The 72089-nt window shown below is 34.7% G+C and overlaps 1 protein-coding gene and 1 non-coding gene across 4 annotated transcripts; both read right to left on the bottom strand.

Moving 5' to 3' along the window:
* Positions 1-26680: 26680 nt before the first annotated feature.
* LOC131033235 (nuclear transcription factor Y subunit A-7) lies at positions 26681-58811 on the bottom strand. Of its 3 annotated transcripts, none has more exons than XM_057964405.2 (6): positions 58661-58811; positions 58036-58227; positions 56690-56832; positions 56306-56395; positions 55930-56097; positions 26681-27644 (listed from the first exon to the last, which is right to left on the bottom strand). In XM_057964405.2, the coding sequence occupies exons 2-6, from the start codon at positions 58058-58060 to the stop codon at positions 27210-27212; spliced, it is 861 nt and encodes a 286-aa protein (XP_057820388.2). In that variant the 5' UTR covers positions 58061-58227; positions 58661-58811; the 3' UTR covers positions 26681-27209. The 3 variants fall into 3 exon arrangements, with proteins under 3 accessions (XP_057820388.2, XP_057820387.2, XP_057820389.2); XM_057964404.2 differs by having other exon boundaries at positions 58563-58765; XM_057964406.2 differs by lacking the exon at positions 58661-58811 and adding an exon at positions 58423-58556.
* TRNAT-AGU (transfer RNA threonine (anticodon AGU)) lies at positions 41232-41302 on the bottom strand. The gene has a single exon. It is a non-coding gene; the product is annotated as a tRNA-Thr (tRNA).
* Positions 58812-72089: the final 13278 nt, after the last annotated feature.

Genomic DNA, 72089 nt, shown 5'->3' with positions numbered 1-72089 from the left:
GATTGTTGGTTGCATGTCTATCACTCTTAGTGTTAATATCTATACTCAATATGTTGTAATGGATGATGTAATATGTTGAATGTAGATTATTGATGGTTGTTCTATCAGATATGTGTTTCACTCAATGTATTTTGGTATCATACATAATTATAATGATGTTGAAATGTTGATGTTCCTTGTTGTGGATATCCACCTTCTTGGTGTTAGTGTCTACACTCAGCATGTTATGTTGGTGCTATGTGTTTATTTGAAGTGCAGATAATCAAAATATAGATATATGTTGTGTAGTTGGTTTGTGGTTAATGTTGATAATTGATGATATGCAATTGAATAGAGATGTTGATGATGATGTCCTTGGTTGGATATCCACCATTAGTGTGGTGTTGATATGAAGAACAATGATAATAAACATGTTCATATGAGGCTTTCTCTTGTATCCCTATGATTGTGATGGTGGTGATACCTTCATTCAATATGTTGTTGATGTGATGTAGAAAAGTAATAGCATTGATGTTCATGATTGATAGAAGAGATGGTATCATGATGGTATCATATTTAGATGAGGATTAGAAGCATTAAGTTAGGGATAAGAAGCATTGAGATGAGGATTAGAAGTATTAAGATGAGGATAAGAAGCACAATGATGAAGTGATATTTTTTGGATGTTCTTATGCATACTACAAGTTAATGTAGTATCTTATTTGTGGCTCCTAAGTGGAAAAATGGTGTTTCAAGGTATCCTAGCATCTAAAAATATGATAAAATGTGTATTGAAGTTGAGGAAAAATTAACTCTACAGCTCCCAAAGATCACCTGCATGCAAACCTGTCACAGAAAGAGAGAAGCAAAAAAGCTATGAAGGCCAGAATTCAGAGATCCAAAAAAGGGGAGTCATATTGATTGTGCAACAAGAATGCAATTCAATAATTACAGTTGTTATGAAAATACAAAGAGAGAATCCTTATAAGAGGATACTCGAAACCCTAAAGGTGAAAACCCTAAAGAATTATAAGATTTCTAAGTTTAGCTTAAGCATAGAGTATAATAGAGTAATAATTAAATAAATAATTATTAGCTAATAAAACATTACTCTAACAGTGTGTGAATGCAAAGAAGTATGTTGAAGATAGTCTAGAAGAAAGCTCTACTTTTGAAGATATCGTCTTTGTGGTTTTGGATTTAATATGTTTGTGATGTTTAGTTTCATGTTTGTGTTGTTTGGGCATCCAAGTACGAAGAATTTTGTATCCATTTTGGTTGCACCAGCTTGTTTTGGTTTGTCATAATAGAAGAAGTTTTTGGAAGTGTTTTTGTAAGGATAAGGGTTGTCTCCATGTGGTCCGCATGATGTTGGTTGATCTTTTTGGTGCTGCATTATGTCTGGTGTTGGTTTTCAGGCAATTTACAATTATCTGGTCGACGGGGCTTATTCTCTTGCTTGTGCTTTGCTACCAGAGGTTTGCGCAAAATTTGGAGAGTGTGTTGGGTTGTATTTGTGTCCTACTATTCCTTGTGGGGATTTGCATTTAAAGATTTCATTTGGAAGATGTGTTTTGGGCCAACTATTTTTCTGCTACACATTTTACTTGCATGTTACCCTATTGCTAACTTTGGAGGATGTGTTCTAGTGTGTGTGATTTTTTAGGATTGCATTAGATGATGTGTTATGATTTTTTAGGTCCTCTCTATCTCTTGCATTTGATTTGTTTCACCATAATTATGTTTTGGTGGCCAACTTGTTGGGGTCATTCCTTGTCCCATGTTTTGGCTGACATAATTGATGTTATGTGATGATGTAGATAGTATATATAGAAGATAAAATTAGTATGGATGGGTTTGGATTAGAAAAGATGCAAAATTGAGGTAGTAGATGTGTGTGGTGAATTTTTTGGAGTTGAATTGCCAAATGGTTGCTTGAGGCAGTGAGTCAAGAGCAACTACACTCAAGGGAGATTGTCGAATGTTGTGTTGTTGAAAGCTTATACTGTGTACTTCAAATAATCTTTGTATCTTGCCTTGAGGTAGTGAGCCTCAGCGTGCAAGTCCTTTGTATCTTGCCTTGATATAAAGAAATGACTTTTGATACAAATGGATCTAACACAATATCTTTAAAAAGTAGCTATATGGTTGGTTAGTGCTCTAAAATAGCTTGCCAGTACCCATTTGTTTGTAAAAAAAGAAGATATAGGGTGTAAGTTTGGTATATTAAAGAATCTAGAGAAACAACTAATTTCAACCCATAATATCTAGAGAAAAATAACATTTTTTTTTATCAAAACCATTATGGCTAGATAGTACATATTACCAAATATTTGTTACCTTTTCTTTTGTAAATTTTTTACACCTAGGGAAAAAAATTTGTTGTATAAAAATCTAATATAAACAAGATTGGGGAGTCTTATCAAACTACCCAATCTTATAGCCTTAACATATCATCCAAGCCACATTAACATATATATTGTAAAAAAATCTAAAATATATCTTTATTAAAACTTTCATATTTACTTTCATACAATAAAAATTTCTCAAGAACAATTCCATATATGAAAGATGAAGGCATCTTAACAATTCACTCACCTAATTAAACTCACTTTATTAACCTAAGAAAGTTTAATAAAGTATAAGAAAAACTTAGAAAAATGAAATGAAAATCTACACTAAAAACAAGAACGCTAAGAAATCATATTTTTTGTTTTAAAATGGCCCCTCTTAGAGATTTATAAATTAAGAGAAGAAATATGACTTTGATAATAAGTTTAGTGTATACTAAAGATGAAAATCAAGGAATTTGAAATTCTCTAGAACTTCCAAAGCACGACAAATTTTATCTTTTGTCATGTCAAATATGTGTTCAAAGAGGCAATGTGGTTCTCATGGTTGGGGATAGGCCTTGGACTCAATCGTTGGATTATGAGGGCCTCCCCTTTCACTGCTGAAAATGCTTCTCAACGGGTCATCTTGTTTCAGACTGTTCCCTTCCTTGTCATAGGGGTGTTGCTACTTGGTGGAAGGATGTTACTGTAGATCATTTGATTGTCAATGCTATGGAGACGGAATCTTTTGGCTCCTCTCATGAGGACGATGTATCCTCTCAGGATGAAATGCCTCTCACTACTATTGAAGCTTCTACTGATCCTCTTGCTCCTACTATTGTGGCGTCCTTTGTTCCTGAGACCCCCATCCCTGTTACTCCTATTTTGTGGCCCCATTCTACTTCTGTTGAACGTTCTTCTTGCATTGTTCCATCTCAACAACCTACTATTGTTTCGCTGCAACATCCTATTGTGACTGTTGTTAGTAACTCTACAGGGTCCTTCCCACTCAATCCTTCATTTGAGGGTCCTAGTGAGAGTATTGCATAGATCGTGGTTTGTCACAGGTGGAAGGGGAATTCTTCTCCCCTTCCCCAAACCCCTTTTTGTCAAGGCCTGGGTGCTTCACCCCATCCTTGAGTTGGGTTTTGGGTTGTTGCAAGTTGGATAGGATTTGCGTTTACTTATCTAACCTTGGTTTGTTCAGGGTTCGCACCCTTATTTTTTATTTACTCTTTGTTGCCTATAGGCTTTGTACTAAGGTTCAACACCCTCATGCTATGTTGCTTTTTAATAAAAAACAATGGTCAGCCCTTTCTCATTCAAACTTCTCTAAAGAAATGTTTGACTGTGGCTAAATTTGTTGCATAATTTTGGTCATGGCCACACACATTGCCTATGCTTTGTTATTTGTTGTTATTTGTTTGGTATTAGTCTCCTAAGTGTCTATATTACTCAATACACATGTTTCTATCTTACTCTAACAATTTTATTTTTACAAATTTGTTTTAATTATTTTATTACACAAATGATTAATTTAATTAAATAAAAGAAAAAACGATTATTTTTTGGGACATTGTACAACTAACATTTCTAAATGTTTCAACTTTACTGATTCATTTTTAGATCAGTTATGTCATCTTATTGAGACAGCAATTTAATGTTTTACAAAGATATTATATCCACTCAAAAACTTTAAATATTTGTATACATAAATTTTTATTACATATAATTAATTTATCAAAACTTTATAATTATTTTTTCTTATAAAAATTAAAATATTCAATTCATTTACCTATAAGAAAAATGTAATTATATTAATAAAAATTATAGTTTTTTATTAAGTTAAAAACAGGTTTTTAAGGGACCCAAAACCCTGTACAAAGCAGGTTTAATAGGGAGGACCTGAAACCCATAACTAAAAATATTCACGATTATCCACAAAACAAAGCGGAACAAAGACGAGACAAATCAAAGCCAAGAAAAGGGAATCTAAGCAGACGGGCCCCTCCAGAAAGAAAAGTTGCCTGACAAATAAGAACATATGCATGGAAAGTCTATAGGCAGTTCGAACAACAAGTACCCCCAACCAGGAGCAACCAACCAACATTAGGATTTCCCTTTGGATCCCTTCTTTTGGGATCTAAGGGTCATATCAAAAGAAGGAGGAGACCTTTTAGAATGTTTGCTTTTAACCGAAATCCATCCTTCTTCAGCCTTAGCAGCCTCAGCTTGCCAAACCAGCGAATCCAACCCAGGAAACCCAACATCCAAGGAGATACCAGCAGACCTCGAAAAGCCAGCAGGACCAGTAGAGCCAGGGCTAGGCACATCACTAGAAGACGAGATAGACAGTGAGACAGCTCCAGTAGAAGCTATAGAAGCAGAAGCAGACAAAGGGGCAAAACCAGTAGATGAACCCACAAGAATCTTATCACATCCAGCAACAGGGGCAGCTCTAGCAGACAAATCAGAACCACCATTTGGCTTAGAAGGAATCGAAGCAAGAACACCATTTGAGACGTCAACTGAAGGGACAACACTATCAACAGGGACCTTGGGGGAAAATCCAGTAGAATCTACCACAGGCACTTTAGAGCCATTAATGGGAAGATCCTGCCCAACCATCTGAGAAGAGCTCTTGAATACTATATAATGTTGAGAAGAGGCACCTTTCCACCTTGAAGAGGTCTTCTTCACTTTAACTTAATAAAAATTATAGTTGAAATGCATTAATCAACCAATTTTGATGAGAGATAAATCTATTAATATTGTATAAATGTAAGATCAAGAGACCAAATACATCATTTTTTAAATCTAAATATTCCCATGTGAACTTGAATATTTTGTTTTTATAAAACATTATGTACTATGTACAATACTCATCAACGATCAAATTGTATACCAATCAAATATTCTTACTATGAGACACACATTCAATATCACTACAGTAAAAAGTGTCAAATATTATAGCATTAGGATTCATTAAATGTTACTTGCATAAATAATAGTTTATATACCAAATATAAGGTTTCCCCTCTATTTCTCTTAGTTATTAGTGACAATTTATTAAAAGACTATACATATTTAATTCAATGTTACATGTTACAAGGAAATGGTGTCATAATATCTTTATCACATTCAATATGTGCAAAGTGTAATAAAAATATTTGTACCAATCTTAAGATTTTTTTTACTAGAAAGAGATATATGTATTAAACATTGTTTCAAATCTACAAGTTTAATTATAAAATGTCATACATCAAATTTTTAAATATGTATTAATGTAGAAAAATGTCATATTATCATTCTATTCTATACATTTTATAATTTTTTTCTAATTATTTATAATTAAATAAATCAATCTCTTTTAGTAGTTGCCCACATTCAAAGATAAAATAATCCAAATTAGCTTATATTAAACTATGACTTTATTTCTATTATCATAAAGAAACAAATCTAGTTCTAGTATTAAATCATTTTTTCATTTAATTATATTAAGGTTTATATTTGAGTCATTATGATTGTAGTAATTACTATCTATTCATAAATATAGTGGTTATGATCATAATAGTCATTATGATTGCAGTAATTGTCATCTATTCATTAAAGACAATTGTTATGATCATATACAATTTATATTGCTTTTTTCAAAATATCTACTAACTTTGAAATTTAGAATTACATTCTAAATGGTTATGATTGTTATAGTATTCCACAAATAATAAGATTACATTATTATTATCCATATAATATATAAATAATATATATTGTGACATGAAATACAACATTGCACACCTCAAATTTAGAATCCATAACTTGTTCATATTGGTTTCCATATAATCTTTTTTACTAAAGATTTTATAAACAAATATTGATATAAAGTATAAAGACAATGATTTCACTTGAATATAACTTTAAAGACAACTAAAAATTCAACACTTGATAGAAAATCTATTTCATAGATACCAAAATAAAATACTTTAAAAAATTAATAGTTTGAAGTTTATGAATCAATTCTTAATATCAAATTTATAACCATAATTGAATATAATTCAAAAATCAATTTTAAAACTTAAATGAACATATATTATTCTAAAGAAACATTATTAGCATTAGTTTTGCCTACAGACTTATCTAGGTCAATTACAATTCTAATAAGGTGAGGTAAGCTATTGTGAATGTTTTTACAATGAAATGATTGTGATATATAAAATAAAAATTCTTTGATACTTTACTAAAGATTTTAGTATGATTTAATATCAAAATTTTAGTATGATTTAATATCAAAATTTTCATTGTATATATCTTTTATAACTTTCATGATAAGAATATAAATATGAGTGGAGGATCAATTAGAGGAAGTGTGTGTACTACATTTCTATTCCTGAAGCTATGATGCATCATTATTTCAAATGATGGGAAAACAATATGTAATGAATTGTAGGGAAGATATTTACTAAGGGAAAGATGTGAATGCAACATAACAACATGAGAAGCATTTAAAACATAACCTAACAAGATATTAGTGATTTAACAATCTACTTTGTCTAAAATATTTTTAGTCATTCGATTGCTACAAACTTTTACAAGCTCTAGTAGGTGTACGAACACATTCTTTGATGGTCTTTGGTATAATAAGAGGAATCACATCAAAAGGGTCAAAGTAAGGCTGTATAGACATGAATACGATAGAGATACGGATATGGCATCCCATACAAATGCGATCATTTATGAAGACCTCCAATATGGATATGGTTGGATATGACAGTCATAAAAAACACATACACATACAATTAACACAATTTTCTAAGTTATTAGAGGAGATTTTCACTACTTTAAAAGCACTATAGACACATAATTACTACATACATAACTATAAGTTGATTTAACAATTTACAATATGCGAAAAATAGTAGAGCTGTATTAGAGGATAAAATTTATCTTCCTCATTTGATGTAGCTTTTGTTTATAAAAAAAACAATAAATTTATATGATTGAAAAAAATTTAAATTAAGTTTACCAAAATTTACATCAAATTTAAAAGAAATCAAATCACATAGTATGCGGCACAGTTGAAAAATCAAGATTTTTCGACACCTATAGATATGGATATCCATATCTGTATACATGCACCCAAGGAGGGGCAGAAGTGCATCCACCTACTCTGATCAAAAGAAAAGAAGGTGAATCCATGTTCTCTGTAATTAACTAGTTGGGGGACTTGCAAAAGGATAAAAAAAATGCAGTCTCCAACATAGGAAAATTTAGAGTTGCTGTAGTTGACAGGATTTTGAAAGAACCCATTAAAACAAATCATACAGTCTGATTCTTGATCTATAAGATATCATGAACCCATTACAAAAAAAACCATACAGTCTGATTGTTGATTTATAAGTTCAAAAGGGAGTCAGAGGAACTAAGTAAAAGAATTGAATTTATTCATTTCATTTCCATCTTTAAACACTGATTTCAGTAGGAGTAAGGAATAGAAATAGGGTCATTATTTGTAAAGACATTCTTTTGCCATATTCCAACATGGTTAAACCAGGACAGACATCAATTCAAAGCAACAGTTTAAGGCATATGGGGCATTGCCTTTAAAGATGGTGATGGGAAATTTATTTGCTGGACTTTCTTTGGAGCAGTGGTGTATATACTCTTATGGGCAGGTTTTGAATTACATGGGAAAAGTGTTGAGGAATAAGGAAACTATAAAATAATGGCAATTCATCATTCTTCACATGGAGAAAATTATGATCCTGTAGCAGTTTGTGTGGGAGATTGGCCAGTTTGTTTCTTGATGATTTGGAGGTCATTACATCATAATAAACAGGTACTTCTGGGTAAGGGAACGATTTCATGAAGATGCACTAAAAATGATATATTCTCTGATTTTTATTGTACTTGGGTTTTAAATTGAAAGATACTTGTGGTTACAGTAATAAGTAGTGGTATCATTTTTGCTCTTTTGTTTGACGAGAATGGCATAATTAAAGAATATATCATTATCTTTATTAATTGAATTATTTCTTATAAGTCTTAATAAATTTCATCTTAAGTATCTATCTATTTATAACTCAATAGTAAGTCTTAACAAATTTCATCTTAAGTATCTACCATTTCTATTTGCTTAATTTTGTGAGATGTCTTTCACATAAAATTTTGTCTTAAAATCTTATACTTGTATTAGTTGCATGGCATCATTATAGGAGTTGAGAAAATACAACACCACAGGAGCCCAAATGATCTCTGCAAGCTGAAAAACATGTTACAAGGAGAAGCAAGGAAGCAAATCATAGAAGGAACAAAAACATAGGAAAAATATGCTTCAAAAGAGAGAGCTCAATAATCTCCAAAATGTATTGTCAATAATAATCCTTCTTCATACAATGAAAAGAAAGAACTCAACCTTTAATAGGTCAAGAAACCCTAAGAGGGAAAACCTAAGTTTGCACATAATAATTAATTATATGCACCTAAAGTTAGCTTAAGTGTAAAAGAGATAAAGGGAACTTAAATAATTAAACAAATAATGTTTAATTAATCAAATAAATACCCGAATACTCTAACAATCATGATATGCTAATGAATGTAATGTATGTTTATGAATAGCTTAATGTTGCATGCATGCATGCAAATTGTGCGCCAACGTATGGCATGTGAAACACTCTATTTTCTTCTTTCCCTTTCTCACCTTCCAATTTTTTTTTCATTCAAAATGTTAAAGATGGTTAGTCGAGACAAGCAATTGTATGAAAAGAATTATTCACCTAAAAAATATAAAATATGGTCTAAATGTAAAGATGAATTAAGTTATTCATTTCTTATCATTATACTCTCCAGTTAAGCATAAACCATAAAATTATCCAGTTAAGCATAATTTAAGAACCATAAAATTATGTTCATTGTTCTTCTTTCTTAAATAAATGGCACTACTTAAGAGGCATGAATGTTGATGGAAAATTAAAAAATAAACATTTTATAAATCAAATGAATCAATTTGAATGAGTCAAGATTTTATCTCAAAAACTCTGTGAGGGGAAATCCAACTTTAGTAGGAGAAAATGCAATACTACCCATGATGGAATCAATTAAAAAGAACAACTATAGCAATTGTTGTTCCCTATTACTATGTCAAGCTCACTCAAATTAATAACCATTGAATTCTTCAATTTCTCACAATTTCAACACTCCCAACTTTCCTCTCCTCCAAAACACACTCTATACCTCTATATATAGTTTTTGGTGATGCTATAGAATTTTCTTGGAGCCATGGAGAGTCCCCTAGAAGCTAGAAAGGATGATTCATTTTTTAACCGATTTTCAACAATTGGAGGTTCATTTCCACAAGTGAAAGTTCATCTCTATAGATGTAGACCTATCTTTTATGCTAGATTGACTCCAGAGATATGTTTTTAACTAAAACTTCTAAAAACATCTCTATTCAATCTATAAAGTTTTTTATACAATCATCCTATTTCATTTCCTTACTAATTCCCATATCCATCTTGTTGATCCCTCCATATCACACTTCCCTTCTTAGGAAAAGCTTTTGGTCCCTAAAAGATTATTTAGACACTACATGGGAAGAGTTCTACTTTTTTCTCTAGATTACCACTTAATTATACTTAACTCTTGATCTTTTAGTCTCACTATCCAGAACTCTTGGATCCTATTACTAGTTTCTTTTTGTTATTTTTACAAAACTTATCTTCTAATAGTATGACTCTCCTACCTACACGAAATTCATCTAAAGAGGGTAGCACATGTTATTCTTCCTCATCCAGCACATAATTCTACAAGTATTCAAAATTTATAATGAATGCATATTCATATATAGTGAGATGTCAATATTTGAGGATGTTGATTTTATTGGTTTGTTCTTGTAGAGCTTTAATTACCTAAATATTATCAAACTTTTTTCCAAATTTAAATTTGTGCCCCCTTTAGATCATGTATTTGTTTGTATATATTTTAAGATCTTTCCAATTATAACTTTACCTTGAATTGGATTTACCAATCATCTAAGCAAATTTTAACGTTTTAGCCTCCTTTAAAAAAATTCCTTGATCCATTACTATATAAAGTGGATTTGAGGAAAACACACCAAACATGCTTCAAAATATGACTAATTTATAGGACTCAGTTATATGTGTTGAATGTATGAAGGTGATCCCAAGTTTAAGGTCATTTATTATTATAATCTCTTATGAATTGCACCAATTTGGTCATAATTTTGAGCCTTATATCTATAATGCTTCACAAGGTGGATTATCCAGCTTTAGTTTAAGAATTTAAAGATAAATTGTTAGTAGCAAATTTATGGAAAAAAATAATAGAAATATTTTTATGTTCATTAGTTGTTCAAACATGAAATATTTATAGCAGAAATGTGACAAGAAGTAATTAGTCATATTAATATCATGATAACAATAATAGTGTGAATGTACAAAGTTGCAAAGTTAATGGAAATATAGTAGGTTAATATGAGAAGGTAGGTAATGCATCCACGTGATGTTCCAAGGAAATTTGGAGCATAAAATACTTAGCTAGATAGTCTAACTAGGTTGACCAGTTTATAAAATGTGTAGTGAATTATATTTATAGAATTAGCTATTAGATAATCCTTCCCAAATATGCTAAAAGGTGTCATTTCTCATATGGTATACTTCTTATGTGGCTAGAGTTGTGCTAGATCTCAAATTCATATAGTTCTAGTTAGTCAGCACAATCATGTGGAACTAGGTGTAGATACATGTACGCTCATGTGTAAGTTATGCATAATGTGATGAGATATGAATGATGATTTTGTGAAATTGTTGTACAACTTTATGTGCATATTCCTGAAATGACATGTGTCCATGAATTTTTGTGGCATAATTGAATTGTACATGTGTGAATCTCTTCCATTGAGTTGTGCAAAGTTAATTGTAAATGATGCTTGCATAGTTGTGCACTAAGCAATTTTACTAGAATCGTCTATGCACAATGCATCTTAGCATTATGTGTGTGTACACAATGGAAGACCATGGCATGAGATGTGCTAATATTGATCTAATATGCAAGAGTGTGGGTTGTTTGGAAGTATGCTTGGATCATTCATCCTATTCTTGTAAAGCAATTTGGTATACATTGCATACTAGCATATATGATGAATATTTTCTTTTAAATTGACAATGACTAGAATTTGATGATTGTATGCAAATCATCTACTAGAGTTAGGGTCTCATTGCACTATATCATACCCTAGTGTGGTAATGTTGTAAATGTCAAAAGGTCAAATTTGTGTGTATTTTGTGTTATACATGGTGTACAACTTGTTATGTGCATTTCTACTAATGAATTATAGATGTGAATCTAACAATATTTTCTAAAACTCGAGAATAAATGAAGATATGAAGCAATCATACACCTACCCAAGAATCAACAAAAAATTAGTATATACTAATGTCATTTTTGTTTGAATCATGGTCTTGTGCATATCCCATCCAATGGAGCCTCATTAACTATAGTTGGAGCCCAAGAAAGAGGAGCCAGCTCGATAAATAAGTGGGGGGGTTTGACTTTAAACCAGCCAGCATCATAGCAACTATAATGGGGGGTGGAAGGGGGTGGAAGGGGGTGGGGGGGCAGGTTGATTAATTGGGGGGGGGAGGGAAGGGGGGGAGGCAGGTTGATTAATTGGGAGTGGGGGGTTGGGTTCGATTGTGACCCTGCTGCCCCGCACACAATTGATCTCCAAGTGGGAACCCGAATCCGGGGTGGGGTGGAATTGTAATTGAGTATTCTAGCTTCGTTGTCATTGACAACAGCGAGAAACACTTATCATCGAACCAATGGCAATTTCGATTTGAAGGAAGCTAGTCCCTATACTCTAGTGCTAATAGAAGAGGGTGTTGTTGAACCCATTTTTCCTTGTCAAGTGAAGTTGGATCTCTATATGCAAGGCCTTGAAGAGTCGTAGTTTATTATTTCAATTTATTTCTTATGAATGCACAAAATAGAGAAAATTAAAAAAATAATTTGTTTCAATATTAGAGTAGATTTATTTGAAAGATGTCAATTTAATAAATCCAAAAAATATAGGATAGTTGCAATTTGTTTAGTTTATTATTATTTATTTGTTATATTTTATAATAATTTGAAATCATCGACTCTATTAGAAAATTTAGTGTTCAACACACCCCAAGACGGAAGGGGGGTGAATCAGTCTTGAACAAAACTTAAAAGTTTAAAGCACAATTCAAATCTCAAAAACTTTAATTTGATTAGCAGCAATGAACACACATGCACAAGAGAACACTAGATTGATGTGAAAATCCCAAAAAGGGAAAAACCACGATGAGAGTCAACTCACAGTAAATGAACAATATTACAATTTGCTTTAAGGCTCACTACTTAAGGAAGCTCACTACTCCCAGAAGGAGTTGGAAGTTGAGGTTCACTACCTCAGGGCAAGATACAAAGAACTTGCTAAGGAGACCCACTATCTCTAGGAAAGATACATGAAAATATGAGTTACAATAAACAAGTCTTTAGCATTACTGCATCTAACAATATCCCTAAAATGTAGCTACTCTTAACTCACTGCCTCAAGCAACCATTTGTCAATTAAGCTCCAATACTTTCACCACACACTTTTACCACCTCAAATTCGCATCTTTCTCAATCCACACACTGCGCAAGAAATGATCTTCTATATGTACCATCTGCATCATCTCAAAATATTAATTAGATTGGCCAGAATAAGGGACAAGGAGTGATCCCACTAGGTCGGCCATAAAACATAATTGCAATAAAAGTGGTCCAATCCAGGAGATAGAGAGGACCTAAAACAACTCATCAAAATCTCTAATGCAGTCCTAAACATCAAACATGCTTGTGCACATCCTCCAAGTCAACAATGGGGTGACATGTACATAAAACTATGCTCATAACCAGTCGGCCCAAAACACATCTTCCAAATGAAATTACTCAATGTGGATTACCACAAGGCAAAATGGGACCCAAGTACACCTTAACACAATCTCCAATGTTGGCACGGACCCCCACAGACATAGTACAAGCAAGAGAAAGCCTATCTATCAAATACTGAAAATCACCCTAAAAATCAATACAAGACAATATGTGACACCAAATAGATCAACACCTATCATGTAGACCACATAGAGACATCCCTCTAACATCCAACAACACTTCCATATCCTTTTTTCACACTTCCATGCAAAAAATAATTGGTGGAACCAAACTGATATAGAGCACTTCATACCCAAATGCCCAAACATCTCTCTCATGAAACAAAGCATCAACAAACATACTTGCGGAACACTTCATCCCCTAAAAGCTAAATTGAGACACTACAAAATTTTGTAAGACATCCCTAAAGCAGCAACAACAAAAGCATCAATGTGAAGAAATGTGAAGCATTTTTCGAACCAGTCCCAACAAGCCACTAAACTGCCAACTTACTATATTTACCAGAAACAACAATTGCAACAACAGGGACCTAAAAAGATAGGAGTGCAACTTCCATAGAGCATAAACATTGAATCCTAAACTACAAGACCATAGCACCAAATGCGAAGGAATGTGGAGGAATGTGGAGCATTCTTCCAAACAATCTTCAACATACTTTCTTGGGTTCACACACTTCAACTTATTGAAACCAAAACACCTTGTAGCACCATTTTCTCACTCAGAAGCAACAAGAAAGGCATCACAACAACTTGTAACAAGTACAAGACCATTGACACCATCAAAAACATATTCACATAATCATCATAAAAGGTACACAAAGATTATTATTGAGTTTCCCAGCATCCATGTCAACTAATCTTAAGCCTTCAACACCAAATATAGAATCATCACCCATATATATAGTTGGAGTGGAATTGACTCAAGTGTAGAGAACGTATCCCTTAATGAAGCCATATGGTGTATGGCACCTCAATCAAATATCCAAGTTTGTGAAGATGATGGAGAGGTAATGGTGGTGAGAGCTTTGCATTTTGGACCTTTCCAATGTTGGTTGGAGATTTACTAGAGGGCTCAAAAAAATTGATCTTATTCTTAAGAATCATGCCCCCTTTCTTATAGTTACACTTACCCACCTTTTGACTGACCTTCTAATCTTGTGGTAAAGGAGGGTTCTATTTGTAGATGTATTTTATTTCTTCGCACTTTTTCCTAAAGCCTTTGGTCCTTTCTAACTCTTTTGTCATTGGTTGGAAACCAAGGTAATAGACTTCAAAGAATTACTAGATAGTGCCCTCATTTGAATCACTTATCATGCTCACATGTGAGACATTCTATATGTGTATTAAAGGAGGGAATAGTAAATGAGTCCCTATGGCATATCTAGTTGCATAGGAGGTAGATACAAAGAAATAATATTTGTGACCTAACTTTGAGAGAATACTAACTAGTTGTGTATCAAATTTAACAATTTTACATTGTTTTAATTTGAGTTGAAGGGACTTAAAATGTGTTAAAAAGTCTTGTATACTCTCAAATTCATTAGGATAAGAGTAATTCAATCCATTCTCTAATGGATAATCACAAATTTCATTAGTCTTACGAGACAAACCTCAAGTGTTGTCCAAATTGCATTGGGTGTTGTGACTCAACAAACAATGAAAAATTTGGAGAAATTGTTAACATATTGTGTCAAATGATTCATCCAATTTGTTAGAAGAATTGGTGCAATCAGTTCATATTTTGGTTATGATTTTGTTCATTTAATGATACATGAATAGCTAATACTTTGCATGATTATTTATATTTTTCTTTTCCAAAGCAAAGTAAATAAATAGTGTGAGAATGTCAGGAGTTGAATCTGTCATATTAATCTATGCAAAAAGAAGAATCACAATAGAACTTTAGAAGCAAAATGACACCCACACACCTTGTTAATCACCAAATCAAAAACTCCCGAAAAAAACTAATTTTGACACTTTATTATGGTGTAGTTACAATGCAACTTATCATAGTAATGAAGTTTTATAAGGCCCAAAAGTAGTTAAAATGAAGAAAGTAATCTGCTTACATAATAGAAAAAAATTACACCATATATAGTTTTTTATTTAAATGGCACTAAAGAACGAGTTCATTTGTAAAAGTTATGAGTTTTTGAAGTTTGAAAAAACACAAATAAATAGAAAAATCCCTTAAATTTTGAAAAAATAGAATCAATTTTAAAAATTGATAGCACCACTAAGTAGAACACAAAATTCTACCCTATTTCAAAAACAATGCACTTTAAAAAAAACACCCTTGTTCGGTTAAGAACAAGACTTCCAAAGTTTGCATATATGATTTGAAAATCAACGGAGGGGGGTAAGATAGATTGGTGGAATGTGAGGTGCAGAAGGGCACTGGCATGCTGATAAAAGTGGTGATGGTGATGCATAAGTGGCATGCAAGAGAAGTGCAAACTAAGCAACGATGTAGTGAACAAAGGTGGCATGCAAGCAAGGCAACAATGCTACTACAATGTCATGTCTCCTTTTCAAAAATAAAACTTACTATCTATAGTAGGCCAGTTTGTCCAAAATTAGTAAGTCAAGTTCTGTGAACAGTTTGGGAAATAATGTTCTAAATGGAGAAAAAATTAAATCAGATTTTAATGTCAAATTATTAAATGACATTTTAAACTAATTGGACCCAAAATTGGCAAGAGGGTTTCGAGAATCTCAAAATTAGCAGTTATTAGTCTTCTTGAGTTCAAATGAAGAAGTTGGATAAAATGGCAATTTATATTCAACTGGTGGAAGTGGAGACACGTTTTTGGAAAGGCAATTACAACTTTTGAAATGCAAGATTCCCTCCTCTTTGGCATGGGGGTTTTGGTGCCTAAAAGTGCTTTTTCAATATTGTGCCTTTTATAGTGATTTCGACTTGTTTTGGATTCATTCTATCTTATCGTTTTTAATAGGGTTTTGTTGTTCTTCTTCAAAGGCTAAGAAACCATTGAAGGAGAGATCTTCCATGCTAATAAACTAGGGGGGTAGAAGCTTGCGGGCAGTGTGTTTACAAGTCTCCAGTGGCAATCACATTCAGGGGTTGCAGTTGTGCTTCAAAGAGAATTTATTTGTGTTGTTTTGACAGGGGTTGTAATAAATAGTGTGTTGTACTTCCTTAGTTTATTTTCATATGTGTATTGCTAGTAATAACATCGTATATTCTTGTTCTTGGTTGTGTTAGACATTTATTTCATGCATCTTTCTATTGTGGGAAGTGTGAGGAGTTTGGAGAGTATTTTGGAATTTGTAGTGGATTTGTGAAGCTTTGAGCTCCATTTTTTTAGTCTATTTTGTAATGCTTCATGGCAAATTTGTAGATTGTCACAAACTTATATTTGCATGTTGTTGTAATGCCAATTTTTTGTAGAATCCTCTTCTTATGTTCTATAAGGGTTTTAAGTGTTTATAAGTTCATTGGTGCAATTTTTGGCATACCCGATTTCACCATTTGGTTGCAAATCATAAATCTGAGTTGGGTTATTATAATTTTGTAAATCTGATATAAATTTGCAGCAAGGGTTATTACAATGGTATTAGAGCCATGATCTTGCCTACCTGAGGGTTTAACAATATTTATGCAGTTGAGTGAAAGGGAAAAGAGATATTTACAGAGGGAGAAAAAGAAAAGGCTAACTGGAAACTCTCTCTAAAGAGAAAGTGAAAGGTATAGCCAACAAAAGAAGGAGATGGCTGATGCTGAGGAGATGCACAAGAAATTCCTTGAAGGGTTTCAAAAGAGCCAAAAGCAAACTGTTGATAGTCTTGCTGAAACAAGAGAGGTGATGAGGTTATTGGCAGAAAAACTTCAAAATTCAGTATCTATTGAGGAAAGAGGGAGCTCTTCAAAAGTTCGGCAAAGCACCTCTCCTCTTAAAAATGCAAAACCAATATTCATACCTGAAGGCAACTTGGCTACAACCAACCCACCACCCAATCCAATAGAAGAGTTAGCAAGAGAGTTGGTTGTAATCAAAGTATCTTATGATAATCAAGATGAAGGATTTAAGAATGAAATGCCCTATAATAACTATGTTACTCAAATGCAAGGAATGATGAATCTGAGGGGATATAGACTTCAACAAGAACAACATGGAGGAGAACTTAAGAGCAAAATAAATAAACTTTCAGCTCCAACTTTTGATGGTTCAAACAAGATTTCAGCCAAGGCTTGGTTACAAAAGTTGCAGACTTATTTCACACTTTGTCCTATGAAGGAGTTGGATGCTATACAATATGCAACCTTACACTTGGAAGGAACTACTTATGCCTGGTGGTACCATGGTATGTCTACTCAAGGGCATAGTCAGGTAGCTACTTTTGATGATTTCAGTCAAAGATTGTTGGATAGGTTTGAGATTAAGGATGAAGACGAGTATTTCAAAGAATTGGTTGGGTTGAAACAAACGGGTTCCATTAATGAGTATGTAGAAATTTTCCAGAAGATTGCAGTGATGGTACCAGATATGTCAAAAAAGAGGATTGTGTACCTCTTCCTAGAAGGTCTTGAAGAGCCTGTTAAAAGTTTGGTTAAAGCTTGTGCACCATCTACTCTTCGGGAAGCAATAAAAAGAAGCTTGCAACTTGAGGTATCCATGCCCAAGAAAACAATGGTGTGGCAACCTAAACCATCCAATACTTGGCAACAAAGGGGAGTCTTTCAAAAGAAGGTTCGTTCTTTCCCTCCACCAAAGAATACTCCAAAGGCAAATATCCCAAACATAGTCCCTAAGAAGATGGATGAGGTAACAAGAATTGAGCTTCGTTGGAAGGGGCTTTGCTTCATTTGCAAAGAGTCGTGGGTTCACGGCCATAGATGTTTGGGCAAGGGACAGGTGCATTGTATTGAAATTGTTCCAGAATCATATTTAGATGAGAATGAGGACTTTCAGGATACCTATGAGGAAGTAGGGGAAGAGGAAGACAAAGAAATCAGCAAAGCAGTCACTATAGCAGCCTTATCTGGAGCCCCCAGATACCATCCATTTAGAGTGACAGGATTTATAGCAGGCCAAAGGACAACTATTCTTATTGATAGTGGTGTAGCCCATAACTTTCTAGATGAGGGTTATGTGCTTAAAAGAGGGTTGAAGACAGAAGAGTTCCTAGGTTTCAATGTCACCGTTGCGGATGGTTTCACTATGCCATGCACCCGAATTGTCCGGCAACTCAAAATAACATTAGGTGACTATGAGCTATGTGATGATTTTTATGTTGTAGGCATTGGAGACATTGACGTTGTATTAGGTGTGCAATGGCTACATTCTATTGGACATTATTACACCAACCATCAAATCATGGAGTTTAAGTTTCAGTTCAATGGCAAAGAGAATTTGCTTTAGCGTCTATCGAATGGGGCACCAAGAGAGGTTTCAACAAAAAGGATGGAGAGGATTTTTCGAAGGGGACAAGTAGCATGGGCAACAACAATTTTAGTTTACACCTCGAGCTCTTCAAGAAAGCAAGGTAAACACCATTTTGAGATTCAATCCATTCTTGATAAGCATAGTGTTGTTTTCAATTATTGGCCTCAAGGTTTACCTCCCGATAGGGGATTCAAGCATTTAATTAAACTAAAACAAGGTGCCAAACCTATTATCACAACACCATATCGTCACCCTAAGAGTTACAAGGAGGAGATAGAGAAGACTATCAAAGAACTTCTTGACATGGGTCTCATAAGACCAAGTTTTAGCCCGTTTGCTTCATCTGTAGTGTTGGTGAAAAAGAAGGATGGCACAATGAGGATGTGCATAGATTATGGGGCACTCAATAAGAAGACAATAAAAAAAAGATAGCACATTCTGATGATAGTTGAATTCATTGATGAATTGCATGGGGCAACATATTTTCCAAAGATTGATCTAAGGTCAAGCTACCACCAAATCCGCATGAGGAAAGAGGATGTGGAGAAGACAACTTTCACAATTTGAATTCCTTATAATTGCATTTGGTCTCACAAAAGCACCAGAAACCTTCCAGTCATGCATGAATAAGGTATTCAATAGATAGCTCAGGAAATTTGTTTTTGTGTTCTTTGATGATATCTTGATTTATAGTCAAACTTGGAAAGAACACCTTGAGCACCTAGATACAGTTTTGGGCATTTTAGAGAAACAATCCTTCTATGCTAAGCTATCAAAATGTGAGTTTGGGATGACTGAAATTTTATATTTGGGACATGTCATAAGTTCACAAGGAGTGCAGGTTGACCAAGAAAAGATTCAAGCAATACTAGATTGGCCACCCCCAACCAATCTTACTCAATTAAGAGGGTTCTTCGGTTTGTGTAGCTATTACAGGAGGTTTGTTAAGGATTTCTCTCAACTTGATGCCCCCTTGACCGATTTAACTAAGAAAGGAGCCTTTGCATGGACAAAAGAAGTCCAAAAGACATTTGATAAACTCAAGGAGGTAATGTGCTTATGTCTGGGGCTTGCAATTCCCGACTTCTCCCTTCTGTTTATTGTTGAATGTGATGTTTCTGGATAAGGGATTGGAGTTGTTCTATCCCAAAAGGGACACCCAGTAGCTTTTGAAAGTATAAAGCTAAGCAAATTGGAGAAGGGATACTCTATCTATGACAAAGAGATGTTGGTCATAATGCATGCACTTGATAAATTTAGGCAGTATTTGATATGTGGTAAGTTTATGGTTAAGACTGGTCATAATAGTTTAAAATTCTTTTTGAGCCAAAGAGATTTGAATGATCGCCAACAAAAGTGGGTAAGTAAGTTGCAAGCATATGCTTTTGACAGTGAGCGGGTTAAAGGGAAAAACAACATAGTTGTTGATGTACTTTCCAGGAAACCCACATTATGCACACTTTCCACTATTGTTGTTGAATGGAAAATTTCTATAATTTCAAAATATGTCAAAGATTCCTTTACTTTTGAAATTTTGGATGGGAAGGTGGATGATGGCAGATGCACTATTAATGATGGGTTGATTTATTACAATGGAAGGATACTCTTGGTTCCAAGATCAAAAGTTAAAGAAAAGATACTGGGGGCTTTTCATGATACACCCTTGGTTGGTCATCAAGGGTATTGCAAAACATACGGGGAGGTTCGAGAGAGATTCTCTTGGAAGGGCATGAAAAATGATGCACTCCAACACATTAGGGAATGTATGGTTTGCCAACAGAATAAGAGTGAGAATATTTTTCTGGCAGGATTGCTACAACCACTTCCCATTCCCGAGCATAAGTGGGAGAGCATCTCGATGGACTTCAATATAGGTTTACCCAAAGCTCAAGGTAAAGATTGCTTGTTTGTGGTGGTTGACTGATTAACAAAATATGCTCATTTCATTCCTATCACATCTGAATTTAAGGCATCCCAAGTAGCAGAATTGTTTTTCAAGGAGATCTTTAGATTGCATGGTTTGCCACGGAGCATTGTTAGTGATAGAGATAGCAAGTTTCTTAGCTCTTTCTAGAAGAAGCTTTTCCACTTGATAGGTACAGAAGTCACTCCTAGCACTGGTTACCACCCGCAAACAGATGGGCAAACAGAGATAGTCAACAAGTGGATAGAGGGATACCTGAGGAACTATGTTTCAAATCAGCAAGGTGCTTGGGTCAAATGGTTGCACCTAGGGGAGTATTGCTACAATACTTCACATTATATATCTATTGGTATATCTATCGCTATGTCTCCATTTCGAGCTCTCTATGGCCATGATGCAATCTCTTTTGTTGACTTGTTTCTAGATAGTAGAGTTCCTGCAGCCAATGATTTTGTCCAGCAAAGTCGAGATATCTTGAGGGCCCTTAAGGATAACTTACACCATGCTCAGAATCAGTAGAAACTACATGAAGATAGGAAGAGGACAGAAAAGGTTTTTGAAGTGGGAAACTTGGTATTTGTGAGGTTGCAACCATATAAGAAAAGTACCTTAATGAAGAGGGGCAGAAAAGTTGAAGCCCAAATTTTATGGACCCTATACGATCATCAGAGGATAGGTGAGGTAGCTTGTGAATTGGAGCTTCCACCAAACAATAAAATACATAATGTTTTCCATGTTTCTTGTCTTAAGAAGATTGTGGGACAAGAAGTGGTAGTTTCATTAGTTCTACCACCTTTAGATGATGAAGGGAAATTGATTTTGGTTTCGAAAGAGGTGCTAGAGATAAGAGAAAAGAAGCTAAGAAACAAAGTCATAGTAGAGCTTTTGGTCAAATGGAAAGGTTTGCGCATTGAAGATGTAACTTGGGAAGGGATAGAGATTCTTAACCATCCAAATCTCCATTGCTTAAGGACAAAGAATCTTTGAGAGGGAGGACTTGTCATGTCCCCTTTTCAAAAATAAAACTTACTATTTATAGTGGGCCTATTTCTCCAAAATTAGTAAGTCAAGTCTTGCGAACAATTTGGGAAATCATGTTCTAAATGGAAAAAAAATCAAATCAGATTTTAATGTCAAATTATTAAATGGCATTTTAAATTAATTGGAGCCAAAATTGGCAAGAGGGTTTGGAGAATCTCAAAAGATGAAAAGTTTTTAGTCTTCTTGAGTTCAAATGAAGAAGTTGGATAAAATGGCAATTTCTATTCAAGTGGTGGAAGTGAGATGCATTTTTGTAAAGGCGATTACAACTTTTGAAATGCAAGATTCCCTCCTCTTTGGCATGGGGATTTTGGCACCCAAAAGTGTTTTGTGAATATTGTGCTTTTTATAGTGATTTCGACTTGTTTTGGGTTCATTCTATCTTATCATTTTTAACAGGGGTTTGTTGTTCCTCTTCAGAAGCTGAGAAACCATTGAAGGAGTGATCTTCCAGGCTAATAAACCAGGGGGGTAGAGGCTTGCAAGCGATGTGTTAGACTTTATGTGTGTTGTTTTGACAGGAGTTGTAATAAATAGTGTTGTAGTTCCTTAGTTTATTTTCATATTTGTATTGCCAGTAATAACAGCGTATATTGTTGTTCTTAGTTGTGTTAGACATTTATTTCATACATCTTTCTATTGTGGGAAGTGTGAGGAGTTTGGAGAGTATTTTAGAATTTGTTGTGAATTTGTGAAGCTTTGAGCTCCATTTCTGGAGTCTATTTTGTAATGCTTCATGGCAAATTTGTAGACTGTCACAAACATATATTTGTATGTTTTTGTAATGCCAAAATTTGTAGAATCTTCTTCTTATGTTTTATAAGGGTTTTAAGTGTTTAACAGTCCATTGGTGCAATTTTCAGCATACCCGATTTCATCGTTTGGTTGCAAATCATAAACCTGAGTTGGGTTTTTAGAATTTTGTAAATCTAATATAAAATTGCAGCAAGGGTTATTACATACAATAGGTAGGATTGTTGATGGCGATAAAAGAGATGTAGCACTCTTACAATGCTAACATCAACATTCTATAGAATTGTATGATTGCATAAAAAAATGTATCCAATCAAATATTTACTAATGATATCTGGTTTGGATAAAATGAAAATCATTCCTAGCTAAACTGAACATTCAAAATACTATGAAATGGTCCATTTCATTTTTGGAAAACTTCTAATGAGTAACTTGAAACTCAATTTACATAACTATAAACCAAAGTGAAAGAAACTAAAAACACTATTCTAGATGAAATTACTTAACGGCTAAACTATTTTGCTATGATACCACATTATTTTTACAAATGAAATATAACAATAAACCCCCCTAGAACCAAAACAACATTACAATGACATAATTTGAAGAGCAAGTAGAAGACAAGACATAGAATTCTAATATATGTATTCAAATTAATTGCAATAAATAAAATGACTACATATTTAGAGGCTCTAAGATGCATGAACCAAGGTGACAAGTGTCCTATAAAGGTTTAGTGAACCTCAATGAACTAGAGGACTCCTCACCATGTAAGAGTGGTGGTGTCAAGAGAACTCATTGATGAGAGAGATGCGGCATCTAGATACATTCAATCAAGAAAACGAATGAAATAGATGTCATGTGCTCCCATCAATCAATGAAATGACATCTACTCTTATTTCCTAGTTTACCTAAATAAATTAAGCAAAAATTACTTAAATAGGTGGTGTAATAAATAATTAATTACACCAACCACCAAATACAACCAAATTTGGGTATGGGAGTAATATAAGAGTAGCGACTGAATTATCTAAACAAACAAACTATTTGTTGGCCAAGATAACATCATGGAAGTTATGCAGTTGACACATCCACCTAGATTTTCCTACATCGAGGTTTCAGTGGTAAAAAGATTTGTGTCCACTTTCTTTTGCTTGCTTTTCATTATTGTTCGTGATTGTTTATGCTTTGATACATTCTTCACGACACACCACTAATTCCAAGTCTCTAAGCATTCAAAACTGATAATTTAAAAATGGACTCGAATAATAAGATCCTGATTTTGCTACTCTACCAAGTGAGCTTGAGAGCTTAAGAATTATCCTTTATATATAATTTTATGCAACGATCATCTTTTTATAAAACCTTCACTTATTTATGAAAATATCAAGTTTTCTTACAAGTGAATGTTGTAATAGTGATGATTTCTCAACCCATCATTTATGGTATCCTTACAACGTTCTTTGAGTCTTGTACTGATAAATCATCCAGCTCCTCTAACGTACAACTTGCCTCGAGCATTCTATAACCTATACATCACTTATTTCTTTGAGGTCTGACTAATTTTTATCGATTGTAATTCTTTATTTAAGATAGTGACAGATGAGAGGGTTGCTTCAATTCCTGTTCTCCTCAAAATAGTGTACATTTTGTTGATCTGAACTCATGTTGTTCACTTTCACTTCGACGTCAAGGTTCTTTCTTGCATTTTCAAAAGCTATGGTTTTTTGTAGGCAGTTTTCTTAAGAACCATCATAAGTTACTCTTTATCTTGTTCAAAATGTTTATCATCAAATACTCTCAAGGCCACAGTGGTGAGTGCTTTAGGTACACCAGTAATTTTGTGGTAGGTGGTTATGAAACCCATTTGTACGTAGAAACCTGTGCTTTATTTTAATCAACTCTGCATAGAAATCGTCATATTTCCTCATGGTGTTCCGTCGTGAATTTTTTATGTTCTGTCAATTAAGGAAGCAAATTGATAAGTTGGGAAATTTCTAGCATCTAAAATAGGTAGAACTGGAGCCTCTTCTTTGCGGATCTTAAGTTGTCCGACAATTGTTGGAGAGGTTTCTTTTTTTATGGAATCATTATTTCTGTATGCTCTATTCTATGTTGTATGATTGATTTAATCATGAGTTGCAATTGTTCTATTTAAAATATTCTTGTCGAGTTTCCTAGAACTGCCGCAGTTGAGGTTCTTTGCTAATCATACTAGGGCCCACACTCATTTTCCTTTTCAAGTGTTTTTTGGAAGCGTAGTTATGCTAACAGCATTGCTCTTAATGATAGTCCCACTAAGTTGGCTGACCTTGTTCAACAAGATTTTCAGGTCTCCATGATTTCTTTCAATCTTACTCACATCTTAGGGTTAATCTCTACCATTTTCTTTCTCATATCACATATTTCCCTTAAAATATTCTAATTGTCCTCATTAAACTTGACACGAACCTTAGATTGAGGCGGTTCCCTATTGACTTCTTGATGGAGCTGTCTCATACTAACTTTCAATCTCTCGTTCCCATTTTTAAACTACTTCAGAATATGGTGTTTAAAGTTAAAATTCATTTTCAGGGGATTCAAATTTACTATTTAAGTATTTTAAAGGACTCTGTTACTTTATTAGCTGTACAATTCTCAGCCATAACCTTGTCTAAAGTAAGAATAGCTTCTTTGAAGGGTTTCAGAGCCTTGCCCTAAAGTAAGAATAGCTTCTTTGAAGGGTTTCAGAGCCTTGCCCTTTTCAACAAACCTATCCTTTAGAATCTCTATATCTCCCTCGCCAACAAATTACTGGTCCCTATGATCCTTTTCACTCTCACTCTCGAGTCTTGGCCTTCTCTTCCACCAAAGCAAAGTTCCCTTGGACTTCCAATCCCTTGTCCTTGATATTCTTTGAACTCAAAACCACTTTGTCTTTACTGACCCTCGAGTTTGGCCCCAAACCACAACATCTTCATTGTCCTTACATATCGACGTATTTCATTGTCTGCACATTCTTACTTCCACAGTTGTCAACTAATGTCCTTCCCATAATCAAACTCCTTCACAATAGAATACTCAAAAGACATCAACTCTGAACACTATCGAAATGCTTAAAGAACATCAAAAAGTGAGAATATCCCACCGTAGTAGATTTGCATCCAAATTTGGGTAAGACATAAATTTTCAACAAAAATTCAGTGATGCTACAACTCTACTAACACATTGTTTAGTTTTGGGTGCTAATTATATATTTGGTAAATAGTTTGATACAGATTGGTAACTTATATTTTACCTGAATCATGTCTTCTCTAATTCTGGCATCAATGCCAGTCTGTTTTTGTGGTGTATCTTCATCCCACCTTATAGAAAAATTGGAACTTTATATGACTTCTAACTTTAAACCTTTACTGATTCATCGCATGCCCACAATTTCTAGAAACAATTTATTGCCAATAAATGCATGCACATAGGATAAATAACAATTAGAACCGCGAAACCATGTGTTCTGGACCATTTATTTTGACAATTTTATTCTACCACGATTTATCTTTCTGCATGATCTTTTGATTTCCAATTAGCCTAAGGCATTTACTCATCCAGCAGTAAACAATGGTATAACATCTTTAACCGAATGACCATGTATAGGCTTTAAAATTAGAATGCAAAGCCTTGAGACCAGCTAGGAAATTCATTAGACAAGATATGAATACACATACACGACTCATAGTACAAGCATGAGAACATCAAGCCTCTCACTTTGGTCAGAAAACTGGAGTAAAAACAAAATATCGCTATGCACTTCAGGCCCGAAGATGCAAACCCTGCTTTTTCCACTAATCCAATAAAAGGCAATCATTCAATAAAACCAAGTTTTCAGTAGACTGCATCTCTTGGCAATGTCATGATTGATTTTCCATTCCGGTTAGCTTAATATTTTCATCTATACAACAAAATGCATCAATCATGAAGAAATAACCTAGGAAACATTACATTGACATTCTAAAGCAGTTGAATCTCTGGTGCACAGCACACAAGTTCAACATCTTACCTGCATTATACACATCATCCATAAACATTTTATTTTTACTCAGTTGAAATAACTCTCATGAAAAATTATCCGAATATCATTGAATGCAAACACTTTAGAGATCCTTTATCAACTTCTCAATGGACAGAAATATGAAAGTAGAAGAGCATTGTTGAAATAGCTCTAATGAGAAATTTTCAGCACGTCATTGAATGCAAAACCTTATCCTTCAACTTCTCAATGGACAGAAATATGAAACTAGAAGAGCATTATATTTTTGGGTAGGACTTAGCAATGCATTGTTCAAATTTTGAAAAGCCATCACATGCAGATAAACAGTGCTTAACCCATAACACACTCATTAGCCAAGAATGATTTGCCTTCTGTCTGTTTCCAGTGCAGGTGGACAGAGTTGCCCTGTCTTACACCACATAAACAGCACAGTTATTCTAATGTCCCATGCCCGACAGAAATTAGCTATGTTCAAACATCAAAGCCTTACGAATAGATCGGCTTCTAAAGAGGAAAATATGTATGTTAAGAACCCTTTCCACTACTTGAAGCATTTCCTGTTAAGGAACCCTATCTTCAAGAAATGGTGAGAACTTAATGTCACACACAAAATGTTCTTAGGAAGATCTTAAACTACTGCTTTTTACAAAGATCAACACCAACTAGAAGCTCAGGTTTTAGAACATATTGAAACAGCTATCTTCAGGCTCTCAATGGACTGTGCAGATTGACAGGGACTAGCGTGCAGTGCCCTAACTCAAAATGACTTCATTGGGTTGCTACTGCTGTATGATGGCCTCCATTAGAAACCATGCTTCCAACTTGTCCATTTTCTGCATTGCCAACTGAAAGAGGGTGAAATGCAGATGGACGGAATCCTTGCTTCAGATAATTGTAATATGTGACACTTTGACCTGCACCAACTTGATCAGAAGGGACTGCTGCAGAAAGAGTAATGGTTGTCTTGTCACCCCTATGTGCTACATCACTAGTTTGTTGAGTCCTGCTAAACTCCTGAAAAGAACCATCCTTTCTTGACTGGGGAGTGTCTACATTATTATCTTGGCCAGAAGAATCATGAGAATCCTTATCTCCTGAAGCAGAATCCTGATGGTTTGCATCCTTTTTAGTGTTCAGAAATCGACCACCACACCCCCTTGCTCGTCGGAGAGCATGGAGATGTCGTGACTCATGAAGATATGGCTGCAAGAAAGTGTTAAGCCAATTTAAGAATCAATAACCAAGTGGTATCAACACAATACAGACCAAGAAAGGTAAATTCTTTAGACACGAGGAAGTAATTGACAGACACGAGGAAATTTTCCATTTTTATAAAAATAAATCCCACTAGAAAACCTAAAACTATGGTTTGTTGACGCTAGAAATTATAAGTTGTTTTTTTATATTATATAATTCTTGAATTATTTATGCTTAGTGCATAAAGAAACAGCATCCATTTTTACTTTTCTTTCTTCTAGCAGACTGAATAAAAAAGTACACAGGAATTGAAAGAAGACGCAAACAAAATTGTGAAGGACAGACTAAAGAACCCAATCAAGTCGAAACTTTGGGCAACAAAAGAAAAAGGAACACACTCTGGGACTCATGGAAATCCTTGCTGTGGATGCTTAAATAACAAACAAAACTAAAATCATGTAAATCGTGTTTATTTAAATGTAGCAGAGAAGCTTTCAAGTCACAACCATATCTTAATCATCAGAAGCAGAAAGTCAAACATCTAAATATCTTACTTGTGGAGGTAAGCGAGAGAGGGGAGGAAGACGGTGTGCAGGGGCAGTAAGTGTGCAGTGAAGGGGTGAAATGTCAGGCAAATTGAATATGTTTCTGTTTTGTCAAGGATTCGTTCTTAAAAGGTGATAAGGTGATCATTTAATAGAAGTTGATGCCAATATAAAGAAGCTTCTTCACAAGGTAAACCTAGCGATTAGTTTTTTTATCCTTAAATTGAAAGAAAACTACACAACTCATTTTAATATCATTATATTGATCATTAGCAGAGTATATAAAGTGTTCTATACAACATCTTCAGTAGAGTGGTCATCAGCATAAACAACCGCCTTCTCAATGACAGAATACACGAGTATATGCATTGAAATCTCAGTGGAATATATAATTATAAACAAATGGGAAACATAAGATGAGGATCTTAATATATTTTTTAAAATTTGATCATACTAACCCCTTCTTTGAGATGCACTAAGATTGTAAAATTTTAAGGAACAACTTAAATGAGTATGGTTATGACGTGTATTTTGAAGTTGAACAACATATGCTTTTGAACTATTCATTAATTCAAATGTGTTTGCATTATTCTTAGTTGTCAACATTATATTTCACAACATGATGTGTATTTTCTACTATTTATGTTTTTATAGCATGTGTGTACAAATGTATTCGTACAGTATCAGATCTGTAGCAGTACAATGACAGTACCCTGTGCCACACACTGTCTTAACCAGGAGCTTTACCTTATGGGTAAAAAAATGACAGGAACAGGACCTTGAATAACTTTTTAGTGGCTTCTAGTCACACATTTATGTTCTTTAAGTCCGTAGATGTCTCACATGAAGTCAAGATTGCAGATTTTACCTTATGGGTAAACAAATGACAGGAACAGGACCTTGAATAACTTTTTAGTGGCTTCTAGTCACACATTTATGTTCTTTAAGTCCATAGAAGTCTCACATGAAGTCAAGAATGAAAATATCTTGTCCAATTTGTTGCAACCAGTGGTTTAGGGTGTCAGGCTAGAGAACATCATTCAAAATGTCACTGACAACTCAACCAAACATGTAGCTGTAGGAAGACTTCTTCAAGAGAGGCCACATAACATTTTTTGGAACACTTGTTCTGTCCATTGCATTGATTTAAGGCTCAAGGTCTATGAGAAGATTGGATGGATCAAAGGTGTGGTTGAAGATGCTAGAAACATCACAAAATTTATTACAACCATACTTAGGTGCTTTGTTTGATAAAAGAGCACACCATGGGTAAGGAGCCTATGTAACAGCGGTCACATGATTTACCACAAAATTTGTCACTACAAAGCATTGTAAGGGCACTACCTTCTCTCAAGTAAATGTTTGTGAGCAAATGGTAGTTGAAACCATAGTTTGCAAACTTGAACTAGACTCAACCTCAACAAACCCCAAATTTAAAAATTTGGCAAAACTTGGCAACTTAAAAAAATCCTTAAATTCCTTAAAAATATAAATTTTATGCAAAATAAGTAGGGTTTCAATCTACATTATAGGTAGGGTTGCCATTATAAGTTTTAAGTCATTAATCCAAAAAATGTCTAGAAAAAATATCTATAAAACATCTAATTCTGTTTGTAAACATCTATAAGACCATCATTAGAACATCATAGGATCTAGGGAAGTGTGCAAAAACAAAAGGGTGCACTAGAGCATTCATAGGCCATATTTTTCATGCATTCATAGGCCACATTTTTCATAGCCCCACGTTTTCTCTACAACCTACAAGTCTTGGCATTGAACTCACAATTACTCATGCGAGTCCGTTGCCAAAATTCTCTAAGAATCCATCACATTAAACTCTTTTAAGTAAACACAGTGAAATTTGCTGTCAAAAAATTTAAATAGTACTCAACAACTCACTAATTACTCTGCAAGTTTGCAAACCATGGTTGAAGCATCCATATTGCAAAAGGATAGAAAGGGAGGTGTGAGGACAATCTTTGATTATGTGCTTTCCAGGAGTGTAGAAAAGATGCTCAAGGTAACTAACAAACTTATGATTTGTGAATTTTTTACTTGCTGTTTGTTTTCCTCTTTTGATTTAAATTTTTTATTTTCAAATTTTTGGCTGACAGGGCCTTTGGTCAAGGTCCTACATTATTAGTGGGGATGAAACTCTGACAAGTTATCTCTATGAGGCAGTGGATAGGACCAAGGAAGTAATATTGCATTATTATTGCGGAAACAAGGGAAAGTATGAAATCATTCAGCAAATTCTTAACCATTGATGAACCAACCAATTCTGCTGGTAAATACATGCCATGGGGTACTACTTGAACCCCATTTTTTTCTTCTTTGATTCCTCTAAGGCTGATCAAGAGGTTAACATGAGCCTTACCACATACATAGAGAGGATGACAATTTGATGAAAGCCATCGAGACACAATTCTCAATGAGTTGCAGGTCTCCAAAGTTATGGATGGGAGATTTTTTTTCTTCATTTGTATACATTCAAAGGAGGGCATCCAACAGATAGGTAAAAGAATTTAAGCCCTTTAATCACACACTTCTTAGATAAATGCAATTTTAGCTTAACGCTATAACTATAAGTTTTTACTAGATACTTACATTTTTTAAACAATTTATTATTTATTTGTAGATTTATGGTGAGAAGACTATGGTGATTAAACACAACCTCGAATGGCTATTTAAATTTTTTGACAGCAAATTGACCCAAGAGAACCTCAATTACCCTGTCTACATCTAATACAACCCTGACTTCACAACTAAAAGGTCGAGAAGTCTCATGATGCCATCAACTTGGAAGGCAGCAATCTTTATTCAAATTGGATTGTTGAAGATGCATGTGGATGTAACATCCATTGACAAAGATCTCTTTGAATTGGAGAGAAAAATGCAAGCAATGAAAATGTTAGAAGATAACATACTAGAGGATTCATTCACTCCTATGTGTTGTCACTTGTGCTACATACCCTATTGAATTCGATCATGTGGCTAGACTTATATGGCCTTTCATGGCTTAGTTGATAGTCAACCTAGAGAGTTTACTAAGCCTATGAACTTCATATTGTTCGCCGAGTCCCTTTTATGTCCAAAGTTTTGGTTTGGCCCTGTTGGACTTCCATGGCACTTCAAAATCATTTAAAAATCTATGCACACTAGGATTTAACCTTCATTTTGCCCTCAAGACCCTAAAATATTTGTTCCCTAAGCCCTAGCATTGCACTTCCTATTTTAATTGTCTATTGACCACCTATTTCCTACGCCTAATAACTCAACTCATCCCTTTATAGCATTTGTCCACCAACAACCAAAATTGGGCCATTGATCCGCATGTTCTAACGGTATTCATTTCCCCTCTAAATCCCCACAACCATTGATTTTGGCATTGTGCTACATGTCCAAATCTCATCGACCACATGTTTCCTTTCACATTGCCTTAGCACTTTACCCCTTGGTGCTCTATCATATAGAAAAATCCCATTATTTTCTAGGCCGCTAGGTGATATGTCTGATTGTCATTGTTCCCAACCCATATTAAGTGCCTATAGCACATGCCCAATGGTCTGCATTCAACTTTATTAAGCACTACAAGATCCAAATTTCTATGTAATCGGAATGGTGAAACAACATTATTAACCACAACCATTTCACCCCTACATTATATCCCCAACCGTTGCATCTCATTCACCTTTCTCCTACCATTTGATCTTTCCTATGTTTAACAAGTTCATACCTACTTATGTTGTATACATGTGACTTTGTGTAGGACGCATGAGCTGAGATGCCTCTATTTTATTGAGTGGAAGATTATGTGGCCTACCACCAAAAAGAGTTAATCATATTTAGCCATGCATCTCTGTGGTGATGTCAACATGGTGGACCCATTCTTTTATGTACTCAAGGTATTCTTATGGCTTTGTTGCTTGTATTTTAGGTGGCATGTCCCACTCCTATTTGACCATAATGGAACAACAAACCTTCCTCAACCATTCAAAGCCATATCCACTAGCCCATTTATGAGCACTTAAGACTTTCTATGGACGAGCAATGTGGAAAGATGTAATTTGCCCCATGTCCAAAATTCAAATGGCCAAACAACTCTTGCACAACTTTTCTTTGGTCATTTTAGCCCTACCATCTAATTTGAGTCCAATGAATCCCAATTGTAGATCTTCCCAACCATTTAGCATGCAATAAGCTTAAGTTGTAGTGTCATCTCCTAAGGTTGGCATACATGCTTAAAGATCAATAAAATTTGACAACCCACTCCATGTTAAAATTGTTTTGCAACCCATTTCTAAGCCCGCTTGCCTAAAAATAGGAATATAATGAACATTTACAAGTCCATCTTGCCATGGACATAAAAATGGGAAGTCGGTATATGAATAGTGATGCACTAATCATGGACACGAGCATTGAAGCATCAGAATGGGCTTGCGTGGCAGTGCCTATTGTCATAAAGTACCAAAGATAGTGTTTGTAACCATGAATACACAAGAGGCATTTGAAAACAACGGTTGGTCTTTTAGACCAAATTGGCGACATCAATGCAATGAATTTAAATGTTCTTTTTATATCTGTGTTGAATTTGATATGTGCACACTTGGTTTACAATTTCTAATTATTTCTCTTGCATCTGATATTGGTCTTTTCTCTGTAGGAATAATTGATGGTGTTTGATTTGGCTTTTGCACTTGGAAGCGGATATTTGAGTCGAACAATTGTGGGTTATTGTATGTAACTGGGATCCCTCTTGGTCCATGCATACCTTAGTCATTTCAAGGATTGACAAGTCTAAATGTTCAAATACTATTGAATGACCAAGTGGAACTTGGACACAAAATCAATTTCCTTGGTCCATTTTAATACTACGATGTCTATTCAAAGGCCAATTTGACCCAATTTTAAAAATCACATCTTGAGTTGGATAGATAGGAAATTTGTGGCACCTTCTTGTAGTTTGTTGAGTACTTGCAATAGCAAGGCAGATTTGAAGTTTGGTTAATAATTATAGGAGAGGTACTTGGGCACTAAATGAGAAGCTCATTCAGCATGCTCAAAAATGTGCAATTCAAGAAAACCAAGGACTTGATGAAATATGAACCCAATCCTTGGTATTTAATTGCATAGGACCCTCCCTACCTTCCCATCACCTGCCCCACAATGAATGCTTTTTCTGCATACAAAGAATTTGAAGCCTTCCTTTGGAGAGTTGTTCCCACAAATTTATTGCAACAAGATCATGCTTTGTCAAAGGTATGGGCTGCATATGCTCCAAATTTTCTATGAACATCAAATTTCTTGTCAAATCTGACTGGAGGTGCACATGGGTGACTTGCATAAAATTGAAATGTAAATCTTTTGGTACTGACTACAAAGTGGACAAAGTTTATGATCGTCTCATGGCATTGATGACTATGACCTACCTCGCATGCTATACTCTAGACTTGAAGATTTCCACATATGCTGAACTGTTTTCCCTTTTAAAAGGGGAGGAAAATCCAGTGTTAGTTTTTCTTATAATAGTTTAGGCTCTACAACTAGGATAAATAGCTATTTGTTAAGGTTTTTCCCAACTAGGTTATGGTACCTTGAACTCTATTTTGTGATTCATCTGAAATAAGTTAAGTCGAGCTAATAATTTGATGATATATCTTTTGAATGTGATGTTTGTAAGACTTTGTATGTGCAACGCGAGCATGATATATGGTGTTTGCTCATATTGTCTCATTAGCAAAGTTAACCCTAAAGATTAAACCATTTTGGTCCCTAATTGTGCTCCGATCAAGCTTAGAGTGGTTTTCTAAATGGTTTATCTTCTTCAATGAATTACATATTGCTTCAGGATAACATAAGCCTATATCTCTCTCCCTATGCCTCTCATCTTTTGCAATTTTTTTGGAATCTGATACAGAAGGATTAGTGGCCTTTGTAGTATTTTTTCTTCGTAGTAGTTTAAGGCTTGTGCACTATATTTGAAGCTTTTATCTTACTTTGCTCCAAATGTTTACTTTGAGATGTTTGGAAATGAATGTGCTGAAAGAATATGATAATTCAATCTTCAAAGGTTCATGTTACAGTTTGTAAATTTTCTTGCCTGATCTATCTGAGTTTTTCTTTGGATCAAAATCTTGTGTTACAACTTTCCTTAGTTCAATAGGCCCCTTGTTTGGAACATAGTTACAAGAAGACAAGTAGTGGTACTGGTACGATTACTGCTATACCATTTTCACATAAGGTTGGAGACGAGTACTTGGGAAGGGCTATATATATATGACAATGGATATCTTTAAAGAATGTTAAAATACTAAAATTCTTAAAACTAACATTTAAAAGTATTGGAATATAATTATATTGATATTTGATAATCATCTGATAGAAAAAATATAATTAAAACCATAATTACCTAGAGATGACAAATAAACTAGGAGGGGAATCCCAATTTTTTTTAAAACATAAGTATTGGGGACCTTGAAGACCACTATATTTTCAATCAATTGATCATACATCAATGCATGTACACATCTTAAGCATTATTATTGTTTCACTTCGTATTCTTACCTTGTTAGGTTTTATTAAGGAAATTTTTAACAGCCAAAACTTGTAAACTTTTATTAAAAAAAAATTGAAAATTACAAGTCTATTTAGTATATTTGTTTAGTTCTTTTAAGTTTTGTCAACACATATTTAGTGAAAATCCAACATAATTTATGTGATATATCTAAGAAATTTCTATTGGAAGTTTCCTTAGTTTCAAGGGATGACTATAAAAGACATATAGGAGATGCAAAGAAACTTCATCTAAAGTCTCCTAATGTTTGGAACTTTGGAGACATCTCCATATAGGTCTCTGTGACAGGGACGTGTTTTCAATATGACAGGCGAGTACCAAGGCCGAGTTATAAGTCTTCTAGTAATTATGGTTTATAACAACAAGACATTAGCCATTATGTTATCTAGCATGCCAAGACCTAGTAATACAGACCTCTTGGAAGACTGTCTACTTTCAAGAGAGCTAGAATAGATTTCTTTCCTTCCTAAGTTGGCATGTCATTTCACCCATCAACAAATTTGCACTAGGAGGGCAAGCTAGAACCTAGTACAATTATCTCAAGGGCAAGGATAGTAGAGTCCATTGTAAGTGTTCTTGAACTTCCATATCTTACCCAACATAGAGAGGTTGACATTCAATCAGCTGGTAACTCCCCTAGAACTACCACAATTTCCTTTGACCCTAGGAATTTGATTGTTAACCTTCAACTTGATCCCTTAGATTGATTTATCAATCCTTTTATTGGTAATCAACTTGTTAATCCATTTACCATACCTCAAAATGAGCTTGTCAACACTACTCCTTGGTTAGTAGGAATGATCCCCAAGATCAATCTATTAGTCCTTTTGCTGGTTCTTAACTTGTTAATCCATTGCCATACCTCGAAAATAATTTGTCATTCCAATTGTTATACCCAAAATCCACCTATGAATGCCCCTTGTCCTTGGTTAGGAGGAAGTAGTCCTCTGAATGTACCAGGCCCAGCTCACAATATAATTAAAAATACCAAGAGATTCCTTCCAAAGTAAAAACACATGACAAAGAAAGGCTCACTAAGACACATCCAAGCCTATAAGGATGCCTTGACACACCTACAAGCACAATACAAAGAATCAAAGATGTTGCATGTAGTATGTTCCCTAAGACACTAGATGAATGATGAACCTGCATATGTTATATCAACTTGGCTACACCCTCCACAACTTCATGGACCATGCTTAAACTGCATTTTATTAACCATTTTCAGCTACCCATTGATATAGCTATCATGCATCATCAATTTGCATCTTCTCATAGGGAACCAAATGTACGTTTGAAATCATTCAACATGCAGTTTCATAAACTTTATACCAGATTGCTACCACGCTACAACCCTACTAAAGATGTTGTTCTCTTAAAGTACCTAATAGCTCTCAACCCTCTTACTGTCATGTTTGTAAGGAAAGCTCCAATGCTTCCTTGTCACAAGCATACAAGTTCATGGTGGTAGAACAATAACTAGCCTCAAGGTTATGGCTTCGGTCCATTACCTTCACTCAGGCAATAAGGGGACAACTGAATCCCATCAATGAACTAAGCTCTTAAGCAACATACACACATGTTGAATTCTATACTAGATGCTCTATATCCAAACCACACTCATTTGTTTAACCCAATGCCATTGAATCAAGTGATACCTCAAGCCATTTTTTAATGCCCAATAATCCTTGAAAAACAATCTTAATGATGCAACCCCTATCAACAATCGATTGATTCTTGCCATCCTAAATATCTAGGCATTGACAAACAACAATGCTATTTTTGCTAATCAGACATCACAAAATCAACCTTTTTCCCCAAATCTTAAACTTGATAATATCCAACAAATGAATCAAAAATTGAGCAATGACATGTTGAATCTGCAAAGAACAGTAACTCCAAATCAGGAAACTACTAGCCATCTAGGTAGGATTTCAATTTCCATAAAACTAATAAACAATGCAATAACTACACAAACAATTGAGATGTCAGGGCATATAATGTAACAGATTTAAAATATTTTAACAAAAACCAAAATAGTTTGACAAAAACCATACAAATCCTAAATCGCTTCAATATTTACCCAAAGCATTAACTCGAAAATATTTAAGGAATGGGGCAGACATTACAAACCCTACATTATATTAAGATTTCCTAGCAGATCTCACAACTCATTATGAAGATTCAGAATTCATTACTTAACCCTAAAGTAGCAAACCCTAACCTAATATGTTCAACTTTAATAAAGTCAAAAGTTCTACATTACATTCACATGAATGACAAGTAATCCCACATGTTTCCTTTCCATTCTTGCAATTATAAAGAAACCTCTAACCTTGAACCAAACTCCCAATGGAAGATAAATAGCAAATAGTATTTCTATTGAATAGGCTTAAGCAAGGAAGCATTAATCGTTTGGGGAATTAATCGGCAAAACAAAAGTATAAGATTTTTTCAAAAAATGGGGAAAAAATCAGATATACAAAAAACATAAAAAAATGCAGAAAAAAAATAAAAACTACTTTTTTTTAATATATTAGGGCATTTCCATACATACATACATACAATATAAGAAATACATACATACATATAGTATATAATTCTACTTACATACTGTATAAGAAATAAGTAATAAGAAATACAGTAAGAATTATATACTGTATATACCGTATACAATTCTTACGGTATATATACAATTATTTAGCAGAAAGACGGCTATTTATCAGAAATTAGAGGGCTGTACTATTATAAATACCTCAGAAAATGAAGTCGCCGGTAATGCCCTTTGTCGCGCCCTTTGTCACACGACCAAAAAACACCACCTATTCGCTTTCCTTCAACTTCGACTTCGCCTCTTAACCCTTAGCCACAAGCTGAGTGAGTGACCTTGAAAAAAGACGGCTATTTATCAAATTTTGCAGACATTTTAGGGTTTTTGCGGCATTTATTTTTCACAGGCTTTCGCGCAGCGCGATTAATCACGTCTTTTTGCAATTAAAACCGGAAATAATCGTTGAAAATGGGCAAACAATCAGTCAACGATTTTTTCGATTTTTGGGGGGAATTAATCGGGAGCAGCGCTGATTGCCGATCAATCGGGAATAATCGGGATTTTTTGACTATTGCTTCTTTGGGCTTAAGTGCCCTTACCAAATACTATTATCAAAGTTGAAACATATTGCAAACAAGATTTATAATAACAACAAACCATCAATACAATGGAGCTTTAATTACAGATTACCTCTAATGGAATTTGTATGATATTACAATGTTAACCATCGCATTATTAGCAATGGGAATACAAGCTTTACATTCACAACTAAAAATGTCATGCAAAATTGTTGTCACTGCTATCAACTACCCTGAAAGCTTAACCTAACCTCTATGTAAGTATGCCCCATCAATCAAAGTGATTTCATCCTCCAACACAAGATCTGTGGGCTTTTTGTGCCTCAACCTCCTTAGATCCATGGGGTTTCATCTATAGAACTAGATGTTAGAATAACACGTGCTCATGACAATTTCAAATTGGGGATTTTGTTGGGTTGTTTAAAGACACCCTCTATCTATCTTTGTAATCTTAAGATGCCTACAAAGCATCAAAAAATGCACATTGGCCTCTATCCTATATCTGGTATGTGAGAATGGCTTCTAATACCCATAAATTGTTGTTTCCATTTGCCATGAGTCAACCGTAGCACCCTCCTGCACAAAAACAAGCTTGGGAGGTATGGCTGAGGGTCCCTTGCAACTTGCAACTATCCTTAGCAAGCATGGTGAGGAGCCCCTTTGAATTTGAAACCCTATCGAACACATTAATGGCAATTGTTGGCTCCATTGTAGTATGCCCTATCGGACGTAAATGCAATTTGATTTCAATTGTACTAGGACAACTATCAATGCCAAGTGGAAGCCCACAGGGAGTCATGTTGATCTTCTTTGCCTTAATGGTATCCTTAATGTGCAGCATGGTAGGTGGAAAGGAGTAATGAAAATTGGTGAGAATGCTTGAGTTTGAAGGTGAGAGTTGCCAATGAGATATGGTTGCTTGCAGGACTTCGAAGTTCCCATCAAGAGAGAAACAAAAGAGACGGATGGTTGGAAAGAATGGAAATAGAGGCAAGCCCAACCTCCTAATGGGGGTAAAGAGAAGTGGTCTTGAGAAGGGCAGCATGCCAATATGGATAGCTTCACCACTCCAACCACTTTAATATGCTTCTGCTTTCTTGTCCCTTCGCACTCAAAATTCATGGGTAACTTTAATATGCTTGTGCTTTCTTGTCCTTTCACACTCAAAATTCATGTGTAACTTATTTTGATACCATGAGATGAAGGGGAAGGGTCTACATCCAAAATGGGATCACAAAAAGCACAAGAGTCAAGGATTGGGCATTTTGGTCAAATGGTAATCTAGGAACACCAATTAATCTAGCAAAACTAGCATTCTATAATTGGTGTAGGATCCATTCCATGACCCAACATGATGAAAACTATTGCCTTGAGTTTTGTTTAGCCATGGATATTGTTCCAAAGGAAACGGGCAACTTAGAAATAGTCATTATTAAATACAACCATAGAGGCCAAACTAATAAGAATCCTAGAACTATTCTAGTTCTACAAAGATATGAATTACTCTTAAAAATAAAGGAAAATAGCCATTGACCACCTCTACACAATTGAATGTTGTGCATACCTCACCTAATCTTATTGCTAGCAATAATCTAGCTCCCCCAAAAGTACCATATCCATCACAACAATAAAAAATTAGCATCCCACCACATAAAACAAAGACTGCACCTAAGCAAAGCAAATATGGTTATAATATTGTTGATGATTTTAAGAAAACACAAGCAAATATTTCTTTGTTTGATCTTGCCTAATTTACAGAACAAAATAGATTCCTAATGAAAAATGTCTTGTAAAGAAAAAGGGAAGTTAGCAATGTTTACAATGCTAATTTAGTTCTTTCTAAATAAAATGTCAAGTCCCCTCAATTGTTGCTAACAAGGATTTTTTGTAAGAATTTGCATAACTATCTTGTTGATGCAAAAGCCTAAGGTAATGTGAGGCCTCTTTCAAGCTGCCAAAGATTGGGTTTAACTCCCACCAAGTCATTTATAGAAAAGTGATTCCATTAGATAAAATTGAGTTGAATGTCCAAGGATAATTAATTTATATACATATGCAACTAACTTCCAATCCGAGAATTCAATAGTTTTTAGACATACAAGTCATAGATAATCAGGTTGCCTATGGAATGTTGCTTAGTTGAGATTGGTCCAAGTTACTCAAAGGGAAAATTGTGACTGATTTCTCTCATATATAGCTACCTTAGTGAGGTCTTGCAAAACCAAATTAGTATAAAGCATGAGCCAAGAATGAAGCACATCATTGAGTTCGATAGATCAAATGAAATCCTATATTTAGAGCCTAAGAAAGGGATTTAGACTTTGAATGTGGAGGATAAGTATGAGGGCATGACTCCTAGAGAAGAAGTTAAGGAAAGAAAAAATGAAAACCATTTGTGAACTCAGGTTCAATGGGTCAAAGTCTTAACAAGAAGTTGGTGATGGCGATGAGCTGATCAATCCAAGAGGAAAGAGTTGTCTTGCTACTTTCAAGCAATAGTTTACATCCACTAATAGTACAACTGAATATGGGGCATTAACTCATGGTTTGCAATTTTCTCTTACAGAGAAGTTCAAATATTTGCGAGTGTTTAAGGATTCAGAAATAATTGTTTTCATGAGCTCAATACTCTTGCAATGACAGAAACCTATCTTGCTACTGAAGTGTGTCTACAACATAAAAGAGGATTTTGATGCATTAGGCATTCATGCTATTCCTAACAAGAAGAACCATACAGCAAATGCACTCACAGTCGCACCCAACTCTCTATAACTAGCAACCAACTCCAAATTGAAGAGCTTCACAATTGAGTTAATTTTCAGCCTATCCATGCTAGACAATATAAAGCACTTTCAAGTTTTCAATGATGATCAGCACATCATTGAATTCATCACTAGTTAAGGGGCATTTGAATCACAAATCATTCATGAAGAGAACAAGGACAATGTCACAGATTACTAGAACCATTAGCAATTAAAACTTTAATACCAGAACCCAAAACATTAATACTGGAATGCTTAAGTCGCTAAATCTTAAGACAAATACAACTCCAAAATGCATGATATCAGTGGAGAGCCTAATTGATGAAGACTAATAGCATTACAAGACTAAGATGGTTGCACTTGAAGATGGAATGTGTTGAGACATGGACCAGCTCGGACTCGAACCTAGGACCTTTCATACGCTGTTGGAGTGCTCTACCACTGAGCTACTGGCCCCTCTTGGACCAGTCCATCGTCGGTTCAAGTGTGGCTTATTTCCAACACCAACACCCCCCCTTAAGCCACACCTCTCGTGTGCTTGGGGCTCCTAGCCTAGACCTGGCTCTGATACCATGTTGAGACATGGACCAACTAGGACTCGAACCTAGGACCTTCCAACACTAGTGGAGTGCTCTACCACTGAGCTACTGGCCCCTCTTGGACCAGTCCATCGTCGGTCCGGGTGTGGCTTATTTCCAACACCAACAAAATGATATTCAAATTCATGTTCAAAATCTAAAGATTACAGATTTTGTCTCTCTTTTATTTTCTAAGAAGACTTTCTTTCTATATTTACTTGAAGATATATTCAATATTTTATTGCTGGTTACTGATCGTAATTTCCTTTGTATTGCAGATCACTGTATAGAGCATTAATTGATTTCGATGTCTTTCTACAGCACTCGAATGGCATATATATATGTAAATAACCTTTGATCAAGGCATGCCTTGACAAGGCATGTCTCTTGACATGTCTTGATCATATGAAGTAGATGTCATTTCATAACAAATAATAACAAACTTTGTTTATACCCGATACCAATCGGTGTCATTTCAAAGGCTAATGATTATTGATTAACCTGATAACAATCGGTTTATTATAAGTGCAGATTGATAACCAAAATCGGTGATAGTTATCATACACGATAACTATGATATGCAATATTAATACGATCTGATCTGAAACATATGAACACGATCATGGCATAAGTAATATGATCATAACACGATCAATGGCAAGTTTGTATATGCTGTTTAAGTATCGATATATGCAAATCGATATTTGAAATCATGAAATATATATGAAGATGATTATAAGTTTATTCAATCAAACTGATTGATCAACATAAAGTCTACCATTTGTTTTGTAATTTCATCGATAAGTTAGATGATTGAATGAGAGATAAATGAAGTCTCTCATTCAATCATTTATCTGACCGACGCTACTTAGTTTCAACACTCCCTCTTAGCTAGGGAAGATAAATGGAGAACTATTTAAACTTTGAGATAATCATCTAAGTATATAGCATCACATTTCACATGATAACCAATATGTCATATAGCACATGACAAGTGTAAATATCACATCATCTCGTGATAAAGAATGTTTCCTATCTCATGATAGGATGTATTACATAACCTCGTAATACAAAGGATCATATCACATATGCTCGTGACATGATGTATCACATAACACGTGACACAGAAATATATCACATCATCTCGTGATATAGATATCACATAACATGTGATATCAGTATTGCATAACAGCGATACCATGGATATAAAATGCCCGAGAATATTAAATTCTCCTTATATCCAAGTTATGGTATGTGCACTGACATTACATCACATAATGTCTACCATAACATATCATCGCACATCCATGAGTCAAGATGATATCAAGTCAACATGATATCAACATTACAAGATCGTCACCTTATAATGTTAAATACAAGTGTTCATTATCTAAAAGATCGTCACCTCTTAGAAATGTACATAGGGGGTGGAGCCCATAAAGTCATAACACAACAAAAGAAGTTTACACATTAAACATCTCATATATTAGTACAGATAACAAAGCAAATTACAACTCAATCATACCAAGACCTTTCCTGAAGTGTTCAACTTTCACTCTGGATAGTGGTTTGGTAAGTATGTCTGTTGTCTGATCTCTTGTACTGATATACTTCAACTGAATCGCATTCCTATCCACCATATCTCTCACATGGTGATAAGGAATCTCTATGTGTTTGGATCTATCATGAAATACTAGATTCACAAAGAGTTTTATACAACTCTGATTATCACAATGAATTATAGTAGGTCTCAGTGGCTCACCGAACAATCCCACAAGCAATTTACGAAGCCATACTGCTTCTCTTGCAGCCATGGAAGCTACGATATATTCGGCCTCTGTCGAACTCTGAGCTATTGATGACTATTTCCTGCTAATCCAAGATATCATGGCTGAACCCAAACTAAAGCAGCATCCTAAGGTGCTTTTCCTGTTAGTCACACTTCCAACCCAATCTGAATTAGTGAACCCATGAATATCCAAATCAACTTTCTCAAACTTGAGGCCATAATTAAGAGTACCTTGAAGGTATCTCATAATGTTTCACAGCCATAATATGTATCTCCTTGGGCTCACACATGAACTGGCTCAAAGCATTTATTGCATAACAGATATCAGGTCTAGTATTGACCAGGTACATCAAGGATCCAATCATCTGCGTGTAGAGAGTAGGATCTACAAACGGGGAATCTGTTGCTGCCTCCTTTAGCTTGTGAAGATTTGTTTCCATGGGAGAAGTCATGGGTCTGCAGTTCATCATGCCAAATCTCTTCAATATGTCTAGGGTGTACTTCCCTTGATTAAGCACAATATTGTCAAAGTTTTGCCAAACTTTCAATCCAAGGAAGTAATGTAGAAGGCCTAAATCCTTCATATCAAACTCATTCTCAAGGTCTTTCTTACATTGATCAATAAGGTGACCTTCTCCTATAATCAAAGATCATCAACATACAAGATCAATATCAACATATCACCTTTGATTCGTTTGAAGTATAGATTTGGATCTGCATCATTCTTCAAGAATCCCAATCCCATGAGGTAGCTGTCAATTCTTTCATACCAGGCCTTGGGGGCTTGTTTCAGTCCATATAGGGCTTTCTTTAATCTGCACACATGTGATTCTGCATTGTGGATCTCAAACCCTTCTGGCTGCTCTAAGTAGACTTCCTCCTCAATTTTCCCATTCAAGAAAGCATTCTTTACATCTATCTAATGGACTTTCCATCCTTTGGCTGCTGCAATGGCTAGTACTGCTCTGACTGAGGTGTATCTAGCAATTGGAGCGAATGTCTCATCATAGTCTATTCCCTCTTTCTGTGAGAACCCTCTGGCTACAAATCTAGCTTTATATTTCTCTATGCTACCATCATGTTTGATTTTGAATAGCCACTTGGATGAAACAACAGATTTTCCTTTTGGTCTAGGAACAATTTCCCAAACATCATTGTTTAAGATGGATTGATATTCCTCTCTGACATGGGCATCTTTCCATACTTGATGTTTAAGTGCTTCTGATACATTAGAAGGTTCTGATTTGGAGAGATCATTCATTAAGGCTACATAGCTAGTACATCTTTGGGGCCTCCTACTTTCTCTAAAAGTCCCTGAAGGAGCTACAAAGTTCCTTGCATCTTCCACTATTTTGTGAACCCATAGTGGTCTTTTCTTAGGGTTTTCCTGGGGTGGAATCTGAACTTCATTCTCATTCTCTTCTGAATACTCCCTCTGAACCTCAAGAACAGGATACTTTTCTAGGTCTAAAGATGGAGCATAAGTTTCTTACTCAATAGAGTATCTAGCCCTTTTGAAAGCTATGTCTTCTTCAAATATTACATCTCTACTAAGTTCAATATTACTATGTCCAGGTACAAATACCCTATAGGCTTTAGAAGTTTCACTATACCCAACAAAGATCCCTTTTCTTCCAGAAGGCTCTAGTTTTGTTCTTTTCTCTTTAGGTATATGAATATAAACAGGGCATCCGAATATCCTAAAGTGAGTGATATCCGACTTTATTCCAGTGAAAACTTCTTCAGGGGTTTTGCCTTCAATGTGGGAGTGAGGACATCTATTTTGTATGTATACAGTAGTGTTGGAGGCTTCTGCCCAAAGATGAGTTTCTAAATTTTGATCAAGGAGCATGGCTTTAGCTACTTCTACAATAGTTCTATTCTTTCTCTCAGCAACCCCATTTTGTTGGGGGTTGTAAGGAACAGTGAACTCCCTCTTAATCCCAGCTTCTTTACAGAATTCCCTAAATATGTTTGAGGTGTATTCCCTCCCATTATCAATTCTTAGGGTTTTTATTTTCTTTCCTGAAGAGTTTTCAGAGAGAGATTTGAATTCCTTAAATCTCTTGAGGATCTCTTCAGATTCTTTACATTTAAGAAAGTAGATCCAGGTCTTCCTGGAGAAGTCAGCAATGAATATTACATAATATAGAAACCCTCCTAATGAAGGTACAGACATGGGCCCACATAGGTCTGAGTGAACTAGTTCTAAGACATTGCTTGTTTTACTAGAACTATTCAGAAAGGAACTCTTAGTATTCTTGCCTAGGGCACACCCCTTACATGTACCTGAATGGTATTGTTTTAACTTAGGTAAACCACTGACTAACTTTTCCATTGAAGATAGAGCACGAAAGTTTAAATGTCCTAATCTTCTATGCCAAATTTCATTAGAATCTGCAATCTCATGAAGTAGAGCTAGGTTAGGTTCAGTACATACCTCATACAAATAGCCTTTCCTATGCCCTATGGTTATAGCCTTCTTGATAGAAGAATTCTTTGGCCATGCCAACACTTTGCTATTCATGAAGGTTACGCTATACCCATCATCTTCAAGTGCAGAAACGGAGACTAGGTTCCTCTTGATGCCTGGAACGAGAAGAACTCCAGTGAGTTGGAGAGACATGCCTAACTTCAACTTAATGGTGCAAGTACCAATGCCTTTCACTGGATGTGTAGAGTCATCACCAATAGTTACCTCTTCATCAATCTCTTGTAACATGGAATCCAATAGTTCTCTATACCCTGTAATGTGTCTTGAAGACCCACTGTCTATGATCCAGCTGTTAGATTTGTTGGATACTTGGTTAGAGCAGAGTAGAATACATGTTTCTCGAAATCATGCTCTTCCTTATTCTTTTTCACTTTTGCAAATGTAGCTTCTTGTTTAATTCTATTTGGACATCTTGTTGCATAGTGCCCATATTGATCACATCTAAACATTGAACATGGGAAACATCTTTCTTAGATGAACCTTTCTCACGGTGGTTCTTCCTCTTCTTGAAGTGTTTCTTCTTGCTTTTCTTGTGGGAGTTCACATTTAGGACATGGAGATCTTCATCTATGTTCTTTTGTTTGATCCCTTTCTTGTTTAGTCTTGACTCTTCTTGAAGACAATCTGATCTTAGCTGGTCAAAGTTTGGATATTTAGCCCTTGCACTAATGCCTTAAACGAATGTTTCCCATGTACTAGGCAAACCATCTAGAGCAATAAGTGTTAGCTCTTTGCTTTGGATCTCATATCCAAGTGTTGCCAATTCATCCCTTAGTGCTGATATTCTCATAAAGTATGCATTGATTGATTCTCCTTTATTCATACTTATATGATTAATTTCCCTCTATAGAGCCAAGGTTCTACTTGCATTGTTTATTTCGAATGTGCTTTAGAGTGATTTGAACATATGGTAAGTAGTCTCATGTTTTGTCAGGATTGGCATAATATGATTTCTAACTCCATCGACTATGATCTTCATAGCCTTTTCATTCCCTTCAATCCATGCCGATTTGTCGGGGTCATTCTCTGGTTCTTTGGATTCATCTTTTATAAAAGATTCAACTTTATTTTCTCTTAGGATCATTTTTATTCTAAATTTCCATGCTGAGAAATTATCCCCCCCTTCAAGTCTATCCTCAAATCTGATAGCATTGGCCATAGAACTTGCACTTAAGAGGAGAAGCAAGCTATAATGCAAGCTCTCCAAGATTATATGGATGTCATTGTGTGGACCTATGAGACCTCAAGATATATAACATGTCTATTATTACTCATACAATTCCTTTTAATGCTGGTGCCACCCTTTTTGGCAAAGACAAAAGCCTATCAATGCCTTACTAGAGCCTCACATTTTCAAGGAAGTTCAGAAATTGTTATCAACTGGAATCATTTTCTCTATCAAGCATTCAACCTAAGTGGCAAACTTAGTGCCAGTGCACAAGAAAAATAGGGAAATTTGTCTATGTCAGCTTCCAAAATTTAAACAAGGCATCTCAAAAGTATAACTATTTGGTGCCTTCTTTCAATGAGGTGCTTCTAATTGACTAAAGATTTCAGTGACACATTTTGGGTGGTTTTAGCTCACCGTTTCCTGATTACCATTTGATGGTTTCATGTATCATTTCTCCCATTTATTGGGTCCTTGAGATGGAGGTTTCATAGTGAGTTTAGTAGCTATTGTAATGCTACTAGAATTGCTCTAGATCTCTTGTTGGTGATACTCCTATAAAGGCTTAAAATCTACAAGTGTATTGTAACCATTGATTACTAAATAATAAATTAAGTTGCTTTGGAGTGTGGAATTTTTCTCCCAAAAGGGTTTCCACACATAAATCATATGTTAAGGTATACTACTTTTGTGTTTATTTCCTTATAACTATATGACTAGTTTACTTTTCACACATACATCCTCTCATAGCTTAGTGTAGAAAGTATACCCTTACACATCAACTTCCTTACAAGAGATATTACATAGGTAATCAATAATCTAATAATCATAAATTCATAATAACCTTATGTATTCTCTATATCCATTGTTAATGTTTCTCACGCATTATTTAAGTTCATTGTGTATTATGTTACCATTTATTTTATTTACCAAGTCCAAGCCCAAGTCAAATGTTTGACCTGCCACTTTAAAGCCAAATCCAATATTTTGAACTATGCTATGAATCACCCAAAGGTGCATACTTGTGGATAAGGCGTTAGTGGCAACTAGATCATATACACTTGAAATCATCAAAAATAAATAATGGCCACTAAAAATAGATGGGATTTGTCTTTGTAAAGACGAGGACACATATTCTCATCCTCCAATGTTGAGGATTAAGGAAGCTTTCTTATGGGCACAGCCTACACGAACCCACACTCAGCCCTAGGCAAACATAGGGTCATCCCAAACCTATATCCAGCCAATTCGCCCATTATTTTTGTCAAATCCAACTTCTTAGCTAACACATGGTAAACTTAAGCTTTCAAATAAGAAAGTCACATATCATTAACTACTTGTAGTTCATATAACCTACACCACTATTGTTTTTTTCTCATTCCATCACTCAAGATTTTACAATCAAGTGTTGCTAGCACAATTCCTAATTGTTTTGACAATTTAAAATATTTAAAATAGATTGCTTGATAATTGTATTTATTTAGCCATTCACTAATTACTAAATACTTGTCTCCTCTTCTTAATTTCCTCAAGCCCCTTTTTCAATGCAAGAGCCACTCAATACTCAATAGCATGACACATTATTAAAATGCCTATTTATCCACAAATATAAGAAGCTTATTCTATTTAAGCTATATAGCAATTGATCACAAGTTAGTCTCATATCTTAAGAAGCTTATTCTATTAAAACTCTTCTTCAAATTGCAATTCAAAAACACGACTTCTTACTAGTTAGGTTACTCTCCACGCCCATCTTACAATATATTATACAAATCCAAAATTCTCAAGAAAAATTCTCTATACCTGGTACTAAATTTTAAAGTGTCAATTCTATGACAACGTCATCACCTTCTCTAAAAACCAAATAAACATGTCATCAATGATCACAAGTTAGTCTCATATCTCATATATTTTGTTTCTTATCAGCTACCTAAACAAACTTCAATTTCACTTGTTTATTCATCCTCTCTATTGTAGTTTCACCCCTTACAAATGTATTTAACTAGTAACAACCATCGTTAGTAATGTAGGAGCATTTGGGTCCCTGTAAAATCTTGCATCACCCAAAAATAGAATAAAGAATGGCTAAGAGGATTTTGGTTTTGAGGTGCAAGTTTTAAATAAATGGCATGCTTTTGGAGGAATCAACTAGGTCTTGGATCATTCCAACTGATTTGAGCAACAATAGAATACTCACAATTACATTTTTGGTAGCAAGATATCTAGTTGCTACATAAATCTTCAATTATCGTGCAACTATTTCCTAGTTGTTGGGCAACCATTCTTAGTTGTTGCACAACAGCTTTTTAGTTGCTGCACAATTGTTTCCTACTTGTTGCATAAACATTCTTAGTTGTTGTGCAACTATTCTTCATTATAGATACATTTGACTTTTCATCGAACGTTTGGCAAGCAAAGTCCCTAAGCTATTTGAACCAAAAATGAAGCAAATGGAATTCAAAAAATTTTATCTTAGATGATTGACATAGAGCCTTCTAGAGGCCATAATTTTTAACCCAGGAGTTCAGTTAGAACAAGCTTGGGATTTTTCCAAATAGAGTTTTTACATTAATTTCCAACTCTTACATGTAATTAGACTGGTAAGTAAAAAAATAGTGTTTCTTTAATTGTTTTCAAATAATTGAAAACTTTCATAAGGTCATATGGATAGGCATGCAAATTACCAAAAAAAGGCAAGTTAAGAAAGTTGCTAAAATTTGGCAAAAAAGTAAAAATTTTGAATTTTACTGAAAATTGTCAAAAAAGGTAATTTTTGGATTTGTACTTTAAAGGAAGTTTGTTTTCATTTTTGGGTGAAGAGAATGAGGAATGAAGCAAAATTAATTAAGTTCTCTGAGTTTTTCAATGTTTTGTTCTCAATAATACAAATAAATTTTATGTTGCAAATTTTGTCTACATCATTTGGTATTAGTGCATGAAGATGGCTAGGAGAGGAAAAGGAAGAGGAGGTCTTGCCTAGATGCATAGAGATATGGAAAATCTTTAGAGACAAGTAGCAAAGCTTACGGGTTTGATAGCATATCAAAGAACAAGGGGAAATAAAGTTGATGAAGAAATAAGACAAGGAGGTGAAAATCAACATGTCCAACATGAAGAGTTAGAACAATTAGAGAGCCTAACCTTTAAAGAAATGATACTCAAAGCATTAGAAGAAATGAAAACAAAGGAATCAAAATTGAAGTTTTTGATTATGTGGGTAGTCTTAACCAAAGGAGCCAATAGATTTGTTGAACAGTATGGAAAAACACTTAAAATGGAAGACTGTGGTGAAGGAAAAGAAGCTAAGATTTGCATGCACTAAATTGAAGGGTCGTGCAATGATTTGGTGGGATCATCTACAAAAGGAAAGAGTTAGAAAGGGGAAAGATGAAATTAGAACATGAAGTAAAATGGAGAAGCTGAGAGAGAAATTCATGCTTGTTGATTATGCATAAATTGTTTTTGGTCAATTTCAAATTTGAAGTGAAAGTCTACCATGCAAGACTACAAATGAATTTTACAAATTGTCCATTTGAGTGGAGCATCAAGAAACCAATAAATAGATGGCTGCAAGGTATGTAAATGGTTTAAAATTCTCTATTCAAGATGAATTGAGCATGCATAGAATTCGCAATATGGAAGAGGCATACCAATTAGCTTTAAAGGCAGAAAGAAGATAATAGACGATATTTCTAGAGGAATTGAGGAGCGAGAGGAAATACAAAATATCCATTGTAGAGTGATTTAAATTATGGTAAGGGAGGATCATCTCAAGGAGCAGAAAAATTAGATGATACCTAGCAAGACTTCCAAACTCAACAAAGAGGAAGAGGGTTTCAGAGGGGTAGAGACTATGTTGGTGGTAGAGGATGGGAATACTCACAAAGACCTTTCATTTTCTTTAGTCATGGTGAAGAGGGTCATAGGGCATTTGAATGTCCAAACTATCACATACAAGAACAACCTAGATCAAACTTGGTTCAAGCTAAAGATGAGGAAGAAAGGAAAGATCTAAAGGTTCCACTAGATGTTGGAAAGAGTCTCATGATGAGAAGGACAATGGCAATTCCAAAGGAAGAGAAAGTGAAGAAAAAAGGTCATGATGATTCTTGACTTCGAAAAAATATCTTTCAAACCAGATGCACTTTAGGAGGAAAGGTAGGTTAAGTTATTGTTGATGATGGAAGTTGTGAAAACATGGTTTCTAGAAAAGTGGTAGATAAAAAACATGGTTTCTAGAAAAGTGGTAGATAAACTAAAATTCAATGTGAAAAACATCCCATCCTTACCTAGTTCCATAATTTAAAAAGGGCAATAAGTCATTGTTTCTAAGAGATGCTTGATCAGTTTTTGCATATAGGAAAGACTTATAAGGATGAAGTATGGTGTGATATCATTCCAATGGATGCACGCCATGTGTTGTTGGGAAGTCCATGGCAATATGATAGGAAGGTAATGCATGATGTGGGTAAGAATAAATACACTTTTTGGAAGGACGGTTGTAAAGTGATTTTATTACCTCCTACAGATGAAGGATAAGTTGAAATGATAAAGTTTTCAAAAATAAAAGTACAGTTGAGAATGAAGATAAGGTTGTTGCAGCAATAGAGGAGGAGGAGGTACACATTACTTTTTCTAATTTTATTAAAGATGAAATGCATATAGAAGAAGAGATGGAAGGAAAGGTAGTGGTAAAGGATGATAAGTGTGAGGAAGTAGTGGATTGGAAACAAAAAGTTCCAGATAGAAGAAAGAAAAAGTTTGCACATGTTTTGGACAAGAAAATAATGTACACACAACAAGGTCATTACAATAAGTATATGGTGGGCTAGAACAAAAAGATAACACATGGATTATAGAATGGGTATTTAAGAATATGGATCATGATAAGTGGTACAAGTTTCAGGAGAGTAACTCACAAGAGCAGAGCTTTTTCAACCAGAGGAGAATGATACAAGGACTTCCAAAAGCCATAATTGTTGACCCAAGAATAAGATTGGAGCAAGCTTGGGGTTTTTCCAAATTGAGTTTTTAAATTAATTTCCAACTCTTGCATGTAATTAAATTATCAAGTTAAAAAAAAATAGAGTCACTTTAGTTAGTTTTAGGTCATGTGGAAAAGCATGCAAAATTACCAAAAAAAAGTCAACTTAAGAAAGTTGCTGATTGCTAAAAATAGGGAAATTTTCAGATTTTGCTAAAAATTGCCAAAAGAAAGGAAACTCAATGTGACTTTCAAACTTGAGCAATCTTGTTTAGAACTACTTAGCATGAAGAAAAATCCACCTAGATGAATAGGTAGGACATAGTGATTGGGAATCACTTTGCCAATCATCATGAGTATGTTTAAAGCCAAGAAAATGAAGCAAAACAATGGCAATAACAAAAACAAAAACCTCTAGACAGTTTTGTGCAACAATACATTAGACATTAGGGAAACAATAGGGAAGGTGAAAACAATACATTAGACAGTTTTATGCAAAGGCATGCCCTAAAATGTGATAGGTCTACAAGTTTGACAAACGAAGGGAAACAATAGTGGGGGCAGGAGTATGGACAAATTGCAATATGTTCTTGGATAAAAATCTTGCCCAAACAACACAAGCAGATACCCAAAGTGTGACCATTGAGGTGTCTACAAGCAAAGGTCTATGCACAAATCTAGGGAATGGACCATACAAACTTGAATCACATCTGCGATGACTTAGAGCTACACTGCACCATGGATATTTATTGTTGTAAGCCATACTTGGCAGGCATGTGGGATTTTTATTCATCCTAGTTATTGAATTTCCCATATGCTTATTTCTAAATGTGTAATAAGTTCAGCCTTCTTTTCAACTTCTTGTATGATTGGAAGGGCAGATTTTATTTTAATAAAGATGTCATTGTTTTGCTTCCATCAAGCATTATGAATTTTAGAGTGGATTTGTAAGCTGCAAGGTTTGGGTTGTCTTTCATTGGACCCCCCTACTAGAGTGCATCAGTTACATATGCAAGATTCTTAAAAAGGATTCTGTAAACCGCCTACCACATTTAAAGTGCCAACTGCTAAGCAACATTGTATTGGAATATCAGGCACTTGTCTCAAAATTCATAGAATTTATTTTCTATGGTGTCTACTCACTTTTATTTCTTATTATCAACATCAACAAAGTTCAATTCACTTTTTTTCATTTGTCCTCACTTTTTTAACTTGCAATTCAACATGACCCTTTGTTATTGATTTTGACTAAGTTGCAACCATCATACAGCATGTTTTATAAATTCAAGAATTCCTAAACTTTCTATGTCCACTTCAAAAAAATCAGTCTTTAACTAGTTTGTCAAACTTTCAGAAAAAAGTAGATAGATCAGTCTTTGGTGTCAGGATCTATTATTCTGTTGTACTTGAGTAATAATTTCTTTTGATTCTTACTAGTTGCCTAAATGAAGTTTGACTCACAAAATTTGAATGAACATACATTCATAAAACTTTTAGACACTTATATACAGTGAATCGGGTGAAAAGTAAAAGATAGCCATTGATTCTTTTTACTTATATAACACTCCTATAATGTGTGTGTATGAAAAAAAGTCTCCTTGGTCACTTATTTTCTGTTTGCATAAACTCTGTCTAGAAACATGGAAACAATTTATGCTAGTAATATTAGGTCATGCACTAAAACACGGGAAGAACGATCTCTACCTCAATATTAATGCTACATGGATGATGTTGAATTTGAGCCCTACAAAAACCTATTCACAGTCATAAACCTTCCAGAGACACAAGCTCTCTTGGAAGTCACTACAATTTAAAACTGAGTCATTCTACCACTCTTAACAAGATCCAAATCGTCCTTCACAGCCTTTTAACTTTTCTATAAGAAGTCATTTTCCTAGAAAAATGATAAAGTTCTCTTTGAATCATCCATTCTCCAATATTATAAAAGTAAAAAGATTCAAAAAAAGTTATCTATCCAAACCTACGTTACTGCAGTTGAGATCAATAAAAAGCAAATTTATACAGGTCACATGAAATTATGGTGAGAAAACAAGTCTCTTGATTAGCCCCTCCTTTCACTTCGGCATTATTGAGCAATATCCTCCTATTATAAACCAAAATAATGCAGTCAAACTATCCTTTGCCTTAGAGTTTGGACAAGGTCAAAGCATGGCTACCAAGATGATGTTTATTATAATCCAAAGTAGGTAAACCGGATAAAGGAAGAAAATTAATAAACACGGAAAAACTTAAAGAGTCTAAAAGCAATATAATAAATTGATAATAAAATTTGCCAACTAAGAGTAGTATTGCTTATAATGGTTTCTGCAAGTTCCAAATTTGTATCAATGCATCTAGAGCACCTAGAAATGCAATATAAGTTAAGGGAAAAGAAAATCTTCCAAGCATTATGATATATAGCGAAAGCATGCTCTTTCACAAAATCCTCAAGTGGATGAAAAGGTCCAAGAAACGAGATGTATCAGAATGTGATAGTTTCTAATTTCCAAAACTACCATGCAATTGTACCACAATGTTATTTTAAAAAAGATAGAAAACTTGACGCAATTGTCTGCATGCAAATCTAATGAGAACTCTAGTAGAAGAATTTAGCAAGAAGACAGAGTAAATTTATCACCAAATATCTCTAAAGTGTCTTCCATATGCACAATTGACACATTCAATTACAATACTCTGAATGCAAATTCACAAACATTTGAGCAAGGTCTTTTTTGAAGGTAATGCTCCTTGTTGATGGATAAAATAAAAGTGATTATCAATAGAAAAGCCATCAGTAGAAAAGTTCAAATTTTGTACATTAAGTGATTGAGCTTATCAGGTACAAATTTTTACACGTGGGCTAAGATATTCTTATCCAAGTAGCTCAACAAATAATAAGTACTCAATGCCCTCATGTTATTTAGCAGTGCAAGTAACAAAATAGATTTAAAAGTTTGCAGCATGCATCAAAACATTTTAAATCCTCAAAGCATTTTAGGAGATGAAACGGTTGAATCCAATATGTATTGATATTAGGAGTTGCTTTTGCTATGTAATTGTTTTTTTATCTTGTTTTACGGTGCATTAGTAAATACTACAGTCAGACTTCTTACTTCTGTGAGCACTCTAAGAATGATAATCTAAAGTAATCATAATGCATTACCTGACACAATCTAGCATTAAAAGCCTAAACACAGTTTTGTTGACAATAAACACAAGCAATGTGCCTCTCACCCTCCTTTATAATAGATAGAATAAGCACCCCTGCAAGTTATGCAATCCATCTTAATAAGAGATCCTTGACTAAAAGAACTGAACTCATGTACAATATAGTGATAAGATGGTAGACCCAAGCATTGATATAGGTCTGTTGAAAAAGATAATGTCCATGTCGTATGCATACAGATACAGTATCTGATGCAGGTAAAAAATATGATATGAATATGAAAGATTATAAATGATCTAGGATTAGAATACAGCTAGGGCATGGAAGATATAAATATGCATACAAAAAGTACCAAAAGAAGATAGAAAATTCGAAATAGCATTTAAGTTGAAAATATAACTCAAAATAGTGAAAAATTAGAAGAGAGATGGCCTAATACAGCCTTCAGATACAGTCAGACACATCCTTACCTTATCCAGGCCATATCATACCAAAACCCATGCTATATACAGATATGGAGGTGTATACAGTACATCTGAATAAAATATATTGGAAAAGAAACTCGACAGTTCATGAAGACCCAATGAATAGGAATTACCGGGTCAAATTGTATACAATAGGGCTACATAGTACATGCAAACCTTCACTACACTCCTAGAAAAGTAATAGATCAAAATGCAACATCATACTTCAATTCATACAATCCAAGCAAGGCCATCAAAACCACTAGTCCTTAGGATAGGCTTTGAGCAACTATTAAAAATTATTAACTCCCCTAAGTCTAGATGCTCCCTCTGTAGGTTCAAAACTCCTATTTAAACATGGAGTGCGAATTGTGTTATCCACAAAACAGAGAGAGAACATACAAGATTGAAATCACTTATCTATTATAAGGAAATCTCATTGGGAAAAATGCAACAAATCACAACAGGCTCAAACTCTGTAAAAATTCCATATCCTATATTTCACTAAGTCCAAAAATAATTAGGCACCAATATTTCACTAAATCTAAAAAATATTTAGGCAACAATTCAACCATCAATTATCTTATAATCTTCCAAAAGAGTAAGTTGAACAAACATAAGAAAACTACAGCTATCACCTTTCTGCTTTTAATCAGCTTATTCTCCAACTCTGCTTTTGCCCGAGATTGTCGCCGTCGCAAAATTCCATGATATTGCTTTGCATTTACATAGACAGGCTCCTCAACTGTATCTGATAGAGGTAATGGAAGACCAGCTTGTTGCACCCCAAGCATAGGAGCAGGAATCTACGCATATTTCACCAATTATAAGGGTCAAATAAATCATATAACTAATAACAATGTAAACCATGAAAATAGCTCTTGAAACAAATTATTTCTTTTGCAATATAACATGTTTGTGCCCTAAGCTAACGAGGTATATAATCAGCGCTTAAACCAACGAGATAAAATCTTTACAAAATCACAAGTGACAAAAATTTGAATTAAAAAATACCATTCGTGGACCATATGCAGCAATGTAGCTTGCATAGTAGGAATCTGGATATGGAAATGCAGCTCGAGCCTGCCATAAAGGATCGCTTCCCTAGAAAATGACATCACAATTTCAGATATATAAAAACCCAAACATTTAGCAATTGCAAATTTGACTTACAAGCAAAATCTTCTCTGTGTGAAAAAAATCTCATTCAAAGTCATTCTGAAACCAACACCTTAAATTCCAAATTTTGGAATTGATCTCTGTAACAGAAGAACAATTTAACAACGTTTTCTTTTGGGCAATTCATCTAGCTTGTAAACAACCTTCATAAGCCTTGCAATAGTAAAGCATGGCAATGCCCAAGAACGATAATATCCTACAAATAAAGGTAAAACTCACAGAATGTACTAGTTCAAGATGACTTTGCCGCATTACAAAATCTGCAGGTGTTGGTGATATAATAGTTGATGAACCTTGCTGTTGCTGCTGCTGCTGCTGCAATGGTTGTTGGTGTTGCTCATCCGATGCACTGCTTTCGGTGCCTTAATATCAACAAACACACATACTAAGGAACAGTGGACACAAAATAATAAATATATATTATATAATGATCAGAAACATTTTTTTAAGTTCAAAATTTACATTAATACGTTTTGAACAGCAAATTTCCATATCAAGCTGGCGGCATTCATGGTCGGATTTACATAGAACATGAAAGCAAAAAAATGGTGAATAAGAAAACAACCCGCAGGATAAAGAACAGAACTTTATCGACGTTCACAAGTGATAAATAAGGTGCATGGGACACAAAAACACATGCAGTTACTAAAGAAAACAAGTTGAGAAAAACAGTGAATAGGGAAAAGCATCAGCCACAAGAAGGAAAATATTATATTAATTCCCACAAGTGACTGAAGTAAATCAATGCGACACGGGAATAAATCTAGTTACAAAAGAAAACTTACAAAAGTACTCTGGGTATTAAGAACCCTAAGCGCTAAAATAGCGACCAAGAACATAAACTCTAATGCGACGAAAGCATAAATTGAGTGGAGGCAATTAGACCATTACAACCAAGTAGGTCTATTAAAAAATAGCACAAGCAACTGTTGACTCTAAATTAAGCAGGGACAGTACCCAATTTATAAGAAAACAATTAGTGGAAACTGAGGACAGCCTCGCAAACAGCAGTAGGTCACGAGATCCAAACCTACGCGATACAAAATCTAAATTAATATATTCACGGTTAAGTGTAAAGTTTGTCCCACAAAGGAGACACAAATATAAATGAAAGGGCAATAGTAAATGTGAGACATCCTGGTTTCTGCCAAAGACATAATGGGGTATAAAGAGTGGCTTCCAACATGATAAAGGCCAGATTCTTCCAAGAAAAGTTTTTGGCGAATTGGGTTCTTTCTAGGTTAATTTTCTATACAGTAAATGGAGCTTCTTGGAGTTTACAAGAATTACAAGAAATTTTAACTTGCTTTAACTCCAAAAATGCAGCTCAATTTACTGTAAATTTTGGCAGCCCTAACTATATCCAAAGTAGATTTAAAGAGCATATCGCCTTAAATAAATCCTATTTCAAAATATCCTCCATAATTTACTTGAACCAATATGCCATAACCATCTAAGCACACTCACTACCTGATCTGATGCAATATAGTTAAAAATCACCTTACCATGACCGAAGTGTCATAATCACTCAACAAACTCAAGAATAAAAACCGAAAGCACAGTACCGAATTTCGTAGGCTGAGCCTGCATCGTAAACTGCTTGCTGTTTCACCGCTTTTCCTTTTTTTCTCCCTCTCTCTCTGTCTACTTGAGTATCTGGCTGAGATTCGAACTGAGACCGCACGCTTCTCCAACACAAAATCAAAATGAAAAAACACTCCTATTCAGAAAGCTAGGCATCACCTCCACATCCTTCCCTGCAACAGCCATTCAAATTCTAAGCCATAAAATCTGAATAAAGCAGAAAAAAAAGCTGAAGAAAAGAACATGACTGCTATTTAATTGTCCTGGCTCAGCCGGAACAGATCATCTAAGCCCTTAGTACTAAGCGTCCTATAATACCATAATGGCTGCTATAATCATTATAGGTACTATGATTGAAATTTGTGAACCTGTACAAACAGCTCTGCGTGTGTATCAACTGAGCTAAATACAAGTATATATCATCAAACAGAACACAAATCCTCCATATCTGTCATCAATTACAGAAACACAACAATGGAGAACACAAGTCTAAATATAGAGAGCATACAATTGTGCAGTTTTGAAGATTCATCGGGTGTCAAAATACAGCCAATGATAGGCAAAATTGGGTGAAGAAATGGAGGAGAATTCGAGGATTGGACTCACCTCAGTTGCTCCCTCTACCGATCAGCAAATGGCATTTTAAGAATTGGGAAAACAACTTCTTCCAGATATCTTCTAATTTACACACGTCTAAATCTTCTCGCCCCCAGGGTCTCCCTCCTAGATTTTGTATGCCATAGGTAGGCAAATCTTTTGTTTTAATAGTAATTTAATTTTTTAAATAATAAATTAGATTATTTTATTTTATTGTTTACATGTGAGTGCCGTGTAGCAATAAATGAGCTATTTTCCAAAAAAATTAACAATAGGTAAGAAGCTTCCATTAAAATCTTTTTAATAATAAATTAGATTTTGTGTGTTATGGGTAGGTAAATTATTTTTTATAAAAATTTAATGTTTAAAAAATTAATTATATTAAATTAATTTTTACATGTGTATCTTGTAATAGTAAATTAGCTATTTTTCAATTTTTTATTAACAATGGTTAAGGTTTCCACTAAAAATTTTCCAACTTTAATCTATTTTTTAATGTTATTTTTTATTAATTTAATTTCTTTCATGTATATCTCCTTAGCAATCAATTAAAAATATATATATTTTTATTAATTGAAATTGATTTTTCTCACATTTTAAAATTATGGTAATGAAATGTATGTAGACAACATTTTTAACTTTGTGTTTTTCATTTTTGTGATTAAATTTTTAATAAGATTTTATCATAGTGTGTGTTTAATCTTTAAATATTACTTTGTTTATATATGTTCTTGTTTAAATGTTTGTAAATTGAGTGTGAATTTAGAAATGTTTTCTCTCTTGACTCATTTTTAATAATTATATTTGAAGTCTAATTTACAGGTTGATGTTCTTTGTTTTATTTTTATAATTAAATTTTATTTTTTTGAAGACTTTAGTGGAGTCTTTGTTTAGCTTATGATATAACTTTGTTTACATGTAAAAATTGATTGTAGGTTTAGAAAAAATATGTTATAATGTAGTAGGTTACAATTAGAGAATATTCAAACTATTTATTTGACTAGTAAATTATCTTAAATACCAAACTTAAGGTTATACAATTATAAGGATTTCATTATATATTTAGAAAAATTCATTTTTTTTCTTACCTAAAGATAAAGCAAACCTATGTCTAAAAGTTAATACAAACATCTGTATAAAATATAGTTATTTCAATATAGAAAAAATAAATCTTTGTGAATAAAACTTTTTTTAATAATTTTATTGTGTTTAGTCTTATGATGTAACTTGGCATACATGTTTTCTTGTTTCTATGTTTGAAAATTAATTGTGATTGTACAAGATTTTTGCAATACAATTATAGGTTACAATCAGAAAATGAATGAGTTATTTATGTTAATTGTTCAATTATCACTTAACTTAATTTTAAGAAATTATATTGAAAGCCTAATTTATAAGCTGAAGTTCTTTACTTGATCTTAACAAAAACCAAGGCTAAAGGCAGAAAGAATTTTTTTTTTTTTCCTTCTCTTAAAGTATAGCAAACCTGTCTAAAAGTAAAGCAAGCTTTTATTCAAAGTATTCAAAATTTAGTATAAATAAAATGAAATATATATCTGTGGAGAATCATTTGGTGAGAAATTATTTGATAGAATAGTTCATTTAATTTTATAATTGTATATTCTCTTAAAAATATTATATTAATTTAGAAATGAAATTAGCATTTATTTTTATATTTTAATAAAAAAGATGTCAATTCTTAATATAAATACATTATAGCTAGTGACTATTGAATATGTAATTATGATAGGAATTGACAGTGACTCAAAGTGGAGATAGCATTGTAAATCAGTGAAAATAATTGTTTAATTGAAGAATATTACAACCTGTATAATTCCAAAACTTCATTAGATATTATATATATTTTAAACAATTACTCATTACTTTTGGGTAGGACCCCATTAATTGTATTGAAAAAGAAAGGGAAAAAAAATTATAATATAATGTATTTATTTGATGTCTTATCTGTCTTCCACCTAATATGTCAAATCTATTTTTTCCCATATTTCTTACCTAACAACCATTCCCTTCACTCATACTTCTTACCCAATTCACCCTTCAACCATATGAATACTTTGTCAACAGACTTTACAAGACTTTTCTAATTAATCATTTTTTTTAATTGCATATTTCATCCATTCACTTCATGACTCTTCTTAAATAACCTCATAAATCTTTTCCATCTATACTACAAAGCTAAGTTATAAAGTATTTGCAATTATTACATGTTTGTGACTTCTCCTAAAATATAGGAATTTGACTTTATGTACTAAAGAAATAGTAAAAATAACTAGAAAGTAAACATTACATATAAAAGAGAAGATAAGGATAACATTATTAAATAATAATAGTACATAGATATTAACTAAAAAAAATATTACCAAAATAAACATTAAGATATTATAAACTATCTTGAAATCTTAAAAATAAACTTTTAATAAAAATAAAAAAATTATTTAACATTAATATTTATTATCGTATCTAATTAATTTTTCATTATTTTATACTATCTTGAAATCTTAAATTTAAGCTTTTAATAAAAATAAAAATATTATTGAACATTAATATTTATTACTGTATATAATTAATTTTTAATTTTTTTAATAAAAAAATTTATAAATAAACATAAGCATTCATCAAACATAAACATCAATCAAATATAAACATCATATATATCTTTAACCCTAGATAAGTAATTAGATTTTTTAGTGTACACCTTTTTATAAGTTATAAAAAGTTTTATTTATTAAAAAATGCGAATATTTGCGTACAAGGTTGAATAAAACCTTAACAATATTTTTAATAAAACCTTTTTCATTATATATTATTAATATAGTTTTATTTAAATAAATTTTATATAAAATGAATTAAGTTAAAAAAGTTTTGTTTTTGTAAATTATAATATTGATATGAATTTTAAAAATCAATTTGATTTTTTAATCTTGAAATCATAGATTTTAAATTACTAACTTGATTTCTAATAAGAATAGATGGAATAAAGAATATTTAATTATAAATAATTTTCAAATTAAAATTTCTATTTCATATGATTTCAATTACTCAAAATATGTATTTTCTCATTTAGATGTTAGGTTATCCAGAGGTACAACTGATCTAAATTTCTAACACATAAAAACTTATTTAAAATGAAGAGTCGCTTATAATGTAGGTAGAAGGGTCGATTGGACCAACATAACAAGCCAATGAATAAACAACAAGATAACATACAAAAGTACTAGACACATAAATGCTCTCAATTTGTAATACATAAAATCATTTAGAATGAAGAATCAACTACAATGTAGGAAGAAAAGGTGGATTGAACATAAATAATAAACGAATGAATAAATAGAACAACATACAAAAGTAGACAAACACCAACAAGAAAATGAAAAAAGCATGTATGTAAAGAAAATTCAGGACAGCCATGTGAATAAAGTAAATTGAGTGGAAGAAAAAACCATACAATATTAAAAAATTTAACATTACAGGACCACAGGGACCACATTGAAAAGTCCTACATAAAAACAAATACATAAAAACAAATATCAAAAGACTATAAAAAAAACAATAAAGAAACACATTTATTTGCAGAAATCATCACATTTCTTAATTTTTTATTTTTTTTTTTAAATCACAATAACAATAATAAAATAATTAAACAACCTTTTACCAAACAAACATAAGCAAGCACCTGCATTACACACTGCTTAATCCACGTCATCATTAAAAAAAATATTCCATTAGTCCAAACGCATTAAATTTCCCGCTCCCCGAGATAACTATTATTATTATTTGTTATTTTTTATTATTATTATTTATTTATTATTTATTATCGTACCCCACGCCAAAAAACTAGTGTAAGAAAATACGGAGGTTCGAAGTTCGAAACCTGTAAGAGAGAGAAAGGCAGAGCGCGTAATGTAATGAGCTGGCAGGATCATACATGTGGACCCCACTGAAGGCCTCGATATTCGCATGCTCTGTGCACGAATGCGCTGTCACCAATGGCGTGCTGCCACCGTGACAGAGAAACGCGGGGTGGAGGTGAAACGTGGCAGGCGGGGATTAATTGCATGTGAATCTTCGCTACCTGTACAGCGGAAGAGAGAGGAGAGAGGTGGACGCGTGGCAGCCAAGGACAAGATAGATCACATGACGGGATCTTCGTAATGGAAAGAAAGTACCAAGGGGCGTACTTTGTTGCCCCTCTTTTTTCTATGTCTAAATTATGTGGTCTGTAGAGTGCTCTCAACAATTGACTCCATTTACGTTGCCACGTCATACCCCTGTTTGAGGGGTTCTGAAGTGGACGTGTACTGTGTAAAGGTTCGTGGCTTTAATAACATTATCGCTGGGCGTTGAATTTACTCCGGACGATGGGAAAATGTTATGGTATGGTATGGTCGGGCCGAGCAGATTTAGTGTAACCGGACAAGGAGGTGGACTTGATGTGACGGGTTCGGAGATTCCGTCGTACTCCAATGGAAGGGACAGGTGTCGGTTGGAGAATCGATTTTTCATAGCTGTTTCCACCGATGCAGGCGTTACCGTACAATTAAATGCAGACAGTTTTTTATGATATTTTTTATTTTTATTTTGTGTGCATAAAAAATTGAATGTTTTTATTATTGGATAGAGTCCAGGTTGGAAATGGCTAGGTAGGTATGTAGGGACCAAAATAAAAAACTTATTAAAGGGGCACATGTTTCAATGTGTCTTTTTCTCCTTGTCTAAGTTGTATTTTAGGTTCTTGCATAGCTGTTTCCCTCAAGGTTGGAAGGGTATTCATTTTATGAGAGTATTATTGGATAGAGTCAATTTAGGATAAACATTAGAGGATTATTATTGGATAAAGTCAAGGTTGGAAACGGCTATGTAGGGACCGAAAAAAAATAAATAAATAAAACTTATACAAGGGGCACATGTCCCAATGTGCCTTTTTTCTCTTGTCTAAGTTGCATTTTAGGTTCTTGTATAGCTGTTTTGGTATTCATTTTATGAGAGTGGTATTGGATAGAGTCAATTTAGGATAAACACTCTAGGCTTGTGCATTTTATTTCAAATTTTGTGTGAATAAAAAATGAATGTTTTTAATAATGATTATTATTGGATAGAGTCAAGGTTGGAAATGGCTATGTAGGGACCAAAAAAAAAATACTTATACAAGGGGCACATGTCCCAATGTGCCTTTTTTCTCTTGTCTAAGTTGCATTTTAGGTTCTTGCGTCACTGTTTCAGTCAAGGTTGGAAGGGTATTCATTTTATGAGAGTGGTATTGGATAGAGTCAAGGTTGGAGGGTTATGCATTTTATTGCTATAATATTGATGTCGATTGGAACTAAGTTTAGAGAAAAGGTTGGAGGGTTATGTGTTTTATTGTTTGAGTATTGAGAGTTAAGGTTGGATGGGTATTCATTTTATCATATTAGAATTGGTGTCAATTAGGAGTAAAGGTTGGAGGGTTATGCATGTTATTAATTAATGTTTTTAATAATGATAATTATTTATTGGATAGAGTCAAGGTTGGAGGAGTATTCATTTTATGATAGTAGTATTGGATAGAGTCAATTCAGGATAAAAGCACAAGGGTTATGCATTTGATTGTCATACTATTGATGGCGTTTAGAACATACGTTTAGGGCAAAGGTTGGAGGGTTATGTGTTTTATTGTTGGACTATTGATGTTGGTTTGGAGTTATGTTATGCATTTTATTGCTATAGTATTGATGTCATTTGGAACTAAGTTTAGAACAAAGGTTGGAGGGATATGCATTTTATTGTTGGAGTATTGATGTTGGTTTGGAGTTAAGGTTGGATGGGTATTCATTTTATCATAGTAGAATAGTGGCATTTTAGAGTAAATCTTGGAGGGTTATGCATGTTATTGTTGTAGCATTGATGTCAGTTTGGAGTTACAATTGGAGGGGGTGTTCATTTTATTGTAGTAGTTAAGGTTATGCATTTTATTGTTGTAATATTGGTGTAAGATTGGAGTAATAGTTATAAGTTTATATTTATAAATACACTAGGGGGGGAGTGCATTCTATTAGAGTCAATTTAGGATAAACATTCGAGGGTTATGCATTTGATAGCTATAGTATTGATCTCGTTTAGAACTATGTTTAGAGAAAAGGTTGGAGGGTTATGTGTTTTATTGTTGGAGTATTGATGTTGCTTTGTCCTTAAGGTTGGATGGGTAATCATTTTATCATAGTAGAATTGGTGACAATTTAGAGTAAAGGTTGGAGGGTTATGCATGTTATTGTTGTAGCATTGATGTCGGTTTGGAGTTAAGATTGGAGGGGGTGTTCATTTTATTGTAGTAGTTAAGGTTATGCATTTTATTGTTGTAGTATTGGTGTAAGATTAGAGTAACAGATATTCAAGGTTATGCATAGAAGTAAGGTTGGAGGGGTATTCATTTGATGGATTTAGTATCGGTGCCAATTTAGAGTTAAGGTTGAAGAGGTATTCATTTTATCATTGTGGTATTGGTGTCAAATGAGAGTTGAGGCTAGAAAGGCATTGATCTTGTAATGTGATAATTATTGTCCACCTTCAATTTGAATATTCATTTAATAATTGTGATATTAGGTACAGAGTTTATTAATCGCCTCTTTTGATTTAAATCTCTTAAATCTTCATTTATCAAATTTACATCAAATACGATCTTTGATTTTATCTATTAAAAATATAAAATAATTACACTTAACAAAACTTAAACCTTTGTAAAAAATATGTTCTTAAAGTGGGGTTTTGAAATATATACTTTGTTTGTAAGGCTTTGATGGAGAAAATGATTAAATATGCTTCATTAATGTTGTAAGCACTTCTCCCTACTTAATATTTCTTTGTCCATTAATGCTGAATGTTTTTGTATGTACAAATCTTATTTTCTATATTACCTATGATATTTTCTTGACTTATCTAACATGTAGTTTATTGTTCTACAAACAAGTGAGATATTGCGGGACTTACATACTTCTCATGTCTTTGATCTCAATTTTAGAGACAATAGATAAACAATGTTCTACATTATAGTGCTATTGATCAAAGGGCCACATAAGTATATGGAATACATTTTTAACAACTACACAAATGAAAGAAGTAGTTAGCTGGAACTACAATTAAATTGAAGAGCACACTACATATATAAGTACGAGATGATCAAAATCCAAAGTACATGACAATTAAATTTACCTTATATTTTGCATTGAAAAAGACAAATAGGTTGTAGTAAGGGTATGTTGAGCAACAATTTGAATTAGATGAGGACATTGAAAATTTTACTTACTTTTAAGTTTGAATGACATTAGAGACAATTACCCTTCACAAATATAGAGATGTGAAAATCCTTCTACACTTTCCTCCCTCGTTATCACCTACACTTAGCATCATCATACAATAAACATGACAAAGACCTTTTATAACCATTTCACACATAATTTCACCATAATCTCACAATTTACTACACATTCAATCTTCCCATCCTCTAATAACTAGACCCATCAACTCCAACCATCTAAATACCTTGAATGCCACCATGCCCATGGTTGAATCCCCTAACTAAAACCACACATGGTAGCATCAACAATAGTCAAAAGTTATTTTTTTTAATTTTAATAGTTTCATTTTCACTCTAGTATGCATCATTATCCTTTTTCCATTCACAACAACCATAAAAACTTATGAAAAATATTTATTAAATAAAGAAGGTAGTTGGAAGCAAGAGGATCATTAAGAACAATGAATGACAATAGAAAAAATAAAGCATACCATAGTAAAAGTCAAATTATTACACTTGTACTGCACACACCCACTTCAAACACTATACACATTTTCCAAGGAACCCCTATGATTTTTTTCAATGTTTTTGTTAGGTCTTATTATTATCAAGCCTAGTCTTGAAATTTAACCTTCGTACATGACAAATCCCCAAAGGTGCCTATCACATCACCATTTTCCAAAAGCAAGGTTGAAGAAAAATCATATTCTACAAAGTTGTAGAGGACAAACTGGTATGTATTTCAAACACTATCACACCAAAGGTACAAGATTGCACATGATGGTGTCCTACTAACATAAAGATTAAAGATGGAGATCTAGAGGTCGTGTAGATTCTAGAACCATATTTAGACATATATCGATGTAAAATAAAATTATACCAAATTTTACAAAAAAACAACTTCAATTTTCAAAAAGAATACACTTCTCCAACCCTTCTCTACATTTTTCTAAAAATAGTTTATTCTCTTCATTATTTAAAAAAATGAATAAAATATATTAAATATTTATTAAGCTTTATATTTGATGTTTGAATTCTACAACAAAGATAATGAATACAAATAATAGAACATTTTAAAATTTGTTTTGCTTTACAATGTTGGTCAATTCAACATCTTACATGCATATGTTTTCTAGGATTCCTCTAAAACCTTCTTGTTGATCTACTTACTTCAATCCTTAACCCTCATTCTCCTACCCATTGCTTCTCTTTCATATTTAAATGTTAACCCTAAGTCTCGTATTGTCCTCTGTCAACAAATTTACAACATCCATTTCTTTGATCAAATTATTTGTGACCAAGATAATTTATTAGCACCTATCCTCAAATTCTTGAAACCATTATTGATTTTGTTAAAACTCATAATGATGCAAAAACCCCAACCTATCTTTCTACCATTTTGTTAACCCCACTAGATCTTCATTAGTATTCCCATACTAAAAATTTTCCCCTTCCCCACTACCTTGCATGGTGTTATTTAATAAATTATGAATCTACATTTTTATAACTTGTGCTTCTCATTTCAAAATTTATAAAAAAAAAGTATTATTTGATGACAAGAAGGTTTTATATTTTTTTCGCCTTTTTTTTTTAAGAATTAAAAATAAATACTTGTAGTGGCATTAAAAATCCTAGTTTACATGGAATTGACGTTGATGGATGGCGCACGTGCAGGGGTTAGCGAGCGACCGAGCTAGGGTTTTGAAGCCCTAGCTCGCGGGAGGAGTTGCAGCAGGTGCAGAGGGGGAGGGAAGTGCAGGGAGTCAAGGGAGAGTGGAGGGCTGGGTGCGGCCGGGGGTGTAAGGGCTGCTTCGTTGGTCGTTGGGGGGAGGTTGGGCTATGCGGGTGTTGGGTTACGGTTTGCTGCGGGCAGTGGGTACCCTGTGGGTCTCCCGTGGGGTTGGGGGGTTTGTTTGGCTTCTTCCTTCGGAGGAGCTTGGAAGGGGTTGAGTCTTGGGGGCCGCGCTTTCTCAAGGGGCTCTTCGGGTTGGGATCCTTGGTTGTCTTTTAGCTCTTTTTGCATCCCGATGTCAGGTTTTGGTGGTGAGGCCTCACAGGTGGCTCTAGCCATGGACTTCCGTGCTACGATGGATTCAAAACCCCCACTTCAAAGTATGAAGACATTTTCCAATAATCTTTTCTCCTCAGAACCGGGGTCTGGAAGTACTGGTAGTTCTCACCTCATGAAGATTAATGGGTGTCTCAAGAGATGCAGTGAAAGGTCGAAGCTGGTTATTCCTCCTGAGATGATAGCTGAAGACGTTGAGTACTTTTCAAAACACTCGCTATACTGCAAATTTTTGGGAATGAGGGTCTCCCTGCAATTCTTGGAAAATTGGGCGCAGAAGACTTGGGGACCGGATGGGGAAATGGAGATTATGCTACTGGTGAACAACTATTTCATGGTTACTTTCAACTGTATGGAGGATCGCAATAGGGTCTTTGAAGGAGGCCCGTATTTTTACAACCAGGTGGGGTTGTTTATCAAACCTTGGCATGTGGGGTTTAACCCTTCGGAGGAGCTCCCAAACAGGGTTCCTGTGTGGGTTCGGTTACCATGTTTTCCAGTGGAGTGTTGTCGGGAGGATGTGTTACGGATGCTAGCCGCACTACTTGGGAGACCAGTGAGATCTTCATCGCAAACCCTAGGGAGAAAGGTAATGACCTTTGCGCACATCTGTGTTGAAATTGATCTTAGTAAACCTTTGCCAGATGCTATAGATATGTGTGCAGGTTCTTACTCATGGGTTTAGCAATTAGATTATGAGACCTTACCTTTTCGTTGTCGTTTGTGCCATGAGTATGGTCATTTACAACGTAAGTGCCCTAGATATAAACCAGTGGTGCCCCAACCTCAACAACCGGCCCAGAGCCAAGATAGGGCTGATAAAGGAAAAGCTACTATGTTGGTCGAGGTTGTGGGTGCTGATGGTTTTGTTTCAATTAAGACAAGGAACAAAAATCGTGGCTAGAAGAGGTCCCTTCAGGAGAGATAGGAGGAGGATACCTTTAATAGATTTGAAGCATTGGATGACCTTAGTCAATAGGAAGTGAATCCAGGGTTAACCCCTTTGGACCAAGGTGCTTCAAGGGGGGTCTGGAAAGAGTTATGAAACATTTTACCCAGGCTTTGCTAGTGACTGGAAGCCAAAAAATGGAGATGGAGCAGATTGTAGGGGCCAAGGTGGGACTCACTCCTGTTTCAGAGGTGAATTTGATGGGGGGGGAGGGCTCCCCGATAGCTCTAAAAGTGGAACCGGCTGGAGCTAAAACTAATAAGTCTTCTATTCACTTGGGTCTTCATCAGAAAGATATTAAGAAAAGTGCTTCGAAGAAAATCTCAAAGGTTGGTAGAAAGAAGGATTTGGATAAAATCAAATTGATGGGAGAGAATTTGGTTGAGTCGAGGTCAGTAAAGACTTTGGATTCTCACTTTTCGTATCCTCCTAAATGATTGTGCTTTCATGGAATGTGAGGGGCTTGAATAGCGGCCCTAGACAAAAAGTTGTTCGAGAATTGATTAGGAATCATTCACCTGATGTCCTGTTCTTGCAAGAAACTAAACTTTTGGTGGAGAGTATGATGGGGTTGGTGTCAAAGCTTTGGGGGCGAGGCAAGTGTCAGTGTATTGGGGCTGCTGGTCATCTGGAGGAGTGGCATGTCTGTGGAATCCTTCAAAGATTCGCCCTGTCTAGTGGGTGGCTTCCAGATCGTCATTATCTGGGGTTGCCTCAAGTCTTGAGACCGAAGACCATATCTTGTTTACTAATATCTATGCACCCATCGATTTTCTGGGCAAGCAAAACTTATGGTCTCATATTTCTTGTATGCGAAGGTTGGTCCCTTTTCATCCTTGGATTATGGCAGGAGACTTTAATGCTATCATTGAGTTGAGTGAGAAGAAGGGGGTGTCATGCGATTGGATCCATCTTCTTATCTCTTTCGGGATAGTATATCTTCCCTGCATATGGTTGACATTAAGCCTGGCAATGGTTTGTTCACTTGGAACAATAGGAGAGTGGGGGAGTGTGGGATTGTTGAAACGTTGGATAGATTTATGGTTTCCAGTTCTTGGGTTGGTGGGGGGTGGTCCACAAGTTATGAGATTCTTGACTAGAGAGGGTCTAACCACTGGCCTATCAAGTTGGTCTCTTCTTCAACCCGAGTTGTTCGCTCTCCTTCCTTCAAATTCCAACTTGTGTGGCTTCAGGATCCCACTCTACAGGCTCTTGTTGATCAGTGGTGGAGGAAGGGGAGGCCGACCTTTGGTACTACCACGTATACTTTTGCCAAGCAACTATAGTTTGTTAAGTTTCAGCTTAAACAGTGGAATAGGTAGGGTTTTGGGAACATTTTTCACGCTAAGAAAGCTACCCAAACAGTGTTAAATGGCATTACCAGCGAAATGAGAGAGTAGGGTTTGTCTGAAGCCTTACTTAGGGAGGAGGACAGGGCTCTCAAGGTTTTAGAGGAATGGGAACTCAGGGAAGAAATTTACTAGAAACAAAGAGCTCGCATTGATTGGCTTCAAGTGGGCGATAAGAACACTGCTTTCTTTTTCAACTTTGTGAAAGCGAGATGCCATGGAAACTCCATTTCTGCTCTGGTCAATGATAGAGGTGAGATGTTATTATCCTCACAGGAGATTTCTAGGGAGGCTCTTCAGTATTTCCGATCCCTCTTCAATGAGGATTCTTAGGGGGAATTGGTGGAGGAGAACCAAGTCCTCACTTGCATTCCTCCTCTTGTGTCTAGGGAGATGAATGAGCAACTTATGGGTCCTATTTTGTTGGAAGAACTCGAGCGGATTGTTTTTCACACGAGGAAAGGAAAAGCTCCAGGACCAGATGGGTTTCCGATTGAATTCTTTCAAGAGTTCTGGGATATCATCAAATTGGACTTACTCGAAGTAGTCCAAGAGTCCCAAAGGAACAAACAGATGCTTCAGGCCTTGAATGCGACCTTCATTGCGCTAATCCCTAAGTGTGATGGAGCTGACAGGTTAGGCCAGTTCTGCCCTATATCTCTTTGCAATGTGATATAAAAGATCATTTCTAAGTTGATAGCAGAGAGGCTGAAGAAGTGTCTGGGGGGTGTTATCTTAGAGGAGTAGAGCGGGTTTGAGGAAGGGCGTCAAATTTTGGATGGTGTGGTCATTGCTACGGAGACCATTCATTCTATGGCATCCTCCAAGGAAAAAGCTATGTTTATCAAGTTGGATATGGCTAAGGCTTACGATAGAGTTCCTTGGTCTTTCCTTCTGAAGATCCTCAGGTCTTTTGGCTTTGCTGAGGAATGGAGCCAATGGGTTATGATTTGTGTCACGTCCACCTCTTTCTCAATGCTTATTAATGGTGATCACACTGAGCTGTTTGGTGCATCTAGGGACCTTCGCCAGGGGGACCCCCTCTCCCCTTACTTATTCATTCTCCTGGCTGAGGGTCTGGGGAGGCTAATCAAGCATAATGTGGGTCTGGGTATTATTTAGGGCTAGAGTTGGGGTAATGATTTGCAGCCTCAGTCTCATTTGCAGTTTGTTGATGACACGGCCTTGATGGGTCTTGCTTGGATCAGAGAAGCTACTAATCTGCAAAAGGTTTTGGATGTTTATCTGGCGGTCTCGGGTCAGTTGATCAATGAAGATAAGTCTTCTATTCTTTTGTTCAACACGCCTGGAGCTATTCAAAGGAGGATTGCTCTTATCTTGAGGTTCCAAGTGGGTACTTTGCCCATGACTTATCTGGGTATTCCTATCTCTCCTAGTAATCCTCCTCGGGAGTCATGGCAGGGTATCTTGGATAAATTTCGCTTGAAGGTGGAACATTGGACACATAGATGGTTATCTTTCGCTGGGAGGGTGCAACTGATTTAGTCGGTGGTTCAGGCTCTTCCGATTTATCGTTGTATGCTTCAAGTGGCTCCTATGTGGTTCTTGAAGGGCTTGGACTCTTTGGCAAGGAAATTCTTATGGGCAGGCAATCTATCCTCCTCCAAATGGAGTTTGGTTAATTGGGACCTGGTGTGTAGCCCAAAACAGTCGAGGGGGGCTTGGTTTACGGTAGGCTATTTTATTCAGGGAGGCTCTGGCGGCTAAATTGTATTGGAGGTGGTGCGTCAAGCAGGATCATGGTTGGGCTAAGCTTTTGGCTT

Source organism: Cryptomeria japonica, chromosome 6 (assembly GCF_030272615.1).
Source record: "Cryptomeria japonica chromosome 6, Sugi_1.0, whole genome shotgun sequence".
Lineage (NCBI taxonomy): Eukaryota > Viridiplantae > Streptophyta > Pinopsida > Cupressales > Cupressaceae > Cryptomeria > Cryptomeria japonica.
Note: the sequence above shows the minus strand (reverse complement) of the source record. Positions and strands in the feature narration are given on the sequence as shown.

Coding starts and splice junctions, on each gene's coding strand:
- LOC131033235 (XM_057964405.2), bottom strand. CDS start 58,060: ATGCAGGCTCAGCCTACGAAATTCG. Junction 56,396..56,689: donor ATCTTGAACTAGTACATTCT/GTGAGTTTTACC, acceptor GTCATTTTCTAG/GGAAGCGATCCTTTATGGCA. Junction 27,645..55,929: donor AGCTGATTAAAAGCAGAAAG/GTGATAGCTGTA, acceptor ACTTTCTTGCAG/CCATATCTTCATGAGTCACG.